This window comes from Salmo salar, chromosome 09, assembly GCF_965601325.2.
Source record: "Salmo salar chromosome 09, fSalSal1, whole genome shotgun sequence".
Classification (NCBI taxonomy): Eukaryota; Metazoa; Chordata; class Actinopteri; order Salmoniformes; family Salmonidae; genus Salmo; species Salmo salar.
Window position 1 is genome coordinate 46913703 of NC_138299.1, and position 72089 is coordinate 46985791.

General features: G+C 43.6%; 1 long non-coding RNA gene across 1 annotated transcript; it reads left to right on the plus strand.

The window, feature by feature from the left end:
- The first annotated feature begins 28562 nt into the window (after positions 1 to 28562).
- LOC106591934 (uncharacterized) lies at positions 28563 to 40542 on the plus strand. Its single transcript, XR_001325524.3, has 4 exons — positions 28563 to 28735; positions 32953 to 33058; positions 33361 to 33435; positions 33531 to 40542. It is a non-coding gene; the product is annotated as an uncharacterized LOC106591934 (long non-coding RNA).
- The last annotated feature ends 31547 nt before the right edge of the window (positions 40543 to 72089 follow it).

A 72089-nucleotide genomic window follows, 5' to 3' on the forward strand; every position in this document is an offset into this window, starting at 1 on the left:
GTTAGCAGTGAGAGGACCATAGTAGTGACAGCAGACAGGTAGCTGTGTTAGCAGTGAGAGGACCATGTGTAGTGACAGCAGACAGGTAGCTGTGTTAGCAGTGAGAGGACCATGTGTAGTGACAGCAGACAGGTAGCTGTGTTAGCAGTGAGAGGACCATGTAGTGACAGCAGACAGGTAGCTGTGTTAGCAGTGAGAGGACCATAGTAGTGACAGCAGACAGGTAGCTGTGTTAGCAGTGAGAGGACCATAGTAGTGACAGCAGACAGGTAGCTGTGTTAGCAGTGAGAGGACCATAGTAGTGACAGCAGACAGGTAGCTGTGTTAGCAGTGAGAGGACCATAGTAGTGACAGCAGACAGGTAGCTGTGTTAGCAGTGAGAGGACCATAGTAGTGACAGCAGACAGGTAGCTGTGTTAGCAGTGAGAGGACCATGTGTAGTGACAGCAGACAGGTAGCTGTGTTAGCAGTGAGAGGACCATGTGTAGTGACAGCAGACAGGTAGCTGTGTTAGCAGTGAGAGGACCATAGTAGTGACAGCAGACAGGTAGCTGTGTTAGCAGTGAGAGGACCATAGTAGTGACAGCAGACAGGTAGCTGTGTTAGCAGTGAGAGGACCATGTGTAGTGACAGCAGACAGGTAGCTGTGTTAGCAGTGAGAGGACCATGTGTAGTGACAGCAGACAGGTAGCTGTGTTAGCAGTGAGAGGACCATAGTAGTGACAGCAGACAGGTAGCTGTGTTAGCAGTGAGAGGACCATGTGTAGTGACAGCAGACAGGTAGCTGTGTTAGCAGTGAGAGGACCATGTGTAGTGACAGCAGACAGGTAGCTGTGTTAGCAGTGAGAGGACCATAGTAGTGACAGCAGACAGGTAGCTGTGTTAGCAGTGAGAGGACCATAGTAGTGACAGCAGACAGGTAGCTGTGTTAGCAGTGAGAGGACCATAGTAGTGACAGCAGACAGGTAGCTGTGTTAGCAGTGAGAGGACCATAGTAGTGACAGCAGACAGGTAGCTGTGTTAGCAGTGAGAGGACCATAGTAGTGACAGCAGACAGGTAGCTGTGTTAGCAGTGAGAGGACCATAGTAGTGACAGCAGACAGGTAGCTGTGTTAGCAGTGAGAGGACCATAGTAGTGACAGCAGACAGGTAGCTGTGTTAGCAGTGAGAGGACCATAGTAGTGACAGCAGACAGGTAGCTGTGTTAGCAGTGAGAGGACCATGTGCAGTGACAGCAGACAGGTAGCTGTGTTAGCAGTGAGAGGACCATGTGTAGTGACAGCAGACAGGTAGCTGTGTTAGCAGTGAGAGGACCATAGTAGTGACAGCAGACAGGTAGCTGTGTTAGCAGTGAGGGGACCATAGTAGTGACAGCAGACAGGTAGCTGTGTTAGCAGTGAGAGGACCATAGTAGTGACAGCAGACAGGTAGCTGTGTTAGCAGGGAGAGGACCATAGTAGTGACAGCAGACAGGTAGCTGTGTTAGCAGTGAGAGGACCATAGTAGTGACAGCAGACAGGTACCTGTGTTAGCAGTGAGAGGACCATGTGTAGTGACAGCAGACAGGTAGCTGTGTTAGCAGTGAGAGGACCATGTGTAGTGACAGCAGAGAGGTAGCTGTGTTAGCAGTGAGAGGACCATAGTAGTGACAGCAGACAGGTAGCTGTGTTAGCAGTGAGAGGACCATAGTAGTGACAGCAGACAGGTAGCTGTGTTAGCAGTGAGAGGACCATAGTAGTGACAGCAGACAGGTAGCTGTGTTAGCAGTGAGAGGACCATGTGTAGTGACAGCAGACAGGTACCTGTGTTAGCAGTGAGAGGACCATGTGTAGTGACAGCAGACAGGTAGCTGTGTTAGCAGTGAGAGGACCATAGTAGTGACAGCAGACAGGTAGCTGTGTTAGCAGTGAGAGGACCATGTGTAGTGACAGCAGACAGGTAGCTGTGTTAGCAGTGAGAGGACCATAGTAGTGACAGCAGACAGGTAGCTGTATTTGCAGTGAGAGGACCATAGTAGTGACAGCAGACAGGTAGCTGTGTTAGCAGTGAGAGGACCATGTGTAGTGACAGCAGACAGGTAGCTGTGTTAGCAGTGAGAGGACCATGTGTAGTGACAGCAGACAGGTAGCTGTGTTAGCAGTGAGAGGACCATAGTAGTGACAGCAGACAGGTAGCTGTGTTAGCAGTGAGAGGACCATAGTAGTGACAGCAGACAGGTAGCTGTGTTAGCAGTGAGAGGACCATAGTAGTGACAGCAGACAGGTAGCTGTGTTAGCAGTGAGAGGACCATGTGTAGTGACAGCAGACAGGTACCTGTGTTAGCAGTGAGAGGACCATGTGTAGTGACAGCAGACAGGTAGCTGTGTTAGCAGTGAGAGGACCATAGTAGTGACAGCAGACAGGTAGCTGTGTTAGCAGTGAGAGGACCATGTGTAGTGACAGCAGACAGGTACCTGTGTTAGCAGTGAGAGGACCATAGTAGTGACAGCAGACAGGTTGCTGTATTTGCAGTGAGAGGACCATAGTAGTGACAGCAGACAGGTAGCTGTGTTAGCATTGAGAGGACCATAGTAGTGACTGCAGACAGGAAGCTGTGTTAGCAGTGAGAGGACCATAGTAGTGACAGCAGACAGGTAGCTGTGTTAGCAGTGAGAGGACCATAGCAGTGACAGCAGACAGGAAGCTGTATTAGCAGTGAGAGGACCATAGTAGTGACAGCAGACAGGTAGCTGTGTTAGCAGTGAAAGGACCATAGTAGTGACAGCAGACAGGTAGCTGTGTTAGCAGTGAGAGGACCATGTGTAGTGACAGCAGACAGGTAGCTGTGTTAGCAGTGAGAGGACCATGTGTAGTGACAGCAGAGAGGTAGCTGTGTTAGCAGTGAGAGGACCATAGTAGTGACAGCAGACAGGTAGCTGTGTTAGCAGTGAGAGGACCATAGTAGTGACAGCAGACAGGTAGCTGTGTTAGCAGTGAGAGGACCATAGTAGTGACAGCAGACAGGTAGCTGTGTTAGCAGTGAGAGGACCATGCGTAGTGACAGCAGACAGGTACCTGTGTTAGCAGTGAGAGGACCATGTGTAGTGACAGCAGACAGGTAGCTGTGTTAGCAGTGAGAGGACCATAGTAGTGACAGCAGACAGGAAGCTGTGTTAGCAGTGAGAGGACCATAGTAGTGACAGCAGACAGGTAGCTGTATTTGCAGTGAGAGGACCATAGTAGTGACAGCAGACAGGAAGCTGTGTTAGCAGTGAGAGGACCATAGTAGTGACAGCAGACAGGTAGCTGTGTTAGCAGTGAGAGGACCATAGCAGTGACAGCAGACAGGAAGCTGTATTAGCAGTGAGAGGACCATAGTAGTGACAGCAGACAGGTAGCTGTGTTAGCAGTGAGAGGACCATAGTAGTGACAGCAGACAGGTAGCTGTGTTAGCAGTGAGAGGACCATGTGTAGTGACAGCAGACAGGTAGCTGTGTTAGCAGTGAGAGGACCATAGTAGTGACAGCAGACAGGTAGCTGTGTTAGCAGTGAGAGGACCATAGTAGTGACAGCAGACAGGTAGCTGTGTTAGCAGTGAGAGGACCATAGTAGTGACAGCAGACAGGTAGCTGTGTTAGCAGTGAGAGGACCATAGTAGTGACAGCAGACAGGTAGCTGTGTTAGCAGTGAGAGGACCATGTGTAGTGACAGCAGACAGGTAGCTGTGTTAGCAGTGAGAGGACCATAGTAGTGACAGCAGACAGGTAGCTGTGTTAGCAGTGAGAGGACCATAGTAGTGACAGCAGACAGGTAGCTGTGTTAGCAGTGAGAGGACCATGTGTAGTGACAGCAGACAGGTAGCTGTGTTAGCAGTGAGAGGACCATGTGTAGTGACAGCAGACAGGTAGCTGTGTTAGCAGTGAGAGGACCATAGTAGTGACAGCAGACAGGTAGCTGTGTTAGCAGTGAGAGGACCATATAGTGACAGCAGACAGGTAGCTGTGTTAGCAGTGAGAGGACCATAGTAGTGACAGCAGACAGGTAGCTGTGTTAGCAGTGAGAGGACCATAGTAGTGACAGCAGACAGGTAGCTGTGTTAGCAGTGAGAGGACCATGTGTAGTGACAGCAGACAGGTAGCTGTGTTAGCATTGAGAGGACCATAGTAGTGACAGCAGACAGGTAGCTGTGTTAGCAGTGAGAGGACCATAGTAGTGACAGCAGACAGGTAGCTGTGTTAGCAGTGAGAGGACCATGTGTAGTGACAGCAGACAGGTAGCTGTGTTAGCAGTGAGAGGACCATGTGTAGTGACAGCAGACAGGTAGCTGTGTTAGCAGTGAGAGGACCATAGTAGTGACAGCAGACAGGTAGCTGTGTTAGCAGTGAGAGGACCATAGTAGTGACAGCAGACAGGTAGCTGTGTTAGCAGTGAGAGGACCATAGTAGTGACAGCAGACAGGTAGCTGTGTTAGCAGTGAGAGGACCATGTGTAGTGACAGCAGAATGGTACCTGTGTTAGCAGTGAGAGGACCATGTTTAGTGACAGCAGACAGGTAGCTGTGTTAGCAGTGAGAGGACCATAGTAGTGACAGCAGACAGGAAGCTGTTTTAGCAGTGAGAGGACCATAGTAGTGACAGCAGACAGGTAGCTGTATTTGCAGTGAGAGGACCATAGTAGTGACAGCAGACAGGTAGCTGTGTTAGCAGTGAGAGGACCATAGTAGTGACAGCAGACAGGAAGCTGTGTTAGCAGTGAGAGGACCATAGTAGTGACAGCAGACAGGTAGCTGTGTTAGCAGTGAGAGGACCATAGCAGTGACAGCAGACAGGAAGCTGTATTAGCAGTGAGAGGACCATGAGTAGTGACAGCATACAGGTAGCTGTGTTAGCAGTGAGAGGACCATAGTAGTGACAGCGGACAGGTAGCTGTGTTAGCAGTGAGAGGACCATTTAGTGACAGCAGACAGGTAGCTGTGTTAGCAGTGAGAGGACCATAGTAGTGACAGCAGACAGGTAGCTGTGTTAGCAGTGAAAGGACCATAGTAATGACAGCAGACAGGTAGCTGTGTTAGCAGTGAGAGGACCATGTGTAGTGACAGCAGACAGGTAGCTGTGTTAGCAGTGAGAGGACCATGTAGTGACAGCAGACAGGAAGCTGTGTTAGCAGTGAGAGGACCATGTGTAGTGACAGCAGACAGGTAGCTGTGTTAGTAGTGAGAGGACCATAGTAGTGACAGCAGACAGGTAGCTGTGTTAGCAGTGAAAGGACCATAGTAATGACAGCAGACAGGTAGCTGTGTTAGCAGTGAGAGGACCATGTGTAGTGACAGCAGACAGGTAGCTGTGTTAGCAGTGAGAGGACCATGTAGTGACAGCAGACAGGAAGCTGTGTTAGCAGTGAGAGGACCATGTGTAGTGACAGCAGACAGGTAGCTGTGTTAGTAGTGAGAGGACCATAGTAGTGACAGCAGACAGGTAGCTGTGTTAGCAGTGAGAGGACCATGTGTAGTGACAGCAGAATGGTACCTGTGTTAGCAGTGAGAGGACCATGTTTAGTGACAGCAGACAGGTAGCTGTGTTAGCAGTGAGAGGACCATGTGTAATGACAGCAGACAGGTAGAGAGGACCATGTGTAGTGACAGCAGACAGGTAGAGAGGACCATGTGTAGTGACAGCAGACAGGTAGCTGTGTTTGCAGTGAGAGGACCATGTGTAGTGACAGCAGACAGGTAGCTGTGTTAGTAGTGAGAGGACCATAATAGTGACAGCAGACAGGTAGCTGTGTTAGCAGTGAGAGGACCATAGTAGTGACAGCAGACAGGAAGCTGTGTTAGCAGTGAGAGGACCATGTTTAACCATCAGGGAATTGAAGGTTATAGTACTGACATTTGACGTTTTAGTCATTTAGCAGACGCTCTTATCCAAAACGACTTACAGTTAGTGCATTCATCTTAAGATAGCTAGTTGACACAACCACGTATTATAGTCGTTGTCCGTACATTCTTCTTGATGGTAGTAAAAGATAAATGGCCATGAGACCAGAACAGCGTGCACGGGTTGGGGTGTAGGGTTTGAGCATAGCCTGAAGGTAGGGAGGGGCAGTTCCCCTTGCTGCTACGTAGGCAAGTATTTTTTATTTAACCTTTATTTAACTAAGCAAGTCAATTAAGAACAAATTCTTATTTACAATGACTGCCTATCCCTGGCCAAACCCTAACCCAGACGACGCTGGGCCAATTTTGCGCCGCCCTATGGTCCTGTAATGCAGGCGATCTTTGACTGGAAGCCAGTGGAGTGGTCAGATGAGCGGGGTGACATGGGAGAACTTGGGAAGGTTGAACACCATGTGGGCTGGATTTTGGATAAATAAGTGGGGAGCCCAGCCAACAGAGAGTTGCAGACGAGAAATGACAAGTGCCTGGACTAAGAAAGGTTTTACAGTCGTGGCCAAAAGTTTTGAGAATGATACAAATATTAATTTTCACAAAGTCTTCTGGCTCAGTTTGTATGATGCCAATTTGCATATACTCCAGAATGTTATGAAGAGTGATCAGATGAATTGAAATTAATTGCGGGTTGGAGAAGGACAGAAAAATTAACAAAGTAGTGATCAGACACCTGGAGGGGGGGTTACACTGAGATTAGGGGGGTTACACTGAGATTAGTAGTGATCAGAGACCTGGAGGGGGGGTTACACTGAGATTAGTAGTGATCAGAGACCTGGAGGGGGGGTTACACTGAGATTAGTAGTGATCAGAGACCTGGAGGGGGGGTTACACTGAGATTAGTAGTGATCAGAGACCTGGAGGGGGGGTTACACTGAGATTAGTAGTGATCAGAGACCTGGAGGGGGGGTTACACTGAGATTAGTAGTGATCAGAGACCTGGAGGGGGGGTTACACTGAGATTAGTAGTGATCAGAGACCTGGAGGGGGGGCTACACTGAGATTAGTAGTGATCAGAGACCTGGAGGGGGGGTTACACTGAGATTAGTTGTGATCAGAGACCTGGAGGGGGGGGGTTACACTGAGATTAGTAGTGATCAGAGACCTGGAGGGGGGGTTACACTGAGATTAGTAGTGATCAGAGACCTGGAGGGGGGTTACACTGAGATTAGTAGTGATCAGACACCTGAAGGGGGGGGGGGGGGGGGGGGTTACACTGAGATTAGTTGTGATCAGACACCTGGGGGGGGGGGGGGTTACACTGAGATTAGTAGTGTGTGTGTGCTTGTGCTTCTCTTCATAATACTTCTCATCGTAGTACTTCTCATCATAGTACTTCTCATCACAGTACTTCTCATTTTAGTACTTCTCATCGTGGTACTTCTCATCATAGTACTTCTCATCACAGTACTTCTCATTGTAGTACTTCTCTTCATAGTACTTCTCATCATAGTACTTCTCATTATTACCCTCTCAGACAGTTGACCTCTAACTCCTAGACTACACACACACACACCACACACACACACACACACACACACACACACACACACACACACACACACACACACACACACACACACACACACACACACACACACACACAGACGGGAGAAGATAGGTACTCTGTGATGTGTTCTGAGTTCTAAACATAAAAATATGACGTATCCTTAGTCGTGTCACTGAGGGAGAAATGGTAATGTAGAACGTTTAAATTCTGTCAGAATATGGTATTATTAGACATCAGGGATCCTATGGGGAGGAGTGAGGAATTTGGGGCCGAGGTCAAATAAGATGAAGAGGGGAAGAACAGATATCACTAGAGTTCTGTCTAGCAACAGAGATGTATTGGCTGTTCAGATGTATAGGAAGAGGCTCTGAATAGGAGAAAGGGTTAAATACCAGTACTTTTTTTTGTCTGTTCAGCTGTCCAACCCTTTTGGATGAATAAACTTGGTTTGAGCTTTTACAGTTGTCCGTCAGTATTCTACCCTGTTATTTAGAACCTAACATCTGCTTTGGTCTGGAAAGAGAGAGAGAGACTACCTACGCTATACAGTCATAGCAGTGTGTGTGTGTGTGTGTGTGTGTGTGTGTGTGTGTGTGTGTGTGTGTGTGTGTGTGTGTGTGTGTGTGTGTGTGTGTGTGTGTGTGTGTGTGTGTGTGTGTGTGTGTGTGTGTGTCAGAGGTTTACAGCTGTGACCCAGAATAAGATGGTTGTTATCGCCTCGTGCCAGTCTGCCCTTATCTCTCTCTTGGGGGGTGACTGTCGCCAACTCCCCATCCCAATCCCCACACTATTAAACTACACAAACACACATGGCCGGGCCTAACCTTTCCAGCAAATCAACTCCAATATAGTACAGACACTAGGGCTGTGTTCCCTGAGTATCACTTTTTAATCTCAAAATACCAGAGACATCAGGGCTGTGTTCCCTGAGTATCACTTTTTAAACTCAAAATACCAGAGACATCAGGTCTGTGTTCCCTGAGTATCACTTTTTAAACTCAAAATACCAGAGACATCAGGGCTGTGTTCCCTGAGTATCACTTCAAAATACCAGAGACATCAGGTCTGTGTTCCCTGAGTATCACTTTTTAAACTCAAAATACCAGAGACATCAGGGCTGTGTTCCCTGAGTATCACTTTTTAAACTCAAAATACCAGAGACATCAGGTCTGTATTCCCTGAGTATCACTTTTTAAACTCAAAATGCCAAAATCCCTGAGTATCACTTTTTAAAGGTCTATTTTCCTCAATAATTCATTTTTCCAAGAATGACAGGTCAGGCTTCTAAAGGCCAGAATATCTTATTTTTTTTACCACAGGTCCTTAATTAACGAACTGTAATGATTAAGTCATTTAATTGGCCATGCTGCATTGTCATTCAATGATCAAGTACTAGGCTTCATCAGACATTTTGAATAATGAATTGATATTGTTTGAATATAGTTTAACAATAATGGTAGTAATAATAATAATAATAATAGTTATTTGGTGTGTGATTATATTTTTGCTATTTCACACATGTACAAGTGTGTATTAATATGCAAGTGTGAATTGTAAATGTATTTTTCTTCATATCCCAACTCCCCCTAAGACACCCTTAGAGATTGGGGTTATGGCCAATAATATGAATACACAAAATACAACATTATTTAATTATGTGATTTTGTAATCAATGCTTACATTTAAAAATATGAGTCATTTAGCAGACGCTCTTATCCAGAGCAGCTTACCGTAATGAGTGCATACATTTTCATACAGGTCCTCCATGGGAATCAAACTCACAATCCCACCACAATAGCAAAATCCCAGCTGGCATTGCAAGCATGCTCTACCAACTAAGCAACACGGGACAACTGTTTCAAATCTTATTTCCATACTTATAAAGAAAAAAAGGCAATACAGAAATTATTTGGCATTATTCAAATGATGTTACAATAATTAAATGTCTATCATGGGAATACTAGTAATTTGTTATTGTTTATTTTTTTCCTGTCTGTAATAGTAGATGAAATACAGGTTGGACATACAGCCAGCTATCGTGTTCATCTTTTTTTGTCTCTATTTTCACTTCTTGTCTTCCCTACATCTCTTTCTGTTTTCTTCCACTTTCCAGCCTTTTCTTTTCATCTGTCTCTCATGGTGACTGACCCTGTCTGTTGTACCAGAACTAGCTGGCACTCCAAATGTTTCCAGAGAGTTCTGGCTGCACCTGTCTGTTATACCTTAACTAGCTATCACTACAAATGTTTCCTAATAGTTTTTGCTGCCCATGTCTGTTAAACATTAAATAGCTGGCACTACAACATTTTCCCAAGAGTTGTGACTGTCCATGTCTGTTGTACCATAACTAGATGGCACTCTTCATGTCTCACTAAGAGTTGTTGCCGACCCTGTCTGTTATAACTTAACTAGTTTGCACTACAAATGTTTCCTAAGAGTTGTGGCTGCACCTGTCTGTTGTAAAATAACTAGCTGGCACTCCAAATGTTTCCCTTAGAGTAGTGGCTGCACTTGTCTGTTGTACCAAAATTAGCTGGCACTCTGAATGTTTCCTAAGAGTTGTGGCTGCCCCTGATTGTTTTACCATAACTAGCTGGCACTCCAATTGATTCCTAAGACTTGACACTGCCCCTGTCTGCTTTACCAACACTTGCTGGTGTTAAACATGTTTCCTAATCTCAGCTTGTTACCTGTATAAAAGATACCTGTCCACAGAAGCAATCATTCAATCAGATTCCAAACTCTCCACCATGGCCAAGACCAAAGAGCTCTCCAAGGATGTCAGGGACAAGATTGTAGACCTACACAAGGCTGGAATGGACTACAAGACCATCGCCAAGCAGCTTGGTGAGAAGGTGACAACAGTTGGTGCGATTATGGTGGAACAAGCTCCCTCACGACGCCAGGACAGCGGAGTCAATCACCACCTTCCGGAGACACCTGAAACCCCACCTCTTTAAGGAATACCTAGGATAGGATAAAGTAATCCTTCTAACCCCCCCCCCCCTTAAAAGATTTAGATGCACTATTGTAAAGTGGTTGTTCCACTGGATATTATAAGGTGAATGCACCAATTTGTAAGTCGCTCTGGATAAGAGCGTCTGCTAAATGACTTAAATGTAAATGTAAATGGAAGAAACACAAAAGAACTGTCAATCTCCCTCGGCCTGGGGCTCCATGCAAGATCTCACCTTGTGGAGTTGCAATGATCATGAGAACGGTGAGGAATCAGCACAGAACTACACGGGAGGATCTTGTCAATGATCTCAAGGCAGCTGGGACCATAGTCACCAAGAAAACAATTGGTAACACACTACGCCGTGAAGGACTGAAATCCTGCAGCGCCCGCAAGGTCACCCTGTTCAAGAAAGCACATATACATTCACGTCTGAAGTTTGCCAATGAACATCTGAATGATTCAGAGGACAACTGGGTGAAAGTGTTGTGGTCAGATGAGACCAAAATGGAGCTCTTTGGCATCGACTCAACTCGCCGTGTTTGGAGGAGGAGGAATGCTGCTTATGACCCAAAGAACACCATCCCCACCGTCAAACATGGAGGTGGAAACATTATGCTTTGGGGGTGTTTTTCTGCTAAGAGGACAGGACAACTTCACCGCATCAAAGGGACGATGGGCAGGGCCATGTACCGTCAAATCTTGGGTGAGAACCTCCTTCCCTCAGCCAGGGCATTGAAAATGGGTCGTGGATGGGTATTCCAGCATGACAATGACCCAAAACACACACGGCCAAGGCAACAAAGGAGTGGCTCAAGAAGAAGCACATTAAGGTCCTGGAGTGGCCTAGCCAGTCTCCAGACCTTAATCCCATAGAAAATCTGTGGAGGGAGCTGAAGGTTCGAGTTGCCAAACGTCAGCCTCGAAACCTTAATGACTTGGGGAAGATCTGCAAAGAGGAGTGGGACAAAATCCCTCCTGAGATATGTGCAAACCTGGTGGCCAACTACAAGACACGTCTGACCTCTGTGATTGCCAACAAGGGTTTTGCCACCAAGTACTAAGTCATATTTTGCCAAGGGGTCAAATACTTATTTCCCTCATTAAAACGCAAATCATTTTATAACATTTTTGACATGCGTTTTTCTGGATTTTTTTGTTGTTATTCTGTCTCTCACTGTTCAAATAAACCTACCATTAAAATTATAGACTGATAATTTCTTTGTCAGTGGGCAAATGTACAGAATCAGCAGGGGATCAAATACTTTTTTGCCTCACTGTAGCTGGCACTCCAAATGTTTCCCAAGAGTTGTGGCTGCCTCTGTCTGTTTACCATAACTAGCTGGCATTACACATTTCCTAAGAGTTTTGGCTGCTCCTGTCTGTTGTAAAATAACTAGCTGGCACTCCAATTGTTTCCTAAGAGTTTTGGCTGCTCCTGTCTGTTGTAAAATAACTAGCTGGCACTCCAATTGTTTCCTAAGAGTTTTGGCTGCCTCTGTCTGTTGTAAAATATCTAGCTGGCACTAAAATATGTTTCTTAAGAGTTGTGGCAGCACCTGTCTTTTGCACCATAATTAGTTGGCATTCCAAATGTTTCATAAGAGTTGTGGCTGCCCCTGTCTGTTGTACCAGAACTATCTGGCACTCCAAATGTTTCCCTGGAGTTGTGGCTGCACCTGTCTGTTATACCTTAACTAGCTATCACTACAAATATTTCCTAAGAGTTGTGGCTGCCCGTATCTGTTGTATCATAACTAGCTGGAACTCTTCATGCTTCTCTAGAGTTGTGGCTTCACCTGTCTTTTGTACCATAACTAGCTGGAACTCCAAATGTTTCCCTAGAGATGTGTCTGCCCATGTTTGTTGTGCCATAACTAGCTGTCTTTCCAAATGTTTCTTAAGAGTTGTGGCTGCCTCTGTCTGTTGTAAAATAACTAGCTGGCACTCCAAATGTTTCCTTGGAGATGTCGATGCCTCTGTATGTTGTTCCATAACTAGATGACACTCCAAATGTTTCCCTTAGATTTGTGGCTGCACTTGTCTGTTGTACCATTATTAGCTGGCACTCTGAATGCTTCCTTAGTGTTTTGGCTGCCCCTGTCTGTTGTACCATAACTAGCTGGCACTCTGTTTCCTAAGACTTGGCACTGCCCCTGTCTGTTGTTCCATAACTAGCTGGCACTCCAAATGTTTCCTTAGTGTTTTGGCTGCCCCTGTCTGTTGTTCCATAACTAGCTGGCACTCTGTTTCCTAAGACTTGGCACTGCCCCTGTCTGTTGTTCCATAACTAGCTTGCACTCCAAATGTTTCCTTGGAGTTGTGGCTGCAGCTGTCTGTTTTACCATAACTCGCTGGCACTCCAAATGTTTCCTAAGTGGTCAACGTTTACTAAGATGGTTATTTCCGGTATAACTTGCAGACTTGTTTACGTGCTGCTGTGCGTTTTGTTGCTAACCTTTCTTTGCTACCTGACAACTTTACGGTTTTTACTTTTATTTACCGTTTATATTTTTAGTTTTTCCCTCACTCAACTTTTCTCTCATTCAACTTTTTCACTCCGGACGCTTTATCTGGACGTGGTTCATCAGGACCTCCACCAGCCGAAGCTAAGTAGTAACATTAACATGATGCCTTCTAATTGCAGTCGCTGTACTCATAATATACAGGAGAACGATCGCCTATCGGCGAGGATAGCTGTGCAGCAAGCCCAGCTTCAAACGCAATCGTTAGGCAAGGGTAATTTCAGTGTAGGAAAGGATGAAACAGCGTCTGTGCCACCAGTACAGATTAGCCAGCCTGCCAGCCTGCCAGCCTGCCAGCCTGCCAGCCTGCCAGCTTAGCACAGTCAATGTAGTCAGCTCAGCTATTCCCATTGAGACCGCGTCTGTGCCTCTACCTAGGTTGGGAAAAACTAAACATGGCGGTGTTCGCCTTAGCAATCTCACTAGAATAAAGACCTCCTCCATTCCTGCCATTATTGAAAGAGATTGTGATACCTGACATCTCAAAATAGGGCTACTTAATGTTAGATCCCTCACTTCCAAGGCAGTTATAGTCAATGAACTAATCACTGATCATAATCTTGATGTGATTGGCCTGACTGAAACATGGCTTAAGCCTGATGAAAATACTGTGTTAAATGAGGCCTCACCTCCTGGTTACACTAGTGACCATATCCCCTGTGCATCCCGCAAAGGCGGAGGTGTTGCTAACATTTACGATAGCAAATTTCAATTTACAAAAAAAACCCGACGTTTTCGTCTTACATTTACATTTACATTTAAGTCATTTAGCAGACGCTCTTATCCAGAGCGACTTACAAATTGGTGCATTCACCTTATGATATCCAGTGGACCAACCACTTTACAATAGTGCATCTAAATCTTTTAAGGGGGGGGGGGGGGGGTTAGAAGGATTACTTTATCCTATCCCAGGTATTCCTTAAAGAGGTGGGGTTTCAGGTGTCTCAGGAAGGTGGTGATTGACTCCGCTGTCCTGGCGTCGTGAGGGAGCTTGTTCCACAATTGGGGTGCCAGAGCAGCGAACAGTTTTGACTGGGCTGAGCGGGAACTGGGCTGAGCGGGAACTGTGCTTCCTCAGAGGTAGGGAGGCGAGCAGGCCAGAGGAGGATGAACGCAGTGCCCTTGTTTGGGTGTAGGGCCTGATCAGAGCCTGAAGGTACGGAGGTGCCGTTCCCCTCACAGCTCCGTAGGCAAGCACCATGGTCTTGTCGCGGATGCGAGCTTCAACTGGAAGCCAGTGGAGAGAGCGGAGGAGCGGGGTGACGTGAGAGAACTTGGGAAGGTTGAACACCAGACGGGCTGCGGCGTTCTGGATGAGTTGTAGGGGTTTAATGGCACAGGCAGGGAGCCCAGCCAACAGCGAGTTGCAGTAATCCAGACGGGAGATGACAAGTGCCTGGATTAGGACCTGCGCCACTTCCTGTGTGAGGCAGGGTCGTACTCTGCGAATGTTGTAGAGCATGAACCTACAGGATCGGGTCACCGCCTTGATGTTAGTGGAGAATGACAGGGTGTTGTCCAGGGTCACGCCAAGGTTCTTAGCACTCTGGGAGGAGGACACAAGGGAGTTGTCAACCGTGATGGCGAGATCATGGAACGGGCAGTCCTTCCCCGGGAGGAAGAGCAGCTCCGTCTTGCCGAGGTTCAGCTTGAGGTGGTGATCCGTCATCCACACTGATATGTCTGCCAGACATGCAGAGATGCGAGTCGCCACCTGGTTATCAGAAGGGGGAAAGGAGAAGATTAATTGTGTGTCGTCTGCATAGCAATGATAGGAGAGACCATGTGAGGATATGACAGAGCCAAATGACTTGGTGTATAGCGAGAATAGGAGAGGGCCTAGAACAGAGCCCTGGGGGACACCAGTGGTGAGAGCACGTGGTGCGGAGACAGATTCTCGCCACGCCACCTGGTAGGAGCGACCTGTCAGGTAGGACGCAATCCAAGCGTGGGCCGCGCCGGAGATGCCCAACTCGGAGAGGGTGTAGAGGAGGATCTGATGGTTCACAGTATCAAAGGCAGCAGATAGGTCTAGAAGGATGAGAGCAGAGGAGAGAGAGTTAGCTTTAGCAGTGCGGAGAGCCTCCGTGACACAGAAAAGAGCAGTCTCAGTTGAATGACCAGTCTTGAAACCTGACTGATTTGGATCAAGAAGGTCATTCTGAGAGAGATAGCAGGAGAGCTGGCCAAGGACGGCACGTTCAAGAGTTTTGGAGAGAAAAGAAAGAAGGGATACTGGTCTGTAGTTGTTGACATCGGAGGGATCGAGTGTAGGTTTTTTCAGAAGGGGTGCAACTCTCGCTCTCTTGAAGACGGAAGGGACGTAGCCAGCGGTCAAGGATGAGTTGATGAGCGAGGTGAGGTAAGGGAGAAGGTCTCCGGAAATGGTCTGGAGAAGAGAGGAAGGGATAGGGTCAAGTGGGCAGGTTGTTGGGCGGCCGGCCGTCACAAGACGCGAGATTTCATCTGGAGAGAGAGGGGAGAAAGAGGTCAAAGCACAGGGTAGGGCAGTGTGAGCAGGACCAGCAGTGTCGTTTGACTTAGCAAACGAGGATCGGATGTCGTCAACCTTCTTTTCAAAATGGTTGACGAAGTCATCCGCAGAGAGGGAGGAGGGGGGAGGGGGAGGAGGATTCAGGAGGGAGGAGAAGGTGGCAAAGAGCTTCCTAGGGTTAGAGGCAGATGCTTGGAATTTAGAGTGGTAGAAAGTGGCTTTAGCAGCAGAGACAGAAGAGGAAAATGTAGAGAGGAGGGAGTGAAAGGATGCCAGGTCCGCAGGGAGGCTAGTTTTCCTCCATTTCCGCTCGGCTGCCCGGAGCCCTGTCTTTTGAGCTTCTAGTCATGAAATCTATGCAGCCAACTCAATCACTTTTTATAGCTACTGTTTACAGGCCTCCTGGGCCATACATATCGTTCCTCACTGAGTTCCCTGAATTCCTATCGGACCTTGTAGTCATAGCAGATAATAGTCTAGTTTTTGGTGACTTTAATATTCACATGGAAAACTCCACAGACCCACTCCAAAAGGCTTTCGGAGCCATCATTGACTCAGTGGGTTTTGTCCAACATGTCTCCGGACCTACTCACTGCCACAGTTATACTCTGGACCTAGTTTTGTCCCATGGAATAAATGTTGTGGATCTTAATGTTTTTCCTCATAATCCTGGACTATCGGACCACCATCTTATTACGTTTGCAATCCCAACAAATAATCTGCTCAGACCCCAACCAAGGATCATCAAAGTCGTGCTATAAATTCTCAGACAAACCAAAGATTCATTGGTGCCCTTCCAGACTCCCTCTTCCTACCCAAGGACATCAGAGGACAAAAATCAGTTAACCACCTAACTGAGGAACTCAATTTAACCTTGCACAATACCCTAGAGTTGTGTCTACCCTTTTCCATTGTACCAAAGCTAGCTGGCACTCCAAATGTTTCCCTAGATTGTGGCTCCTCCTGTTTGTTGTACCATAACTAGCTGGCACTCCAAATGTTTCCCTGGAGTTGTGGCTGCCCATGTCTGTTGTACCATAACTAGCTGGCACTCCAAATGTTTCCCTGGAGTTGTGGCTGCCCATGTCTGTTGTACCATAACTAGCTGGCACTCCAAATGTTTCCCTGGAGTTGTGGCTGCCCATGTCTGTTGTACCATAACTAGCTGGCACTCCAAATGTTTCCCTAGGATTGTGGCTGCTCCTGTTTGTTGTACCATAACTAGCTGGCACTCCAAATGTTTCCCTAGAGTTGTGGCTGCTCCTGTTTGTTGTACCAAAGCTAGCTGGCACTCCAAATGTTTCCCTAGGATTGTGGCTGCTCCTGTTTGTTGTACCATAACTAGCTGGCACTCCAAATGTTTCCCTAGAGTTGTGGCTGCTCCTGTTTGTTGTACCATAACTAGCTGGCACTCCAAATGTTTCCCTGGAGTTGTGACTGCCCGGGTCCAGCTGCTGGCCTCCTGTTCCCTGGAGGGCGCCCGGGCCATAACCAGCTGGCACTCCAAATGTTTCCCTAGAGTTGTGGCTGTACTGTCTGTTGTCCCATAACTAGGTGTCACTCCAAATGTTTCAATAGAGTTGTGGCTGCCCATGTCTGTTCTAACTCAACTAGCTGGCACTACAAATGTTTCCCTAAGAGTTTTGACTGCACATGTCTGTTGTACCATAACCAGCTGGCACTCCAAATGTTTCCTACGAATTGTGGCTGCCTCTGTTGTACAATAACTAGCTAGTATTCCAAATGTTTCCTAAGATATGTTGCTGGATGTCCCTGTCTTTTGTACCACAACTAACTGGCACTCCAAATGTTTCCATAGAGGTGTGGCTGCCCCTGACTGTTGTACCATAACCTGTTATGGCTAGGGGGCAGTATTTTCACAGCCGGTTAAAAAAAACGTACCCGATTTAATCTGATTATTACTCCTGCCCAGAAACTAGAATATGCATATAATTATTAGCTTTGGATAGAAAACACTCCAACGTTTCTAAAACTGTTTGAATGGTGTCTGTGAGTATAACAGAACTCATTTGGCAGGCCAAAACCTGAGAAAATTCCATGCAGAAAGTGCCCTGTCTGACAATTTCTTGCCCTTCTTGATTATCTCTATCCATTACAGAGGATCTCTGCTGTTACGTGACACTTCCTACGGCTCCCATGGGCTCTCAGAAGGCGGCAAAAAGCTGAATCGTGGCTTTGCAGGCTCTGGCTGAAAAAAAGTAGCGCATTTGGGTAGTGGCTGGTTACAGTACTGTGAGACTCAGGCGCGTGCCCGCGTTGACCCCATGCCTTGTTTTCTTTCGTCTGTTTACCTAAACGCAGATTCCCGGTCGGAATATTATCGCTTTTTTATGAGAAAAATTGCATAAAAATTAATTTTAAACAGCGGTTGACATGCTTCGAAGTACGGTAATGGAATATTTAGAAATCTTTTGTCACGAATTGCGCCATGCTCGTGACCCTTATTTACACTTCGGATAGTGTCTTGAACGCACGAACAAAACGCCGCTATTTGGATATAACGATGGATTATTTTGAACCAAACCAACATTTGTTATTGAAGTAGCAGTCCTGGGAGTGCATTCTGACGAAGACAACAAAGGTAATCAAACTTTTGTAATAGTAAATCGGAGTTTGGTCAGGGCTAAACTTGGTCGGTGTCTAAATGGCTAGCCGTGATGGCTGGGCTATCTACTGAGAATATTGCAAAATGTGCTTTCACCGAAAAGCTATTTTAAAATCGGACATATCGAGTGCATAGAGGAGTTCTGTATCTATAATTCTTAAAATAATTGTTATGTTTTTTTGTGAACGTTTATCGTGAGTAATTTAGTAAATTCACCGGATGTTTGCGGGGGGTATGCTAGTTCTGAACGTCACATGCTAATGTAAAAAAGCTGTTTTTTGATATAAATATGAACTTGATTGAACAAAACATGCATGCATTGTATAACATAATGTCCTAGGGTTGTCATCTGATGAAGATCATCAAAGGTTAGTGCGGCATTTAGCTGTGGTTTTGTTTTTTGTGACATTATATGCTAGCTTGAAAAATGGGTGTCTGATTATTTCTGGCTGGGTACTCTGCTGACATAATCTAATGTTTTGCTTTCGCTGTAAAGCCTTTTTGAAATCGGACAGTGTGGTTAGATTAACGAGAGTCTTGTCTTTAAAATGCTGTAAAATAGTCATATGTTTGAAAAATGGAAGTTTTCGGATTTTAGAGGAGTTTGTATTTCGCGCCACGCCCATCATTGGATATTGGAGCAGGTGTTCCGCTAGCGGAATGTCTAGATGTAAGAGGATAAGTAGCTGGCACTCCAAATGTTACCTAAGCTTTGAGACTGCCCCTGTCTGTTGTACCGAAACTAGCTGGCACTCCAAATGTTTCCCTAGAGATTTGGCTGCCCCTGTCTGTTGTACCATAACTAGCTGGCACTCCAAATGTTTCCTAAGAGTTTTGACTGCACATTTCTGTTATACCATAAATAGCTAGCGCTACAAATGTTTCCTAAGAGTTGTGACTAGATTTGTTTGTTGTGCCATAACTAGCTGGCATTCCACATGTTTCCCTAGAGTTGTGGCTGGCCCTGTCTGTTGTACCGTAACTAGCTGGCACTCCAAATGTTTCCTAAGAGTTTTGACTGCACATTTCTGTTATACCATAAATAGCTAGCGCTACAAATGTTTCCTAAGAGTTGTGACTAGATTTGTTTGTTGTGCCATAACTAGCTGGCATTCCACATGTTTCCCTAGAGTTGTGGCTGGCCCTGTCTGTTGTACCGTAACTAGCTGGCACTCAGAATGTTTCCCTGGAGTTGTGGCTGCCCCTGTCTGTTGTACCGTAACTACCTGACACTCAGAATGTTTCCTAAGTGTGAAATCAATAATTGTTCTAATGACTGTTTATGTGTTTGTTTGTACCGTATCCTCTGACATTGACATTATCTATTTGATTTGCAGATGTTCCAGAAACAGGCATTATTAAGAGAACAAAATGACGGAATGGAATGGAAAACAAATATAATTGCCGTGGTAATGTATGTTTCCAGTTTTAATGGAACAGGAGAGGCATTTAATACAGAGACGCAGTTGCAGAGTAAGCACACACACACACACATAGCCCTTTGCAACGGTGTATGTAGATACTGTGTTAACGTCCTTCCTTTATCAATCCAGGTGACCCCATAAGATTCTCTCTCACAGAGCTGCCCGGGGAATGATTCAGCATCACAACACCTTTTCGGAAATTTACCCTGAGAAAAGTCGTTTTAACTTACACAAACATTCAGCAAACCCTCTTGTAAACCATACTAAATTATCAAACCTTCTGGTAACCATACTCAATGGTCAAGGATAATGGATGTGACTTTCTTATCTGTACCTCTATCCTCCTCTGCTCTGACAGACAGACAGACAGACAGACAGACAGACAGACAGACAGACAGACAGACAGACAGACAGACAGACAGACAGACAGACAGACAGACAGACAGACAGGAAAACAGTGTACTTCTCAGCTATGACCAGTAGGTGGGGGTATGAACCATGATCTTTCTACGAGACCTGTCTATTCTCTCCATCCTTTACTGTCTCTCTACCTCCGTTTCACTCTCTTTCCACCCATATTCATTCTCTTAATTAAAACTCTCGTTCATTCTCATTCTATTCTATGTTTCTTCTATCCCTCTGTCTCCTACCGTTCATCGCTGTTTTCCATTTAGTTGTGTTGTTATTGCTAACACCTCCTTCACTCCCTTTCTCTGTCTTGTTCCTCTAGCTTCCATACATCCTTCCATATTTACTTCCTCAGTCTCCTTCCCATGGCAATAAAGGTGCCTGTGTTCTATCACGGTTACATTATCAAATATTATTTTACCACGGTAAAACCACAGAAAAATTAGCCATTCAATAATCCAAAGAGTTTATTAAAATTAAAAATTGAAATTAAAGAAATTGAGTGAACAACAGCAAAAGTATTTTCTATGCACTAGTAGTGGCTGAATCTGCTATTTGAACTGACCATTATTTTCTATTTAATCTTTATTTAACTAGGCAAGTCAGTTAAGAACAAATTCTTATTGACGATGAAGGACAGTTTCTAGTCTTGCCTCTTAGCGAGTTGAGTTAAAGCCTATGTATTAGTCCAGGGAGCTAATGCAAGTCTTCAGGTGTCAGTCAAGGTCTCTCATCACACAGACATGGATCACTGAACCACCTCAGTTACACACTACACACTACACACCACACACACACACACACACACACACACACACACACACACACACACACACACACACACACACACACACACACACACACACACACACACACACACACACACACACACACACACACACACACACACACACACACAGTCTATTGTCTATCTATTGTTTACATCAGCAGCCAAGCATAGTGTTTTTCTTCTCTACTCATCCCAGGTGAGAGAAGTGTTTGTCCTCTTCAGATAGTCGTGTGTGTGTGTATGTGTGTGTGTGTGTGTGTGTGTGTCTGACCTGATAATCTGTGTGTTTTTAGAGTGCTGTTCATACATTGGTCTTTACGTTGATCACAAACCTAAACAGAGATCAACTACTTTATCAGATCTGTGCGTCCGTGCGTGCATTTGTGTGGGCTTACCAAAGCAAGCTAGTCAAATAATACTCAGTATCAGCTGATATGTGCTGTCTGTCTGACTGTCTGGAGAAGACACTGTTATGTTTTCCTGATTAGAATAACCTTTTGCGCTTTAGATTGTAAGAGGACGCACTAGTAAGGTTTGGGGTCAATTCTAACTAAAGTCGGTTCAATTCAGGAAATAAACAGAATTTCCCCCCACCTATTTTCAATGACTTCTCAATAAACGGAAAAGTTATTTAATTCAAATCACTCCCTGAATTGAGTGACTTCAATTTCGAATTGACCCCAACCTTGTCTAGCAAGTAACTCTCTCACCTTTCTTTGGTGCTCTGAATTGTTCATTTTGGATCCAAAGAAAGTGTGTGTGTGTGTGTGTGTGTGTGTGTGTGTGTGTGTGTGTGTGTGTGTGTGTGTGTGTGTGTGTGTGTGTGTGTGTGTGTGTGTGTGTGTTTAATGTAAATACAGTATGTTGCCATAGCTCCCATGTGTATTCAAGTTGTACACCATAGGGATTTTCTTCCTCATTAGGCATTCACATCTTCAAGTACCCCGTTCTCCATGGACCTGCCCTCTGTGTTTGTGTGCGTGCTTGAGTGTGTATACACGTGTGAGTATGCATGTGCCTGAATGCTAGTGCGTTTTTGCCATATGGTCTGCATGGTGATGAGAGGTCATGATGTCTCGACCCGCTCCACTACAGCCCCGTCGATGTGAATGGGGACGTGCTCGGCCTGTCGTTTCTGATGTTATTGGCCATAAACTAGAACCAGACCAGACCAGACCAGTAGAAGTATAGCCCATACCAGACCCAGGCCAGACTAGACCCAGGCCAGACCCAGACCTGACCCAGGCCAGACAAGACCCAGGCCAGACCAGACCAAACCAGTAATAGTATACACCAGACCCACACCATACCCGGACTAGTCACAGACCAGACCTGGACCAGAGCAGACCCAAACCAAACCAGGCCAGGCCTAACCAGACCGGACCCATCTGGTAATATGAGTTTTTTTTATTCCCAAGTCTGTAGAAATCTCAATATTTACAATTCTTTTGTGTTCCATTCCTTAGTTGGGGGTTGGGGGTGTTCGGGTTTAGGATTTCCGCCAATTCTTTTCATGTTTTCGCTTTCCATGTACCAGAAGACAGTTATCATTGGTTTGGGGAAAGCCTTTCCATGTACCAGAAGAGGACTTATCATTGGTTTGAGGAAAGCCTTTCCATGTACCAGAAGACACTTATCATTGGTTTGGGGAAAGCCTTTCCATGTACCAGAAGACAGTTATCATTGGTTTGGGGAAAGCCTTTCCATGTACCAGAAGACAGTTATCATTGGTTTGGGGAAAGCCTTTCCATGTACCAGAAGAGGACTTATCATTGGTTTGGGGAAAGCCTTTCCATGTACCAGAAGACAGTTATCATTGGTTTGGGGAAAGCCTTTCCATGTACCAGAAGAGGGTTATCATTGGTTTGGGGAAAGCCTTTCCATGTACCAGAAGAGGGTTATCATTGGTTTGGGGAAAGCCTTTCCATGTACCAGAAGAGGACTTATCATTGGTTTGGGGAAAGCCTTTCCATGTACCAGAAGACGGTTATCATTGGTTTGGGGAAAGCCTTTCCATGTACCAGAAGACGGTTATCATTGGTTTGGGGAAAGCCTTTCCATGTACCAGAAGACAGTTATCATTGGTTTGGGGAAAGCCTTTCCATGTACCAGAAGAGGGTTATCATTTGTTTGGGGAAAGCCTTTCCGTGTGTTATCATTTCAACACTATATTTTGTCCTGTTTCATATTTTTGATGTGTGCCGTTGCTAAATGAATACATGGGAAACACTGAGACAATGCACTTCCCACTGAATTTATTTTATTAAACTAAAGCATGCCAGATACTCCAATATTTTCTCAATATTAGCCGGGGAGCCACTCAGGAGTTGAGAAATAAATAATACAAGAATGTAAAGTCGGTATCCTCCTCTTTTCAACAGAGGCCATCAACCTTTTACTGCAGTGGGCTAAATCAGGGTCACACACAGTGTTTCTGGGTAGTCTGAAACAAATCTACTTTGAAACAAAAGTATCCACCTCACACACATGGTTATGGGCTTTAAATAAATGTCAGATATAGAGTTGAAATTTATTCAATTTTGAGTTTGCATCCCAATATTACACTTTTTTATACATCACAGAAAACGGAAATATAACAAACTATTTTACATAGAAACACAGAATCTGCTTAAAAAAAAAAAGAAAGTGTATTAATTATGAAAATTATTAATACGATTCCACCCATGAGGCCATTGGAGGACAATTTTGACTGCAGGAAAGTGCTACAGCTGTGTTTTTTCTGTGGTTTTATTATTTAGCATTTTTTTGCTTAATGAAAAGGTTTCAATCCACGAATCAACCAGCTGTTAGAGGAGTTGGGCGCTCTCCACTGCCAGTCAGGGGATATTCTGCTGAAACTGTTTGTGTATAAATAAACTACAGCTTCGGATTCAGAAATGTATCTGTTTTGCCAGAAATAATATAGACTCCATATTTATTGGGGCACATCAGCCAATTCCAGGCCTGGTTAGGGTAAGAGGAGAAGGAGGAGAAGGATGGAGGTTGTGAATCTGGTGGCATGTGGTCCACACCTGAGCCCTGAGAGAAAGTGAGTGATAGGGGGGAGGAGGAGGACAAGGAGAGGAGAGGAGGAGGAGAGGAGGAGGAGGAGGAGAGGAGGAGAGGAGGAGAGGAGAAGAGGAGAGGAGGAATAATGAATTCCGCTACACGCTCATTACTCCCTATTCAACTGGAAGACACCTCAACGAACACACTGTGTGTGTGTGTGTGTGTGTGTGTGTGTGTGTGTGTGTGTGTGTGTGTGTGTGTGTGTGTGTGCGAGATCTCTGTTTACCCACTTCAAGAAGAGCCCCAGAAGAGGTTCTGTTAACTGATAGCCTTCTCTCTCTCTCTCTCTCTCTCTCTCTCTCTCTCTCTCTCTTATATATATCTCTATAGCTCTCTCTCTCTCTGGTATGCAAAAAAATAACACTTTATACCAGGTTATCATACTCATTTAGGCTTTTCATCTAGTATAATTCGCTCCATACTATTAAAGGTTCGTATTTCGAGACCAACGTGTGTCTAACAACATGGTATAATCAGCTGAGGGGAGGCGCCGTACCAAAATTATCGAATGGAGCATTAGTGTTTACTAAACAGTACCTTCTAAATTGTATACTGTACTAGTGTTTACTAAACAGTACCTTCTAAATTGTATACCGTATTAGTGTTTACTACAGAGCCGACCGTAGGCTCGTCCCTAAATTGTATACCGTATTAGTGTTTACTAAACAGTACCTTCTAAATTATATACCGTATTAGTGTTTACTAAACAGTACCTTCTAAATTGTATACCGTATTAGTGTTTACTAAACAGTACCTTCTAAATTGTATACCGTATTAGTGTTTACTAAACAGTACCTTCTAAATTATATACCGTATTAGTGTTTACTAAACAGTACCTTCTAAATTGTATACCGTATTAGTGTTTACTAAACAGTACCTTCTAAATTGTATACCGTATTAGGGTTTACTAAACAGTACCTTCTAAATTATATACCGTATTAGTGTTTACTAAACAGTACCTTCTAAATTGTATACCGTATTAGTGTTTACTAAACAGTACCTTCTAAATTGTATACCGTATTAGTGTTTACTAAACAGTACCTTCTAAATTGTATACCGTATTAGTGTTTACTAAACAGTACCTTCTAAATTGTATACCGTATTAGTGTTTACTAAACAGTACCTTCTAAATTGTATACCGTATTAGTGTTTACTAAACAGTACCTTCTAAATTGTATACCGTATTAGTGTTTACTAAACAGTACCTTCTAAATTGTATACCGTATTAGTGTTTACTAAACAGTACCTTCTAAATTGTATACCGTATTAGTGTTTACTAAACAGTACCTTCTAAATTGTATACCGTATTAGTGTTTACTAAACAGTACCTTCTAAATTGTATACCGTATTCGTGTTTACTAAACAGTACCCTCTAAATTGTATGTACTAGGATTAGTACACAGTACGATGTTTAACGTTTTACTGCAGTGGGTTAAATCACGGTCATTTTAAACAAATTTACTTTGAAACAAAAAAGTATACACCTCACACACATGGTTATGGGTAAAAGAGAAGACACCTGTACCATGTCAGATATAAAGTTGAAATGTATTCAATTTTGAGTTTGCATCCCAATATTACACTTTATATACATCACAGAAGACTGAAATGTAACAAAACCATTTGACATAGAAACACCACATTTTTTTATATATTTTTTTTACAATGTTGATTAATTATGAAATGCATAAAATATGATAGCATTCCACCCATGAGGCCACTAGAGGGCGATTTGGTGATCTGACTGCAGGAACTACTTAAGTAGTAGGCAAGACAGATTTCGGACACTGCCTCTGTCTTTCTCTCGTTCTCTCTCTTTCTCTCGCTCTAAATTTTTATTTTCTCTCTTGTTCTTTCTTTGTCTGCTCTCTCTGTTTCTTGTTTTGTAGAATGTTTCTGAAGCCAGTGGGAGTAGCTAGCTTGTACAGCGTACAAGGGAAAGGTAAACGGAGTGTCTGTGAGAGATGACAGTCTGGAACAAGAGAAGGAGCAGGAGCAACTCCGGATCTCTCTGGAATTCTCTTCCAATATCTTTCCTTTCCCTTTTTTCTCTCTGTGTGTGTGTGTGTATGTGTGTGTGTGTGTGTGTGTGTGTGTGTGTGTGTGGTACATCTGGCAGCTTCACAGACAGGTGGTCTGGCAATGCCTGCCTTCCAAAGAGTCGTAGCCCAACAAATGTTCCTTCTTCTGTCTCCCTCTCTCTTTTTATCCCCCCTTCTCTCTCTCTCTCTCTCTCTCTCTCTCTCCTTAATATATGTTCTTTTTATGATGTTCAGTTTCGGGGAAAGATACACCTCAATCTGTGAGGACATTTGTGGTGACACATTTTTCCCACATGTCATTTCCTAAGACATGAATTCAACAAATTAGTCAGACCAAATGTTCAGTTAGACATGTCTCACCCAGCACAGACTAATCTGTTTTATATTGTGTCTGTGATAGTAATTTGTTTACAACCAACCTCATCAAAAAAGGAAAATAGCAGTTTTATATTTGTGTGTGTGTGTGTTCAAATTTGTTTATTTGTCATATAAACATGAAATAAAATAAAATTGTATTGGTCACATACACATATTGTTATTGCGGGTTTAGCGAAATGCTTGTGTTCCTAGATCCAACAGTGCAATAGTATCTAACAGTTAACAACAATACACACTAATCTAAAAGTAAAAGAATGATATTAAGAAATATATAAACATTAGGACAGTGAACAAAGTGCAACTAAATACTTAGCAAATAAATGCTTAGTGTGTGTGTGTGTGTGTGTGTGTGTGTGTGTGTGTGTGTGTGTGTGTGTGTGTGTGTGTGTGTGTGTGTGTGTGTGTGTGTGTGTGTGTGTGTGTGGTGGTAGAGTGCCAGGCTTCTGTGCCCGCTCTAGCCCTCTCTTCAACTTCTGGAGCCCTGGAGGCTGGACCAAGGTCACACTCCTCTGTCGTGTGTGTGTGTGTGCGCTCATTTGTGTGCGCGTGCGTACGTGCGTACATGTGAGTGTGTGTGTAAGAGATAGAGAGAGAGGGATGTCCCAGAATGCACTATAAACTCTCTCAATCTCACGTCAGAATTAGATGTTGATCAATGTTTCTCTAGTCAGGTCACGCATGTCAGTATTCGACGTCCATCCACGTCTGAGGAAGTCAGGAGATGACATGTAAAGCCGGCAACTAGGGTTTTGCTAGAGTGTTGTGGGATGGAGGATGGGCGTAACATTTCAAAGGTTGCAAGTTTGAACCCAGTGATATGTCAAATTTCAAAGTTGTTCCAAACGTCAATTTTCGAAGTGTTTAAGGTTTAAGTCTAGACATTAACTTAGAATTCTTAATGTTAGGATAGGCTTAAAACAAAAATATCCAAATAAATGTTATATTGCTGGATTCAAATCAGAGGCAGATGCTTACGCCCTAGCAAAACCAAAAGCTGCTTGAAGGTAACAGCGCTTACTGATGCCCTGTAGTGACCAGTTTCCACGTCATCTCCCGATGTCCGTAGACATGGACGGACGTCGAACACTGACTTGTATCACGGGTGACCTGGTTGAAAAATACAGAGATTGTTATGGGGAAATAACACAGCAAGAACACAGACCTTCTAAAGATCCACAGTGTCTCTCGCTCTCCCACAGTCAAAGCATAGATTTTAGCTAACCATTGTTATTCTCTCTCTGCTGTGAGGCTGACACGTGGAAATAAATAACGTGCCAATTTCTATCTAGTAGCCCCAGTTAATCACACACGCTGAAAGCCAAACATTGACAGAACGCTGCTCCTTCTCTCTGTCTTAAGACGTGTGTGTGTGTCTCCTGTGGGAAGGCTGGGACTGCTGCCAGCTCCTCTCCTTGCCACTTATAGACATACAAACACACACGCGCACCTGTACGTGCGCACGCACACACACACACACTTCTGTAACTGTGAGTATTTCAAAGATAGGAACTCTGGGTAATTAAAAATCTTCCATGCCCAAGAAGCGGGCATTCAGTAAATGAAAGCGTATTGTGTGTGTGTGTGTGTGTGTGTGTGTGTGTGTGTGTGTGTGTGTGTGTGTGTGTGTGTGTGTGTGTGTGTGTGTGTGTGTGTGTGTGTGTGTGTGTGTGTGTGTGTGAACACGTGTGTGTGTCGTTCCCTTGAAAGATCATTGAGGCCATGTGAATGAGCTGAAAGGACTAATACTGAAGCGAATTCAAAACAGAAAAGTTAGCTACATACTGCACCTAAGACAGAAGGCCACATCCTGCTTTTGACTGCCACTAAGACAGAAGGCCACATCCTGTTGTTGAAATCAAAGATGCTTTTGAGAAGAATCCGTAGAGAGGACCGATAGAGAGGAGACGTAGAAGGACAAACAAAACACTAATTAAACTTAAAAAGAGAGAGAGAGAGAGAGAGTGAGATAGAGTATTGAAAGTACACTACCAGTCAAAAGTTTTAAAACATCTACTCATTCAAGGGTTTTTCTTTATTTTGTTTTACTATTTTCTACATTGTAGAATAATAGTGAAGACATCAAAACTAATGAATAATACATGGAATCATGTAGTAACCAAAAAAGTGTTAAACAAATCAAAATATATTTTATATTTGAGATTCTTAAAATAACCAACTTTTGCCTTGATGATATCTTTACACACTCTTGGCATGTATGTATTGAACATCATTTTTTAAGAATCTTGTTAATTAAATCCAATTACAGTAATAATAAAATGGGCTTCAAGTTCCTTAAAAAAAAGTATGCTTCTTTCAACAAAAGAACGAAGACACTGAAAACAGAGGAAGAAAACATAGAAGATGGATCGAGAGAAAGATGAAGAGTGAGTGATAAAGAAAAGGGAGAGAGGAGTGTGAGAGGCAGAGCCGCAGGGTAGATGGAAACATCACAGTGCTACACTGCAGTGTGTTTTAGGAAACACACACACACACACACACAGGGACGTCATGCACCATAAAAATCTGATGGGGCACAAAGTATGTGAGGATGACTGGGGAGTGGTCCGTAGGGGGGCTAGGCCACCCGTCCGTAAGTTGTGCATTTTTCATACACCGGAAACAGCTTTATCCTACAATGTAAAGCCTGAATCATTATGCTTAATTCTATGTTTTAAAAGAAAAACGGTCTATTTTTCTGCAGAGCTAAGCATACCTCTTGAGCTGTCTATATCCTCCTGACTGGTGGTTCTTTATTTTAAATAAACGAAATATGCTTCTCTGCCTCTCTGCGAAAATCTGCATAAAAAAAAATGAAAGGAATGTGAGTCTTATTCAGTATATTTAGTAATTGATTGCTTTTCTCAAGTCTACCAACCTTGCCAGCAGCCATGCCAGCTCAGATTGACAAGCTAGCTACTCTAACTTGATTAATAGCCTAATTGGCTTCTTTGTGGCTAGTTAAGCGGTTGGGAGATTGCGAACCTATCTGGGCTAGCTAAAGCCAACTAAATTGTGTATAAATCAAATCAAATCAAATTGTATTTGTCATATGCGCCAAATAGAACCTTAGAGTGAAATGCTTACTTACAAGCCCTTAACCAACAATGCAGTTTTATGAAAAAATAAGTGTTAAGAAAGTATTTAATAAATAAACTGATGTAAAAAATAAAATAAAATAAAATAAAAAATTGAAACATAACTAATAATTAAAGAGCAACAATAAAATAACTGTAATGAGGCTACATACAGTTGGTACCGGTACAGAGTCAATGTGCAGGGGCACAGGTTAGTCGACGTAACTGAGGAAATATGTACATGTAGGTAGAGGTAAAGTGACTATGCATAGATAACAAACAGAGAGTAGCAGCAGCGTAAAAATGGGGGTGGGGGGGGGGGGGGTCAATGCAAATAGTCTGGGTAGCCATTTGGTTAGCTGTTCAGGAGTCTTATGGCTTGGGGGTAGAAGCTGTTAAGAAGTCTTTTGGACCTAGACTTGGCGCTCCGGTACCGCTTGCCGTGCGGTAGCAGAGAGAACAGTCTATGACTAGGGTGGCTGGAGTCTTTGGCAATTTTTAGGGCCTTCCTCAGACACTGCCTGATATAGAGGTCCTAGATGGCAGGAAGCTTGGCCCCAGTGATGCACTGGGCCGTACACACTATCCTCTGTAGTGCCTTATGGTCGGAGGCCGAGCAGTTGCCATACCAGGCAGTGATGCAACCAGTCAAAGCTCTCGATGGTGCAGCTGTAGAACCTTTTGCGGACCTGAGGACCCATGCCAAATCTTTTCAGTCTCTTGAGGGGGAATATACGTTGCCGTGCCTTCTTCATGACTGTCTTGGTGTGTTTGGACCATGACAGTTCATTGGTGATGTGCCCTTACCACCTGGGGCGGTCTGTCAGGAAGTCCAGGATCCAGTTGCAGAGGGAGGTGTTTAGTCCCAGGGTCCTTAGATTAGTGATGAGCTTTGAGGGCAGTGTGGTGTTGAACGCTGAGCTGTAGTCAATGAATAACATTCTCATGTAGGTGTTCCTCGCGTTGAGACAGTATGCGAATTGGAGTGGGTCTAGGGTTTCTGCAATAATAGTGTTGATGTGAGCCATGACCAGCCTTTCAAAGCACTTCATGCTTCATCAGTGATTTAAGGAGGTTATCTTGGTTTTCTTGGACACATGGACTATGGTGGTCTGCTTGAAACATGTTGGTATTACAGAGTCGGTCAGGGACAAGTTGAAAATGTCAGTGAAAACACTGCCAGGTTGTCAGCGCACGTTCAAAGTACACGTCTTGGTAATCCATCTGGCCCTGCAGTCTTGTGAATGTTGAATTGTTTAAAGGTCTTACTCACATTGGCTACGGAGAGCATGATCACAGAGTCGTCCGGAACAGCTGGTGTTCTCATGCATGCTTCAGTGTTGCTTGCCTCGAAGTGCGCATAGAAGTCATTTATCTCATCTGGTAGGCTTGTGTCACTGGGCAGCTCGCTGCTGTGCTTCCCTTTTATAGTCCGTAATAGTTTGCAAGCCCTGCCACATCTGACAATTGTCGAAGCCAGGTTTCAATCTTATATTATTGTCGCTTTGCCTGTTTGATGGTTCATAGGAGGGCATAGCAGGATATCTTATAAGCATCCGGGTTAAAGTCCCACTCCTTGAAAGACGCAGTTCTACCCTTTAGCTCAGTGCTGATGTTGCCTGTAATCCATGGCTTCTGGTTGGGGTATGTACGTACGGTCACTGTGGGCACGACGTCATCGATGCACTTATTGATGAAGCCAGTGACTGATGTGGTGTACTCCTCAATACCATCGGAATAATCCCGGAACATATTCCAGTCTGTGCTAGCAAAACTGTCCTGTAGCTTAGCATCTGCGTCATCTGACCACTTCTGTATTGAACGAGTCACTGGTACTTCCTGCTTTAGTTTTTGCTTGTAAGCAGGAATCAGGAGGTTGTATGTGGAGGATGAGGGCTGCAGTAGTTATCGCAGATAGGGGGAGTGAGGCCTAAAAGGGTTTTATAAATAAGCATCAACCAGTGAGTCTTGCAACAGGTATACATGAATGACCAGTATCCAGAGGAGTATAGAGTGCAGTGATGTGTTCTATAAGGAGCATTGGTGGCAAATCTGATGGCTGAATGGTAAAGAACATCGAGCCGCTCGAGAGCACCCTTACCTATAGATCTATGAATCACGTCTCCGTAATCTAGCATGGGTACGATGGTCATCTGAATTAGGGTTTGTTTGGCAGTTACATGCAGGGTGATAGAAGAGCAATTACAATAGAGGAAACCAAGTCTAGATTTAACCTTAGCCTGTAGCTTTGATATGTGCTGAGAGAAGGACAGTGTACCATCTAGACATACTCCCAAGTACTTGTATGATGTGTCTACCTCAAGCTCTAAACCCTCAGAGGTAGTAATCACACAGGTGGGGAGAGGGGCATTCTTCTTACCGAATCACATTACCTTTGTTTTGGAGGTGTTCAGAACAAGGTTAAGGTCAGATAAAGCTTGTTGGATCCTAAGAAAGCTTTGTTGTAGAGCGTTTAACACAAAATACGGGGAGGGGCCAGCTGAGTACAAGACTGTATCTGCCTGAGCTATGTTGTTGGTGTAAATTGAGAAGAGAATGCGGCCTAGGATCGAGCCTTGGGGTACTCCCTTGGTGACAGGCAGTGGCTGAGACAACAGATTTCAGACTTAATACATGTCACTCTTTGAGAGAGGTAGTTAGCAAACCAGGCCAAAGGCCCCTCAGAGACACAAATACTCCTTAGCCAGCCCACAAGAATGGCATGGTCTACCTTATCAAAAGCTTTGGCAAAGTCCATAAAAATAGCAGCACAACATTGCTTAGAATCAAAGAGCAATGGTGACATCATTTAGGACATTTAAGGTTGCAGTGACACATCCATAACCTGAGCGGAAACCAGATTGCATCCCAGTAAGAATACTATCGACATCAAGAAAGCCAGTCACTTGATTATTGATACGTTTTTCGAACACTTTTGATAAACAGGGCAAAATAGAAATTGGCCTGTAACGGTTGGGATCAGCTTGATCTCCACTTTTCAATAAAGGTGGCTGCTGTGGCTGCCTTCCAAGCAATGGGAACCTCCCATGAGAGGAGAGACAGGTTAAAAAGGTCAGAGACAGGCTTGGCGATGATAGGGGAAGCAACCTTAAAGAAGAAAGGATCTAATCCATCTGACCCAGATGTTTTTTTGGGGTGAAGTTTAAGGAGCTCCTTTAGCACCTCAGACTCAGTGACCGCCTGCAGGGAGAAACTTTGTAGCGAGCAGGGGAAAAAGAGGGAGGAGCATCGGGGTTACTCGCATTAGAAGGGCTGAAAAAAAGATATATTCTTAATTCCATTCCTTAACTTAGATTTGTGTGTATTAGGTATACGTTGTGAAATTATTTGATATTACCTTTTAGATAATACTGCACTGTCGGAGCTAGAAACACAAGCATTTCACTACACAAGCATTTCACTACACCTGCAATAACATCTGCTAAACACGTGTATGTGACCAAAAAATGTTGATTTGATGTGATGATTTTTTATTTTTTTATTTGAGATGAGGAAATTTAGGACGGGCAACCACCAGACTGATAACTTTCAGGATTATTTGTGAGGATACCATCAAGGAGAGTAGCCTTTTCTGGGTGTTTGGAGTCATACATTGTGGGATTGGTAATAATCTGTAAAAGATTTAGGGAGTCCTATTGCTTTAGGACTTGGTCAGGTGGTTTAAGCATGTCCCAGTTTAGGTCACCTAGCTAATTTCAAAAATAATCACCAGAGTTGATCTGCACACAACTTTCCACAAAGCCCTGGAAGAAGAGGTCTGATCGGGATGTAACGCTCGTAAGGAGACAGAAGCCTTGTTCTAGAGTCTAGATGAGCAGGTAAATTAACAAACAATAATGCCTTGACAACAGTTGATTTGCTGGATTATTGGTCAAGTGGTAGAATTAAAATGTTGTATATCTGATGTACAGGGGAGTTGTCCAGTCAATGATACATTTTTAACAACAACGTTGTAAATGTTTCAACACCATCATTTGTGTGGTGCCTGGTTAAAACATTCCTGCAGTAGATGTACCACTCTGACCAGGGTTGCCTGCCTATGGTGTAACTTGTTTGTTAGGTGTTGCACAAATATTAGAGTCTCGAATTTTAACCACAGTTTTTTTTGGGGGGGACATAGCCAAGTTTTGGAGGTCGGTGGTAATCAGAGGTTCTTTATCTTCAGGAACATACGTCAATAGTGAAGACTTGTCAGGTAAACCGACATTTTCTAAAACAGTGTTTTAGTTTTGCTGTGTCACTTGTTACTTGAAAGATGTATTGATCTTTCTCTTTTGTGCTCAAAATCAGAGAGGTGATGCTGTGGAGAGGCACACCAGAGGGGTGTCCTGGAGATGGTGGAGGATCCTGAAGGGCCGAGGTCAACGGTGGATGTGGCTGTCGTACTGGAGGGAGAAGTACATTTTAGTATGACGTGTCTAATGAAGAATTAACCAACAATTTTGTGTTAGTGGCTTCAACATACAATTATTTAGCAACTAGTTCCACAACCTTTTTTTCAAATCATAATTTCTAGTTGAATGAACATATGAGACAAGTTGAGCAAACACACTGTTTAAATTGGAGCTAAGCGAAAATGTTTAAATTCAGGTAACACTTTGACCGAAAAGTTTAGTTAAACAATAATAGATAGTTTAGCTTGCTAGATAATGTTACCTAGCTGTGTAACCTATATTATAATATGAATGATGTATGACAACAATACTGTACTTTAAATTCGTAAATTTTCCTTTTTTTTATATGCTAACGTTACTTACTTATATTATCCAAGATGGCGTAGCAGTTAGATGTCTTTGTTCTTCGACTTGTATACAGTGGGGGAAAAAAGTATTTAGTCAGCCACCAATTGTGCAAGTTCTCCCACTTAAAAAGATGAGAGAGGCCTGTAATTTTCATCATAGGTACACGTCAACTATGACAGACAAAATGAGAGAAAAAAATCCAGAAAATCACATTGTAGGATTTTTTATGAATTTATGTGCAAATTATGGTGGAAAATAAGTATTTGGTCAATAACAAAAGTTTATCTCAAAACTTTGTTATATACCCTTTGTTGGCAATGACACAGGTCAAACGTTTTCTGTAAGTCTTCACAAGGTTTTCACACACTGTTGCTGGTATTTTGGCCCATTCCTCCATGCAGATCTCCTCTAGAGCAGTGATGTTTTGGGGCTGTCGCTGGGCAACATGGACTTTCAACTCCCTCCAAAGATTTTCTATGGGGTTGAGATCTGGAGACTGGCTAGGCCACTCCAGGACCTTGAAATGCTTCTTACGAAGCCACTCCTTCGTTGCCCGGGCGGTGTGTTTGGGATCATTGTCATGCTGAAAGACCCAGCCACGTTTCATCTTCAATGCCCTTGCTGATGGAAGGAGGTTTTCACTCAAAATCTCACGATACATGGCCCCATTCATTCTTTCCTTTACACGGATCAGTCGTCCTGGTCCCTTTGCAGAAAAACAGCCCCAAAGCATGATGTTTCCACCCCCATGCTTCACAGTAGGTATGGTGTTCTTTGGATGCAACTCAGCATTCTTTGTCCTCCAAACACGACGAGTTGAGTTTTTACCAAAAAGTTATATTTTGGTTTCATCTGACCATATGACATTCTCCCAATCCTCTTCTGGATCATCCAAATGCTCTCTAGCAAACTTCAGATGGGCCTGGACATGTACTGGCTTAAGCAGGGGGACACGTCTGGCACTGCAGGATTTGAGTCCCTGGCGGCGTAGTGTGTTACTGATGGTAGGCTTTGTTACTTTGGTCCCAGCTCTCTGCAGGTCATTCACTAGGTCCCCCCGTGTGGTTCTGGGATTTTTGCTCACCGTTCTTGTGATCATTTTGACCCCACGGGGTGAGATCTTGCGTGGAGCCCCAGATCGAGGGAGATTATCAGTGGTCTTGTATGTCTTCCATTTCCTAATAATTGCTCCCACAGTTGATTTCTTCAAACCAAGCTGCTTACTTATTGCAGATTCAGTCTTCCCAGCCTGGTGCAGGTCTACAATTTTGTTTCTGGTGTCCTTTGACAGCTCTTTGGTCTTGGCCATAGTGGAGTTTGGAGTGTGACTGTTTGAGGTTGTGGACAGGTGTCTTTTATACTGATAACAAGTTCAAACAGGTGCCATTAATACAGGTAACGAGTGGAGGACAGAGGAGCCTCTTAAAGAAGAAGTTACAGGTCTGTGAGAGCCAGAAATCTTGCTTGTTTGTAGGTGACCAAATACTTATTTTCCACCATAATTTGCAAATAAATTCATTACAAATCCTACAATGTGATTTTCTGGAATTTTCTTTCTCATTTTGTCTGTCATAGTTGACGTGTACCTATGATGAAAATTACAGGCCTCTCTCATCTTTTTAAGTGGGAGAACTTGCACAATTGGTGGCTGACTAAATACTTTTTTTCCCCACTGTATGTCCCATGTATATATCTTTTGTATCTTTTTTCTTTGCATATCTTTTATATTTTTCTAAACCTCAACTTCAAAATACTCTCCTGCAACCCGCCTCACCCAATGTGGTGTGGATCTGTCTCTTCTAAAGTATTCTTATCCACCTCCGAACCGGTATTCCCCAACAGAAGCTAGCTAATAGTCAGCTAACCACTGCTAGCGGTCATCAGCTAACCTATAGCTCGGAAAGCTCTAACCAGTTTGTACAACGCGATTCAAAACAGAGCATACCGGACCTATTTTCTCTCCATATCCCCAGATTCCTACCGTAAGCTCTGAACCTTTTCACCTGGATCACCACAGCTAGTTAGCTGCAATCCGAATGACTATTCCTGGTTTAACGTCACATCCCTGTCCCGAAGCTAGCACCAATTAGCCTGGAGCTAGCCCATGCTATGCCCATAGCAGAAGAAGCCCAACAGCCACTCCTGGGCTATAATACCCTTTTTGCCAACTGGCCCGGACCACCTTTTACTGCCGGTAATTGGCACGGAACCCCGCCGATCCTTCACGACTGGACTACCGACAAAATCTGCTTGAGGGGGTACTCAAACTGGCTCCGCGGCACTGGTAGCCGTGGCCCGCTAATGTTAGCTGTCTAGAGCACACCGGACTGTTAGCTTAAGAGGCCCATCGGACAAATTCTTCGGCCACTATACCTATTTTGCCAATTGGCCTGGTTTACCACACGGTGACCTGCTGATCCGTCTGCCGACATATTCAGCACGAGGGGGCCACAACACACTTTCTTCCGTCGCAACGTCCTTCTAAGGCCCTTCTGCTAGCTGCTAGCCCCGGCCCTCTAGCTGCTTGAAGCCACTCACTGGACTCCCATGATTATTCGGCTACGCATGCCTCTCCCTAATGTCAATATGCCTTGTCCATTGCTGTTTTGGTTAGTATTTATTGCCTTACTTCACTGCAGAGCCTCTAACCCTGCTCAATACGCCTTAGTGAACACTTTAATTCCACCTCCACATTCAGTGACATCACCTGGTTTAAATGATTTTCCTAGAGACAATATCTCTTTCATCGTCACTCTATGCACAGGTTTACCCCCACTGTATTCACATCCTACCATACCTTTGTCTGTACATTATGCCTTGAATCTATTCTACCGCGCCCAGAAATCAGTTCCTTTTACTCTCTGTTCTGAATGTACTAGGCGACCAGTTCCTTTAGCCTTTAGCCTTTAGCCGTACCCTTATCCTACTCCTCCTCTGCTCCTCTGGTGATGTGGAGGTTAACCAAGGCCCTGCAGTGCCTAGCTCCTAGCTCCAGGTGCTCTCATTTGTTGACTTCTGTAACTGTAAATGCCCTGGTTTCATGCATGTTAACATTAAAAGCCTTCTCCCTAAGTTTGTTTTATTCACTGCCCTAGCACACTCTGCCAACCTGGCTGTCCTAGCCGTATCTGAATCCTGGCTCATGAAGACTTCCAAAAACCCTGAAATTTCCATCCCTAACTACAACATTTTCCGACAAGATAGAACCGCCAAAGGGGGCGGAGTTGCAATCTACTGCAGAGATAGCCTGCAGGGTTCTGTCTTACTATCCAGGTCTGTACCCAAACAATTTGAGATTCTACTTTTAAAAATCCACCTTTCCAGAAACAAGTATCTCATCATTGTCGCTTGCTATAGGCCACCCTCTGCCCCCAGCTGTGCCCTGGACACCATATGTGAACTGATTGCCCCCCATCTATCTTCAGAGCTCGTGCTGCTAGGTGACCTAAACCGGGACATGCTTAACACCTTGGCCATCCTACAATCTAAGATTGAAGCCCTCAATCTCACACAAATTATCAATGAACCTACCAGGTACAACCCCAAATCTGTAAACACGGGCACCCTCATAGATATCATCCTAACCAACTTGTCCTCCAAATATACCTATACTGTTTTCAACCAAGATATTAGCGATCACTGCCTTATTGCCTGCATCCGTAATGGGTCCGCGGTCAAACGACCACTCCTCATCACTGTCAAACGCTCCCTAAAACACTTCAGCGAACAGGCCTTTCTAATCGACCTGGCCTGGGTATCCTGGAAGGATATTGACCTCATCCCGTCAGTAGAGGATGCCTGGTCATTCTTTAAAAGTGACTTCTCTCCAGACCTGACTTCCCTTGACCAGCACAAAAACATCCTGTGGCGTTCTGCATTAGCATCGAACAGCCCCCGTGATATGCAACTTTTCAGGGAAGTTAAGAACCAATATTCACAGTCAGTTAGGAAAGCTAAGGCTAGCTTTTTCAAGCAGAAAGTTGCATCCTGTAGCACAAACTCAAAAAAGGTCTGGGACACTGTAAAGTCCATGGAGAATAAGAGCACCTCCTCCCAGCTGCCCACTGCACTGAGGCTAGGAAACACTGTCACCACCGATAAATCCACTCTAATTGAACATTTCAATAAGCATTTTTCTACGTCTGGCCATTTTCTTCCACCTGGCTACCCCTACCCCGGTCAACAGCCCTGCACTCCCCACAGCAACTCGCCCAAGCCTCCCCAATTTCTCCTTCACCCAAATACAGATAGCTGATGTTCTGAAAGAGCTGCAAAATCTAGACCCCTACAGATCAGCTGGGCTAGACAATCTGGACCCTCTCTTCCTAAAATGTTCTGCCAAAATTGTTGCAACCCCTATCACTCTTCTGTTCAAACTCTCTTTCATATCGTCTGAGATCCCCAAAGATTGGAAAGCTGCAGCAGTCATCCCCCTCTTCAAAAGGGGAGACACTCTAGACCCAAACTGCTACAGACCTATATTTATCCTACCCTGCCTTTCTAAGGTCTTCGAAAGCCAAGTTAACAAAGAGATTACCGACCATTTCGAATCTCACCGTACCTTCTCCCCTATGCAATCTGGTTTCAGAGCTGGTCATGGGTGCACCTCAGCCACGCTCAAGGTCCTAAATGATACAATAACCGCCATTGATAAGAGACATTACTCTGCAGCTGTATTCATCGACCTGGCCAAGGCTTTCGACTCTGTCAATCACCACATTCTTTTTGGCAGACTCAACAGCCTTGGTTTCTCAAATGATTGCCTCCCCTGGTTGACCAACTACTTCTCTGATAGAGTTCAGTGTGTCAAATCAGTGTGTTCAGTGTGTTCAGTGTGTTGTCCAGACCTCTGGCAGTCTCTATGGGGGTGCCACAGCGTTCAATTCTCGGGCCGACTCTCTTCTCTGTATACATCAGTAATGTCGCTCTTGCTGCTGGTGATTCTCTGATCCACCTCTATGCAGACGACACCATTCTGTATACTTCTGGCACTTCATTGGACACTGTGTTAACTAACCTCCAGACGAGCTTCAATGCCATACAACTCTCCTTACGTGGCCTCCAACTGCTCTTAAATGCAAGTAAAACTAAATGCATGCTCTTCAACCGATCACTGCCCGCACCTGCCCGCCCGTCCAGCATCACTACTCTGGACGGCTCTGGCTTAGAATTTGTGGATAACTACAAATACCTAGGTGTCTGGTTAGACTGTAAACTCTCCTTCCAGACTCACATTAAGCATCTCCAATCCAAAATTAAATCTAGAATCGGCTTCCTATTTCGCAACAAAGCATCCTTCACTCACGCTGCCAAACAATCATTTATAAAATAGCCTCCAACACGCTACTCAACAAATTGGATGCAGTTTATCACATTGCCATCCGTTTTGTCACCATAGCCCCATATACTACCCACCACTGCGACCTGTACGCTCTCGTTGGCTGGCCCTCGCTTCACTCTCGTCGCCAAACCCACTTGCTCCAGGTAAACTACAAGTCTCTGCTAGGTAAAGCCCCGCCTTATCTCAGCTCACTGGTCACCATAGCAGCACCCACTCGTAGCACGCGCTCCAGCTGGTACATTGCACTGGTCACCCCCAAAGCCAATTCATCCTTTGGCCGCCTTTCCTTCCAGTTCTCTGCTGCCAATGACTGGAACGAACTGCAAAAATCCCTGAAGCTGAATACTCATATCTCCTTCACTAGCTTTAAGCACCAGCTGTCAGAGCAGCTCACAGATCACTGCACCTGTACATAGCCAATCTGTAAACACTCCATCTATCTATCTACCTCATCCCCATACTGTATTTATTTATTTATCTTGCTCCTTTGCACCCCAGTATCTCTACTTGCACATTCATCTTCTGCACATCTACCATTCCAGTGTTTAATTGCTATATTGTAAATACTTCGCCACCATGGCCTATTTATTGTGTAACGGCCGTCTGAAGGAGTAGACCAAGGCGCAGCGTGGTTAGTGCTCATCTTCTTTATTATTATAAGAAAACACTTAGACAACGGAAAAAACAAACGACAGCCAAACAGTTCTGTCAGGTATACACACAAAACAGAAAATAACTACCCACAAAACCCAAAGGAAAACAGGCTACCTAGTATGGCTCCGAATCTGCGACAACGAAATACAGCTGTCCCTGATTGAGAGCCATACCAGGCCAAAACAAAGAAATACAAAACATAGAAAAAAGGACATAGAATATAACCCCAAGACACACAGAAAAACACCCCCTGCCACGCCCTGACCAAACTACAATAAGAAATAACCCCTTTTACTGGTCAGGACATGACATATTGCCTTAATTAACTCTCTTATCTTACCTCATTTGCACTCACTGTATATAGACTTTTCCCCCTTTTTTTCTACTGTATTATTGACTGTATGTTTGTTTATTCCATGTGTAACTCTGTGTTGTTGTATGTGTCGAACTGCTATGCTTTATCTTGACCAGGTCGCAGTTGCAAATGCGAACTTGTTCTCAACTAGCCTACCTTGTTAAATAAAGGTGAAATTAAAAATAAAGAAATAATAATAATACAACTTAATGAAGCGTGATGTTATTTAGCAAGCTAGCATTAGCTAGCTGTGTATTGTCAGCTAATTTTATATTTATGGTCAAGAAGATAAACCTTTTAATTGTCTGCACGTGCTTGTGAATTGTTGCATTATTCAAGAGTGTAAATATGGTTTGGTTGCTTTATTCAAGAGTGTAATATGTTTTCGAAGAAAAGTTGCTCGCATTGTTGAATAGTTTGATAATAGCTATCCTTACTGGCTCGTGGCCACTGTGATATTTAACAAGAATGTTGAGTTGCCAGCCACAATGAAAGGTAAGGAAAGGATGTAGTGTGAACTGAACATCTTATGTACATATTATTTATATATATAAAGCTTTCTTTTTCATACTAGCAGCTGAATTTGCTGATAACTTCTTTATTGAAGAAAAAGGTTCTTACTACGACTGTGATATATAGTTGTCTCACCTAGCTACACTACATTGCCAAAAGTATCTGGACACCTGCTCGTTGAACATCCCACTCCAAAATCATGGGCATTAATATGGATTTGGTCCCCCCTTTTCTGCTACATCAGCCTCCACTCTTCTGGGAAGGCTTTCTGCTAGATGTTGGAACATTGCTGTGGGGACTTGCTTACATCTTTCAATACTTTCAATAGAACATTAGTGAGGTCGGGCACTTATGTTGGGCAATTAGGCCTGGCTCACAGTCATCCAAAAGGTGTTTGATGGGTTTAAGGTCAGGGCTCTGTGCAGGCCAGTCAAGTTCTGCCACACCAACCTCGACAAACCATTCTGTATGGACTTCACGTTGTAAATGGGGGCATTGTCATGCTGAAACAAGAAAGGGCCTTCCCCAAACTATCGCCACAAAGTTGGAAGCACAGAGTCATCTAGAATGTCATTGTATGTTGTAGCTTTAAGATTTCCCTTCACTGGAACTAAGGAGCCTGAACCATGAAAAACAGCCCCAGACCATTATTCCTCCTCCACCAAACTTTACAGCTGGCACTATGCATTGGGGCAGATAGCGTTCTCTGGGCATCTGCCAAATACAGATTTATTCGTCGGACTACCAGATGGTGAAGTGTGATTCACCACTCCGGAGAACGCGTTCCCACTGCTCCAGAATCCATTGGCTGCGAGCTTTACACCACTCCAGCCGACGCTTGGCATTGTGCATGGGGATCTTAGGCTTGTGTGTGGCTGTTCGGCCATGTTAACTAATTTCTTGTTCCCAACGAACAGTTATTGTGCTGACGTTGCTTCCAGAGGCAGTTTGGAGCTTTGTAGTCATTGTTTCAACCAAGGACAGACATATTTTAGCACTCAGTGATCCCGTTCTATGAGCTTGTGTGGCCTACCACTTCGTGGCTGTGCCGTTGTTGCTCCTACACATTTCCACTTCACAATAACAGCACTTACAGTTGACCGGGACAGCTCTAGCAGGGCAAAAATGTGACAAACTGACTTGTTGGAAAAGTGCCATCCTATGACGGTGCCACGTTGAAAGTCACTGAGCTGTTCAATAATGCCATTCTACTTCCATTGTTTGTCTGTGGAGATTACATGGCTGTGTACTCGATTTTATACACTTTCAGCAACGGGTGTGTCTGAAATAGCTGAATCAACTAATTTGAAGGGGTGTCCACATACGTTTGGCCTTGTAGTGTATGTTAAGATGAAATCACTAACTGTAAGTCGTTCTGGACTAAAATGTAAAATGTAACTACAGCTGTCTGCTGGTAGCCATTGTGTGGTGACATTACCTGCCCTGCAGGGTTGGGGTCAATTCCAATTGAAGTTTCAATTCAGGATGTAAATTGAAATTCCAATTAAATCATTGAAAGAATGGCATCTATTTTCAATGATTTCTCAATAAACTGAAAAAGATAAACTATCTTTTTCAAAATGTAATTCCAATTTGGAATTTTAACTTCCGATCACTTCCTGAATTGAGTGACATAAATGAGTATTAACGCCAACCCTGTGTTTGGGACCTGATGTGATGTCTCCATTGCCCAAATACACGTAATCTTTTACCTTCTACTTCTCTGTTACTTTAACCATACCCACATGTACGTACTACCTCAATAAACCTGACTAACCGGTGTCTGTATATAGCCTTGCTACTCTTATTTTCAAATGTCTTTTTACTGTTGTTTTATTTCTTTACTTACCTACACACACACACATACCTTTTTTTTCCCCCCGCACTATTGGTTAGGCCCTGTAAGGTCTACACCTGTTGTATTCGGTGCACGTGACAAATAAACTTTGATTTGATTTGATTTACTCTTTCGTCCGCTTCACATCGAGTTTCCCAGGGAAGCTGTGAAGCGCCGGGGAAGCTGTGAAGCCAGCTGTAGCCTATTGCTTGATTGTGTTCATGAGTCTGTTATTAAATGTGTAAGTTTACAGCTTTTAATTAAATCCCGTATGGCTACAAATATTGTTATGGCCTAAAATAAGTGTCGTTCATATGGGCAGAATATTATAGCCTAGGCCTAAATAAATTTGTTTATATGGTTGTATAAAATGTGGAGCCTTGAAAGCACCTACAGCATGTTTGTTTGTCTGAAAGGGTACACTACGGCTTTTTAAATGCCGCCACAAAACCTTCTCTGGAGATAGTTTTGAAGCGCCACTGAATGGGCATTTAACTTGTCGGGAATACAGCTTCCGAGGCTAAAGTCCATCACCAGGCAACCAGAACTGTCAATCAAATTATTTCGAGCTGCCTGCTGTCAGTGTAGACCACTTACTCCTAAGAAAAGTACTTTGACGTTCGTTAAATACAATGACTTAGCCAATATATTAAGTAGAATGAAAACACATCTGTCTACCTTACCATACATAAAAAAAATGCAGAAAAACAACACAAGAGCACACCAATCAGCCACGTTTATTGTTGTCAGGGAAACAATACCGAACATTCTATGCTGGAGCAGAATTCTACTGTGAAAAGGTACAGACGCTTCTGATGCGGCACTTTTCTTAATTGTACCTTTTTTTATTGTCTTACAAAGGTTATCAACTGTCGCTATTGAACAGTTACTCTAGCTGTGTCCTATGTATGACCATTGGTCGATTAGCTCGGAAAGTGGAAAGCAACACTTATGCAGTTCTACTATGTGATATCTTTTTTAAAAAGCTGCCTTTAAAAAGGATTACCTAGACATAATGATCAGCTCATATTATAGACAGAAACGAGCTACATGGCAGACCAATCCCAACTCGTTTCTCGGCATGTCCAGCCCACTCATTATCTCAGCCAATCATGGCTAGCAGGAAGGTTGCTGGCTTTTCCCGTGGCTAAACCAACTAGGCTCATAATTTAACAGTTTTATTCGTATTTACAGATGGCATATAAGTTTGTTATTAAGGCACAGAAATGTTCCAGAAGGCATTTCTGCCAACAAAAAAAAACACATTTTGATTTAAAATAAAAGTTTACTTTCAAATGGTGCTCCTGTGAATTAGTGATGCGCGACACACGCCTAGTTTCCTGAAACAAGGTGACAAATGTTAACTGTCTTTAAAAATGACTGATTTATGCTTGACAGAAACAAATCCTGTGTGTTTTGGTTGGTAGAGCATAGAGCTTGCAACGCCAGGGTTGTGGGTTCAATTTCCATGATAGACCAGTATATAAAAAGAATGTACATCACACTGTGTAAGAGCGTCTGCTTAATTACTCAAATGTAAAAAAAAAAAAATCTATGGTGCTTCTTATGAGCAAAGTCAAAACAACACACTGTGTTGTACGCCTGCCTCTGGTTGTGAGTCTAGCATCGTCGTTAATGGGTCCTGTTTTCCGAGTGTTCTATGTCTCCTTCTTCATAACTAAGGCTGCTAGCAGCTGTTTAACTCCAAGCAAAGTCAAAAGGTGCCCAGCTCTGAGAAGCGCGCACGGACGCAAACTCACACACACACACCACACACACACACACACACACACACACACACACACACACACACACTGCATACCGATAAATGTCACCTTAGTCCTGCAAGCTGTTAGCCAGCTTCTCCATGCCAAACCGTAGAGCCCCAGTGGAGCATGGAGAGTGTGTGTGTGTGTGTCTCTGTTCGTTGGACAGCTCTTTAAAGGAGAGAGATGCCCGAGGCAGAGTAGGCTGAGCAGAGGAAGACAGAGAGATAATGGAGCTACCGCCACATGCCAAGGACTGTGTCTCAAAGTCACACACACATACACACACACCAAATGTATATTTTTGTGTCAGTTGTCCTTGGTTCTGTGTATGATTTCTACATTTTGCTCTATCTGAAAGCTTTTTAAGATGTCTCTCCATCTCTCCATCTCTCTCCTCTCTCTATCTCACTTCAATTTCAGATATCTTTAAATTACCTTCACATAGCGCTGAGTAGCCCCAGTTAAAAACAGATAGGGCTGTATTCCCAGATGGCGGGATATGAGGAGGGAAGCGGGCAGCGGCTAGCTGTACAGAGGGCAAGCTTCACTGATCACGAAGCTAAAATGGTCAGTCCATTCTCTTTTTATCAGACGGGCGTATTAATAGTGTATAGCGATGTGTAACAACGCCCTCAACTAACTCATTTATATGGAGATAGATGTTGATTTTGTAGTTAGAGAAACACTGAACAAGATCAAGAAAATAATGCTGACGCTACCTCTAATTTAATAATGGAAGCATGAACGTTGGTGTGTACAACTTGTCTCTAGATGTAGCAAATTTACAGATCGCCGCCCTACTTTGAGTAAATTCCCTTTCACCAGCAGCACGCAAGCACACGCAAGCACACACACACACACACACACACACACACACACACACACACACACACACACACACACACACACACACACACACACACACACACACACACACACACACACACACACACACAGAGAGAGAGAGATATGCTGCCTTAATCTATAGGAGGTTGCTTTACAAGAAAACATCATTTCAGTAAGCCTCATTGTCTTACACACACAAAAAAAAACTGTTCATTTCAATAAGCCTCGTATCGTCCTACATACTAAAACAACTTGAATTTTAATTGCTTCTACTTCAAAATTGTATCCAATCTTTATTAGAAAAATGAAGTGTCACTGCTGCAAATATACTCTTCTGTGTATAGAGTGTTTGCGTGTACTACTTCTGCCATGTTTGAATGGTACAATAAGAACAACAAAGAACACTTTTCTCACAGCCACGTAATAAGCCATCCTTTTAAAGTTTACATGTACAGTACCAGTCAAAAGTTTTAGAACACCCTACTCATTCAAGGGTTTTTCTTTATTTGTTACTATTTTCTACATTGTAGAATATAGTGAAGACATCAAAACTATGAAATAACACATACGGAATCATGTTGTAACCAAAAAAGTGTTAAATAAATCAAAATATATTTTATATTTGAGATTCTTTAAGGTAGATACCCTTTGACTTGATGAAAGCTTTGCACACTCTTGGTATTCTCTCAACCAGCTCCATGAGTTAGTCACCTGGAATGCATTTCAATTAACAGGTGTGCTTTGTTAAAAGTTAATTTATGTAATTTCTTTCCTTTTTATTGCATTTGAGCATATCAGTGTTGTGAGAAGGTAGGGGTGGTATATAGAAGATAGCCATATTTGGTAAAAGACCAAGTCCACATTATGACAAGAACAGCTCAAATAAGCAAAGAGAAATAACAGACCATCATTACTTTAAGACATGAAGGTTAGTCAACATGGACAATTTCAAGAACTTTGAAAGTTTCTTCAAGTGCAGTCGCAAAGCCCATCAAACGCTATGATGAAACTGGCTCTCATGAGGACCACCACAGGAAAGGAAGACCCAGAGTTACCTCTGCTGCGGAGGATAAGTTCATTAGAGTTAACTGCACCTCAGATTGCAGCCCAAATAAATGCCACACAGAGTTCAAGTAACAGACACACCTCAACATCAACTGTTCAGAGGAGACTGCATGAATCAGGCCTTGGTCAAATTGCTGCAAAGGAAACACTGTTAAAGGACACCAATAAGAAGAAGAGACTTGCTTGGGCCAAGAAACATGAGCAATGGACATTAGACCGGTGGATATCTGTCCTTTGGTCTGATGAGTCAAATTTTAGATTTTTGGTTCCAACCCCCGTGTCTTTGTGAGGCGCAGAGTAGGTGAACGGATGATATCCGCATGTGTGGTTCCCACCGTGAAGCATGGAGGAGGAGGTGTGATTGCGTGGGGGTGTTTTGCTGGTGACACTGTCAGTGATTTATTTAGAATTCAAGGCACACTTAACCAGCATGGCTATCACAACATTCTGCAGTGATACGCCATCCCATCTAGTTTGTGCTTATTGGGACAGTCATTTCTTTTTCAACAAGACAATGACCCAAAACAGAACCTCCAGGCTGTGTAAGGGCTATTTGACCAAGGAGAGTGATGGAGTGCTGCATCAGATGACCTCGCCTCCACAATCACCCAACCTCAACCAAATTGAGATGGTTTGGGATGAGTTGGACCGCAGAGTAAAGGAAAGCAGCCAACAAGTGCTCAGCATATGAGGGAACTCCTTCAAGTCTGTTGTAAAAGCATTCCCCATGAAGCTGGTTGAGAGAATGCCAAGAGTGTGCAAAGCTGTCATCAAGGCAAAGGGTGGCTACTTTGAACAATCTAAAACATAAAATATTTTTTGATTTCTTTAACACTTTTTTGGTTACGATATGATTCCATATGTGTTATTTAATAGTTTTGATGTCTTCATTATTATTCTACAATGTAGAAAATAGTTAAAATAAAGAAAAAATCCTTGACAGTAGGTGTGTCCAAACTTTTGACTGGTACTGTATGTGTTTTAGGTTTTTGAATGAGTGATAAAATGCCGGTGATTAAACAGCATTATCATTACACAGGTGCACCTTGTGCATGGGGACAATAAAAGGCCACTCTAAAATGTGCAGTTTTGTCACACAACACATTGCCACAGATGTCTCAAGTTTTGAGGGAGCGTGCAGTTGGAATGCTGACTGCAGGAATGTCAAACAGAGCTGTTGCCAGAGAATGCAATGTTCATTTTCATTAACCTCCTCCAACTTTGTTTTTGAGAATTGAGACATGTATCCACGCCAGCCCAAGTTCTCACCCACGTCTGAGACCAGTCACCCGGACAGTTTATGAAACTGTGGGTTTGTACAACTGAAGAATTTCTTAATAAACTGTCAGAAACCGTTTCAGGGAATCTCATTCGTGTGCTCGTCGTCCTCAACAGAGTCTTGACCTGAATACAATTCGGTGTCGTAACCGACTTCAATTGGCAAATGCTCACTGGCACACTGGAGAAGTGTAATCTTCATGGATGAATCCCGGTTTCAACTGTACCGGCAGATGGCAGACAGCGTGTATGGTGTTGTGTGGTTGAGCGGTTTGCTGATGTCAATATTGTGAACAGAGTGTTCCATTGTGGCATGGGCAGGCATAAACTACATACAATGAACACAATAAAATTACATTGATGGCAATTTGAATGCACAGAGATACCTTGATGAGATCCTGAGGCCCATTGCCGTGCCTTCATGTTTCAGTATGATAATGTCCTGTGTGAATTTAAATATGCTCTCTCTAATTCTCTCTTTCTCTCTTTCTGTCTTTCTCTCGGAGGACCTGAGCCCTCGGACCATGCCTCAGGACTACCTGGTATGATGACTCCTTGCTGTCCCCAGTCCACCTGGCCGTGCTGCTGCTCCAGTTTCAACTGTTCTGCCTGCGGCTATGGAACCCTGACCTGTTCAACGGATGTGCTTGTTGCACCCTCGACAACTACTATGATTATTATTATTTGACCATGCTGTTCATTTATGAACATTTTAACATCTTGACCATGTTCTGTTATAATATCCACCCTGCACAGCCAGAAGAGGACTGGCCACCCCTCATAGCCTGGTTCCTCTCTAGGTTTCTTCCTAGGTTTTTGGCCTTTCTAGGGAGTTTTTCCTAGGGAGTTTTTCCTAGCCACCGTGCTTCTTTCACATGCATTGCTTGCTGTTTGGGGTTTTAGGCTGGGTTTCTGTACAGCACTTTGAGATATCAGCTGATGTACGAAGGGCTATATAAATAAATTTGATTTGATTTAATGCAGAGCCCCATTTTGCAAGGATCCGTATACACAATGGCCTGCATACTCACCAGACATATCACCCATTGAGCATGTTTGGGATGCTCTGGATCGACGTGTACAACAGAGTGTTTCAGTTCCCGCCAATATCTAGCAACTTTGCACAGCCATTGAAGAGGAGTGGGACAACATTCCACTGGCCACAATCAACAGCCTGATCAACTCTATGAGAAGGAGAAGTGTCGCGCTGCATGAGGCAAATGGTGGTCACACCAGATACTGACTGGTTTTCTGATCCACGCCCCTACTTTTTTTTAAAAGGCATCTGTGACCAACAGATGCATATCTGTATTCCGAGTTATGTGAAATCCATAGATTAGGGCTTAGTGAATTTTAAAAAATTCAGTAAAATATTTTAAATTGTTGCATGTTGTGTTTATATTTTTGTTCATTGTAGTAACTTGTTCATTTATTCCTATATAATAGCATAGAAAAAGTTTTAGAATAGCTCAAATAAATTACAACAAAAACATTTAAACATAACATAATATAATAACAAGATCTCACAGTCTCACGTCGATATTAAACGTTTGTCCAGAGGGTATAAACTTCAAAACTCGATGGTTAAGTTTAGGCATTAATTCCAACTGGTTAAGGTAAGGGTTAAGTTTTGGGATAGGGGGTTCCTCCTGAGTGGTGCAGCCGTCTATGGCACTGCATCGCAGTGCTTGAGGCATCACTACAAACCCGGGTTCGATCCCAGGCTGTGTAACAGCCGGCCGTGACCGGGAGACTCATGAGACGGTGCACAATTGGCCCAACATCGTCCAGGTTAGACGAGGGTTTGGCCGGCCGGAATTTCCTTGTCCCATCACGCTCGAGCGACTCCATGTGGCGGGCCGGGCGCCTGCAAGCTGACTTGGGTCACCAGCTGTATGGTGTTTCCTCCGACACATTGGTGCGGCTAGTTTCCGGGTTAAGCTAGCAAGTGTGTCAATAAGCAGTGCGGCTTGGAAGGGTCATGTTTCGGAGGACGCATGGCTCTCAACCTTCGCCTCTCCCGAGTCCGTAGGTGAGTTTCAGCGATGGGACAAGACTGTAACTAACAATTGGGGAGAAAAATGGGTAAAAGAAAAACAATGGGGGGATAGGGTTAAAACATACACATAAAAATGGGGGGATAGGGTTAACAAATGCACATAAAAACGGGGGGATAGGGTTAAAACATACACATAAAAATGGGGGGATAGTGTTAACAAATGCACATAAAAATGGGGGGATAGGGTTAAAACATACACATAAAAATGGGGGGATAGGGTTAAAACATACACATACAAATGGGGGCCTAGCACTGGGATTGAAGCCAGGATCCTCGGGAGCTGTTGCCCCTTGTGGATGATATGCAAGGCATCTCCAGGCACCTTGAGGACCTGGACAAACGTCTAATGCTGCAGTGGATCTGGTGTGACCTGGACAAACGTCTAATACTGCAGTGGATCTGGTGTGACCTGGACAAACGTCTAATACTGCAGTGGATCTGGTGTGACCTGGACAAACGTCTAATACTGCAGTGGATCTGGTGTGACCTGGACAAACGTCTAATACTGCAGTTGATCTGGTGTGACCTGGACAAACGTCTAATACTGCAGTGGATCTGGTGTGACCTGGACAAACGTCTAATACTGCAGTGGATCTGGTGTGACCTGGACAAACGTCTAATACTGCAGTGGATCTGGTGTGACCTGGACAAACGTCTAATACTGCAGTGGATCTGGTGTGACTGGACAAACGTCTAATACTGCAGTGCATCTGGTGTGACCTGGCTGAATATAAAGGTGAATACAGACTAAATAGAAGCAGTTATATTTTAGTCTTTCTGTCAGACAGCATGTTCTTCTCAACACACACACACACACACACACACACACACACACACACACACACACACACACACACACACACACACACACACACACACACACACACACACACACACACACACACACACACACACACACACACACACACACACACCCCCTACACAGGGACACACAACATCATATGAGATAAATAGATTACTCTCACTGGATTGTTTATCACACTGAAGGTGTTGTGTGTAATTTACTCTGGGAGACTAGGGGAGTCCTGGGCCTTTATCTAAGGAAACCCTGAGGGCCACACACACACACAAATATAAGTATGCACACACACACACACACACACACACACACACACACACACACACACACACACACACACACATAAACGTAAGTATGGACACACATATATACACACACACACACACACTCCGAAGGGGAAGCGATGGTCACGCAAAGATTTCATGAATAGAAAAGAAGAACAATTTAATTGTTTATTGTCCTACAGAGATGCAGTTATTTAGTCTTGGAGAGGTTAGACAAATGAAAGAATGTACAGGTGTGAGTGTGTGTGTGTGTATATGTGTGGATGTTGAGGTGTGTGTGTGTGTATATGTGTGGATGTTGAGGTGTGTGTGTGTGTATATGTGTGGATGTTGAGGTGTGTATGTGTGTATATGTGTGGATGTTGGTGTGTGCGTGCGTGGTGCACGCTCGTGTGTGTAGTGAGGCAATACATAGTCAATGTAAAGAGAAGGTCAAAGGTTATCAGAAATAAAACATCAGTCATTAGCTCTAAGCGTATTTAATATCTCTAAAAAGACAGGAAGTAAAGCCTGTTCTTCGGTGGTCATTGTCATTGTATGGCTATTATCAGCAACTTCCTCTGTTGCACCGAAACACATGACTGCACCGAAACACACGACTGCACCAAAACACACGACTGCACCAAAACACACGACTGCACCAAAACACGTGACTGCACCGAAACACACGACTGCACCAAAACACACGACTGCACCAAAACACACGACTGCACCAAAACACGTGACTGCACCGAAAAACATGACTGCACCAAAACACACGACTGCACCAAAACACATGACTGCACCAAAACACATGAAATAGTAAAAATGTGATTCATAGATTCTATTCTCTAACGCAGGTGTGCCCAACCTTCTTTGATGTGAGATTTACTTTTTCATTTGCCAGCCTGACGAGATCATTCTGCTTATAGTTGTTTCCAACTGAAAAATGTGATCCCATTTTGGAGGCAAGGACTTCCACATTTATGTCTGCGCCAAACAGAAAGCACATATAAGTAAGTGGCGATAGGCTCAAGTGATGCAAAAGTCAGTGAAACGAATTTCAAACTCAGAAAAGATGCTCTGGACGTGCTCCACGTAAAGTCCGCTGTCAAGCTGTGCTGTATCCTTGCCCTTGACGTTCAGGTTCTGAATGCATGTGTTGAAAGAAGTGCAGGTCCTTATGATTGCAGCTTTCTTGTGAGCAGTTGTAGTTTGGATTTTAAAAGTGTTCACAGAGCTGATCATGTCGATTACATGTTCGCCTTTTCCTTGCAGCTCTACATTCAATTCATTAAGCATGTAAGTTAGGTCAGTGAGAAAAGCTAAATCCAGGAGTCACTGTGTGTCCTCTAGCTGTGCATATTTTGCATGTTTTGAGACCTTAAGAACCTCCTTGATTACAGGCAACAACTCACTGAATCTCCCTAAAAATTTCCCTTGGCTCAGCCACTGCAAATCAGCAGGTCTGTGTGCTCCGCTTCAGTCTCTTCTAATTGAGCGCGAAATAGCCTCCGCTGTAGGCTTCTTGCTCGAACAGAACACACAATCTTCATCGCAACATCCATCATCCCTTTCATGTTTAACATCTTCCCGCACAAAGCTTGCTGATGAATTACGCAGTGATAACTAAGAAAGTCCGGGAAAGAATCATCTTGTTTGCACAATGCAACGAACCCACTAACGCGGCCTACCACAGCGGGTGCCCCATCGGTAGTAATGGAGACAAGCTTACAAAAGGGCAGTTGAAAATCGTTAGCAAACTCCATAAAAGCTTGTAAAATATCTTCGCCCCTTGTATGTCTTTTCAGTGGAAAAATGGTGAGTAGTTCCTCCTTTGTACTCATGTTGTCAAATACCATTCTGATGAAAATGCATAACTGTGCCACATCTACCATATCTGTGGTCTCGTTAAACTGGAGGGAATAACACTCGCAGTTGTCGATATTCTTCTTCAGCTGATCCTTGAGGTTCTCTGCTATTCCCTCACATCTCCTTGTCACCGTATTTCTGGAAAACTGACTGTCATTAAAAGAAGTCATAATTTCAGCTTATTCTTAAAATCCCCAAACAGCGAGTCTGCAGCCTCAGTAAATACTTCCTTGATCATCTCCCCTTCTTTGAAGTATTTTTTATGTTTATCAAGAACGCAACTCACACGATAAGATGCTATGGTTGCCGCCTTCCCTTTGGTCACAGGTCTTGGGAAAATTGACTGCTGCGCTGCCAGTTGATTTTTTTAGTTCTTGTACCTTTCTTCTTCTTCGTAATTCAGTCTTTGCTGGAAAATCTCTTTCCTGGGTTTTGTGTGTGGTTTTAAAATGTCGTTCTATGTTGCCTTTCTTTGGGATAGCGATGCTATTATGGCAGATGAGGCACACACATTTTGAGTTTGACATGACGAAAAAATGATCATCCTCCCATTCCTTGTGGAAATTATAAGTTTTCTGTTTTTTTGTATCCTTCCTTTCACTCATTATTGCTGCTGTCGACCACACAACTTAAGAAAGAATCTGGCTACAAAGTTAGCTAGCTAGCTTCCTACCTGGCATCACCGTGACCTCGACCTGGAGTTGGCGGGCAGCATCTGACTGTGCTAACTAGGCAAACGTCAATAAGTGGGCAGGGACTGGTCATATTTTTGTAAATCACATGACTTTTTAGACATTGCTGTGAATGGAGGACTGTCAATCATAGGTATTAATTTGTGTGGCTGAATTTTTGTAGATGTATAATCATAAATATATATATATATATAAAACTGCATTGCAGTTACAAAATTTGATTTTACAGTTTTTTTCCCAACTTGATCTCATAGTTTCACGATTTGATGTAATTGGATGAACGTCGATTTTTGACCTATTAATTCTGCGTAGTTACAGGGTTAAAACAGAAACAACTAAAGGGATAAGTTTAGTTTTTAATTCCGAGTGGATTTAAAAGGGCTATGGTTTGGGGAAAGCATAAAACAAAATGATGTAAAATGTGTTGTTTCCATGTAGTATCATCAAGTACTCTCCCTGCTTGCTATAGACAATTGTGAACTGCTATGGTGCAGTGGTCTAAGCAGCGCATTCTGTCTCTATCTCTCTGTCTCCAGTGTTGTGCCACCATTTTCTTTGGGTGAGCGCCAGGGACGACATAATATATCGATGCCCTCTGGACCTATTCAAACATTGAAAATCGAAAAGTGTGTTTCTAGTGACCAGCCGGTTTTTGAAATTATATTTCCACACAATGAGGTCAAAATAACACAAAAAATTATGTGAAAATTATGATAATGATAATCTTTTTGTGGAAGAGCTGTTTGAAAAAAAAATCCTGGAAATTTTAGATGGTTTAGGTGGGATGGAATTTTGGGCCCAGATCGTGACATCACAATCTGATCTGATTTTAATAATAGAACAAATATCCTCCTACACTGCTGTTGGCCCCGGTCATATTGACATTCCTTTCCTCATAGTTAGGCTACCAATGGTCCCCATGAACACAGTGGCCTCCATCACTCTTAAATGGAAGACGGTTGGAATCACCATGACTCTTCCTAGAGCTGGCTGCTTAGACGGAAGCCACTCCTCAGTAAAAGGCACATGACAGCCTGCTTGGAGTTTGCCAAAAGGCACCTAAAGACTCTCAAAGACCTGTTTTTTGCTTTGTCATTATGGAGTATTGTGATGTCATTATGGGGTATTGTGATGTCATTATGGGGTATTGTGATGTCATTATGGGGTATTGTGATGTCATTATGGAGTATTGTGTGTAGATTGATGAGGGACAAAAAAACAATTTCATCAATTTTAGAATAAGGCTTGTCACCTAACAAAATGTGTAAAAAGTCAAAGCGTCTGAATACTTTCCGAAGGCACTGTATATTAACAAAATAAACACACACAGTGATTTTTTTAGACGTTAAAAATACATTAAAAATAAAAAGTTAAAGACTGATTGGTTAAAGACTGAAAGTTAAAGACTGAAAACCCACTCATTCAGTCACTCAATGCCAGAGGAAAGACTGTTTCTAAGATCAGGAAACTACTTGGTTTCTTATAATGCAGTCTTTTTACACACACACGCACGCACGCACACACACACACACTCCCACGCACACCCAGATGCGCACACGCATGCACACACACACACAGACACACACACCCACGCACGCCCACACACGCACAAGCACGGTTGAAGTTGAAGATAACGTGTATGGAAGGAGGGGTAATTGCATGGCTGTGTGTAATTTCACTTGCTTTATTTCCTTTTGTCAAGAACTGATAACTTACATTAATGTGTGTGTGTGTGTGTGTGTGTGTGTGTACCTTTCTTATCCTGTTATTTAACTCAATCCTGTAATTTAGCAGTGAAAGATCTATCCTCCAATTATCTCATCATCTCTTACTGCTTAGAAGATGGAGAAGTGACCTGCTCAACTCTGACGTATGTAAGTGTGTGTGTGTGTGTGTGTGTGTGTGTGTGTGTGTGTGTGTGTGTGTGTGTGTGTGTGTGTGTGTGTGTGTGTGTGTGTGTGTGTGTGTGTGTGTGTGTGTGTGTGTGTGTGTGTGTGTGTGTGTGTCTTGCCGAAGTAAGGCTGAAAATCACTGTTTATGTTCTTGTAAGGTCGTTCATTCTTTTTCCCTGACGGCTTAATGCCTGCCTGTCATCTGGAGAGAGTGTGACTGAGACATAAGCTCATTGTGACCCACACACACACACACACACACACACACACATTCCCAAGTGAGTGGGTGGTACCTTAACGCAGGGCAGTAGCCTAAGAGCTAGTTTCACTTTAATCACTTACTATTAATTTATTCTGAGGAACAACCTCTCCTCATCTATAGAATTCAACATGCTCTGAATCATACTTTTTATACACAGAAAATAACCCTCATTCTGCCGTTATATTTTCCATACGTGGATTACCAACTAGGATAATTTTGACCAGCAAAGATGTAGTATTGAGAAAACCAACAATCACACCAAAATGTCAACTTAATTCTTATCAAAACATCATAAGACATATAAATAATAGTAAAAACAGACTGTTATTTCAGCAAAATTACTGTAAAATTCAAAATACTGTAAAACAAAGATATTAAAATGTCCCTTAAATAATGTCCTGTTTTTCCCAAAGTACAATCCAGATAAGTACTAAAAAGCTGATTTAATATTATTTGATTGTCGTATAATTAAATGTAAAAAAAAAAATTGGGAAGTAAATACATATTTTGGTCATATTTATGTGGTAAATATACTTCATTTTATTGACAAAAAGTGGTTAATCCATTGATCTTGAGAGACAATTTTGAAAAAATATGGCTTAGTTTTCTTTATTTACCTACCACACAGCCAGCATTACCATCACTGCTAGTGAAACAATGGGAGCGACTTCAAAACAAATGTTATAGCAACCCAAATACCATATTAAGTTTTGCATATAGAATATTGGAGGATATTAGAAAAGTTCTCGTATTTGTTTAACATTTTCCGTGGAATAACTATTTTTCTGAAAATACACACAAATACTGCACTACTACATTCAGAGTGTGTCTAGTTTCTATAATTACAGTTCTACCAATTATTCATACCACTGACAGACATTTATGAGCTCTTTTGACTGCAGCTAAGCATATACATGTACGTAAGGTAAATTTTGGTTTGTACACGGTCATAACTAGTTAACCATAGGTAAGTACATAAGGTGCTCCATGTCTGTAGGATTGGTGCATAGCTATGGGAAGATGCATTTCATGCAATTCTACATCTTTTACATGATAGACGACAAGGGCAGAATATTTATTTTATACCACACAAATGGCCAAATGCAGGCTACTGTGTAACTCATTATTCAGTTAGGATTCCATTTTTGGAAACTTTATATATATATTTTTTTTATTGTATTTATCCTGTTAGGGCTAGGGGGCAGTATTGACACGGCTGGATAAAAAACATACCCGATTTAATCTGGTTACCACTCCTACCCAGTAACTAGAATATGCATATACTTATTACATATGGATAGAAAACACCCTACATTTTCTAAAACTGTTTGAATGGTGTCTGTGAGTATAACAGAACTCAAATGGCAGGTCAAAACCTGAGAGATTCCTTTACAGGAAGTGGCCTGTCTGACCATTTCTTGAACTTCTTTTCCATCTCTATCATTTACTAAGGATCTCTGCTCTAACGTGACACTTCCCACGTCGTCCATAGGCGCTCAGAGCCCGGGAAAAAACAGAATGTCGTCATTCCAGCCCCAGGCTGAAACACATTATCGCCTTTCTCAAGTGGCCGATCAAGGGACACTGGGCTTAGGCGCGTGACCCCGACCGCCCCCGCCTTTGGGATTTTTTCCTCGTAAAAATTGATTTTAAACAGCGGTTGACATGGTTCGAAGTACGGTAATGGAATATTTAGAATTTTATTGTCACGAATTGCGCCATGCGCGCGACACTTCTTTACTATTTCGGATAGTGTCTGGAACGCACGAACAAAACGCCGCTATTCGGATATAACGATGGATTATTTTGGACCAAACCAACATTTGTTATTGAAGTAGCAGTCCTGGGTGTGCATTCTGACGAAGACAGCAAAAGGTAATCAAACTTTTATAATAGTAAATATGATTATGGTGAGTGCTAAACTTGCCGGGTGTCTAAATAGCGAGCCCGTGATGCCTGGGCTATGTACTTAGAATATTGCAAAATGTGCTTTCACCAAAAAGCTATTTTAAAATCGGACATATTGAGTGCATAGAGGAGGTCTGTATCTATAATTCTTAAAATAATTGTTATGCTTTTTGTGAACGTTTATCGTGAGTAATTTAGTAAAATGTTAGCGAATTCCCCGGAAGTTTGCGGGGGGTATGCTAGTTCTGAACGTCACATGCTAATGTAAAAAGCTGGTTTTTGATATAAATATGAACTTGATTGAACAAAACATGCATGTATTGTATAACATAATGTCCTAGGGTTGTCATCTGATGAAGATCATCAAAGGTGAGTGCTGCATTTAGCTGTCTTCTGGGTTTTGGTGACATTATATGCTGGCTTGAAAAATGGGTGTCTGATTATTTCTGGCTTGGTACTCTGCTGACATAATCTAATGTTTTGCTTTCGTTGTAAAGCCTTTTTGAAATCGGACAGTGTGGTTAGATTAACGAGAGTCTTGTCTTTAAATAGCTGTAAAATAGTCATATGTTTGAGAAATTGAAGTAATAGGATTTTTAACGTTTTGAAAATCGCGCCACAGGCTGCCAGTGGCTGTTACGTAGGTGGGACGAATTCGTCCCGCCTAGCCCAGAGAGGTTAAAATGATTTGTTTTATCATTGTTATTATTGTAGCCTATTTATAAATATAAACCAGTTCTTTAAATATGTACATTTTACATTTTAGTCATTTAGCAGACGCTCTTATCCAGAGCGACTTACAGTAGTGAATACATACATTTTATACATTTCATTTTCATTTTAGCTCTGGATAAGAGCGTCTGCTAAATGACTTAAATGTACATGTAAATGTAATGTAAATTTCATGCATTTTTTGTTTTTGTTTTGTACTGGCCCCCCGTGGGAATCAAACCCACAACCCTGGCGTTGCAAACACCATGCTCTAACAACTGAGCCACAGGGAAGGTGTAAAATGTGTTTTGTTTCATTCTGTTGAGACATTTTCGCTAGCTAAATTCAGTTTGATCTCTATTTTTAATTGTGTGCTCCGTATTTAATTTCATAAATATCACTAGCCTTTTGCTGTCATTTGTTGGGTACAGTAGGTACTAGCTTTCTTTGGTAATTTCTGCAATGTGCAATTTTTGGGGTAATTTCTGCAACATTTGTGGTTTAAACCAGTGTTTTGTTTCATTCTGTTGAGCCATTTTCTTTGGCCATATTAAGTTCCAATTGTAACGTTGTGTTTGCCACAATATAATATTATGCTTGTATTTTCCCTATAAACAATGGCTTGACTTAATTTTGATATTACCGTAATAGAGTTTAGAAACTTTTGTGAAGGTGTGGTGTGGTTATAAGCCGGGTTATACTACAGGCCTCTGATATGAAGGCAGTGCTCACTGGCGCTCCAATTGACTCCGACAACGCTGGACTTGAGGTGAGAAAGAACGTTTCAGCACTACCAGAGTTACTCCTATAATCGAACAATATAATGTTTATCTTTATTTTTTAATATTCTAATTGAAAAATAACGAATTAACTTCCGTCTGTACGCCTAAATCTTTATAGCAGGACTGGTATCAGACAAGGATAAATAAATGCTTGTTGGTGTCGGAGCATGTTACTGACATAACTCTCTCTCTCTCTCTGGGGCCTAAGCTTCTCTTCCTTTATATGATTTGAACAATATATATTCATATCATACAGTGGCTTATAGCCTGTGCATGTAATGCCCTGATTCATTTAGTACTAAAATCTCTGACAGCTAATCCGTGAGGTGGATAGTTATTGTTTTAGGAAGTAAAAAAAAATGAAACAATAGGCTATAAAGTCTTGCTACACATTGAAACACATGGAATAGTGTTTTTGTAATTTGTTATTGACTGTTTTTAAGGACATTTAAATGTGGCTCATTTGGCCAATATCCCTTGTTTATATTAATCTTCCCAGTCACTCATCTGGCGCCAGATTTTCCTAAAGGAAGCCCTGACATATAGCATAGATATATATATATATATATATATATATATATATATATATATATATATATATATATATATATATATATATATATATATATATACACTACTGTTCAAAAGTTTGGGGTCACATAGAAATGTCCTTGTTTTTGAAATAAAAATAAAAATGTTGTCCCTTCGTAGGGCTAGGCCCCTTCTTCTCCAATTCCTGCCTGAATGCCGTGCCCAAAGTAAACTGCCTGGAGCCCAGGCCCTGAAGCCAGGATACGCATATAATTGGTACCATTGGAAAGAAAACACTTTGAAGTTTGTAATTAAAAAAAAATAATATAGGAGAATATAACACAAGAAATATGGCAGGAGAAAATCCAAAGAATAACCAAACTGAATTTTTTTGAGAGAGAGACCATCCTCTTAGAAATGCAAGAGAAGGTCATATTGAAAATTAGCTCCCTAGATGCAATTCCTATGGCTTCCACAGGGTGTCAGCAGTCCATTTTCAAGGTTTCAGGCTTGTAACTTCAAAACGAATAAGAAATAACAGTTTTATTAGAAGGACACAGTCTTGGAAATTCATGTTTGCGCGCCATGAATACATTACGCACCTGCTACAATCGGTTTCCTATTGAACATACTTCTTTCCGAAATAAATATTATAGTTTGATTACATTTTTGGGTATCTGAGGAGAAAATAGAAACGTATTTTACTTGTTGAAACAAAGTTTAGGGGTAGATTTTTGGATTCCTTTCTCTGCAAGTTGAACAAGTGGATTACTCAAATCGATGGCGCCAACTAAACAGACTTTTTGGGATATAAAGAAGGATTTTATCTAACAAAACAACACTACATGTTATAGCTGGGACCCTTTGGATGGCAAATTAGAGGAAGATTTTCAAAAAGTAAGTGAATATTTATTCGTTATATGTGAGTGTATGAAACCTGTGCCGGTGGAAAACTATTTTGATGTGGGGCGCCATCCTCAAACAATAGCATGGCATGTTTTCGCTGTAATAGCAACTGTAAATCGGACAGTGCAGTTAGATTAACAAGAATTTAAGCTTTCAGCTGATATGACACTTATATGTACCTAAATGTTTAAAATCCATAATATTTATGATTATTTATTTTAATTGTGTGTCCTCCAGTTTCACAGGAAGTTGTCCCACTAGCTGGACACCGATCCTTAAGAAGTTCAAATTGATCAGAAATACAGTGTTGTTACTGTTGTAAATGACTATTGTAGCTGGAAATGGCAGATTTTTTATGAAATATCTACATGGGCATACAGAGGCCCATTATCAGCAACCATCACTCTTGTTTTCCAATGGCACTTTGTGTTAGCTAATCCAAGTTTATCATTTTAAAAGGCTAATTGATCATTAGAAAACCCTTTTGCAATTATGTTAGCACAACTGAAAACTGTTGTTCTGATTAAAGAAGCTATAAAACTGGCCTTCTTTAGATTAGTTGAGTATCTGGAGCATCAGCATTTGTGGTTCAAAATGGCCAGAAACCAAGAACTTTCTTCTGAAACTCGTCAGTCTATTCTTGTTCTGAGAAATGAAGGCTATTCCATGTGAGAAATTGCCAAGAAACTGAAGATATCGTACAACGCTGTGTACTACTCCCTTCACAGAACAACGCAAACTGGCTCTAACCAGAATAGAAAGATGAGTGAGAGGCCCCGGTGCACAACTGAAAAAGAAGACAAGTACATTAGAGTGTCATCTCTCCCCTCTTCCCCCCTCTTCCTCATCTCTCCCCTCTTCCCCTCTATCCCTCTCCCCCTCTCTCCCTCATCTCTCCCCCTCCCATCTCTCCCTCATCTCTCCCCTCTTCTCCTCTCTCCATCATAACTCCCCTCTCTCTCCTTCTCCTCCCTCTTCCCCTCTCTCCCTCATCTGTCCCCTCTCTCCCTCATCTTTCCCCTCTCTCTCCTCAGCTCCTTCTCTCCCTCATCCCTTGCCTCCTCCCCTTTCTCTCCTTCACCTCCGTCTCTCCCTCATCTCTTCCCTCTCCCCATTTCCTGTCCCTCTCCCCATCTCTCCCTCATCTCTTCCCCTCTCCCCTTTCCTGCCCCTTTCCCCCCTCTTCCCCTCTCTCCCTCATCTCTTCCCCTCTCTCCATTTCCGGTCCCTCTCCCCATCACTCCCTCATCTCTTCCCCTCTCCCCTTTCCTGCCCCTCTCCTCCCACCATACATTGTATCCATGTAGAGAATGTAAAATGTGTTCCGTGTCTCAATCAAGTCCAATTTCAGGTCCTTCAGTTCCATTACAGCTGAAACCGTCATCTACTGTCACTCTACTCTACCTTCCTCTGCACTTTACATTAGCCTTGTGAGTGTGTGTGTGTGTGTGTGTGTGTGTGTGTGTGTGTGTGTGTGTGTGTGTGTGTGTGTGTGTGTGTGTGTGTGTGTGTGTGTGTGTGTGTGTGTGTGCATATGTGTGTTGTGAGGGGGGGGAGCTTACGGAGAGACAGAGAGCTAATACCCTCCTATACCCATTACAGCTAAAAGCATTGCATATGCCCTCATATAGCCTCACTGTACACTCTTCTACCTGGCCTGTGTAGCAGGGATGGGAGAACTTACACCACATGACCAAAAGTATGTGGACACCTGCTTGTCCAACATCTCTTTCCAAAATCATGGGCATTAATATGGAGTTGGTCCCCCCCTTTGCTGCTATTACAGCCTCCACTCTTCTGGGAAGGCTTTCCACAAGATGTTGGAACGTTGCTGCAGGGACTTCCTTCCATTAAGCCACAAGAGCATTAGTGAGGTCAGGCACTGATGTTTGGCGATTAAGCCTGGCTCGCAGTCGGCATTCCAAATCATCCCAGATGTGTTTGATGGGGTTGAGGTCAGGACTCTGTGCAGGCCGGTCAAGTTCTTCCACACCGATCTCGAGAAACATTTTCTGTATGGACCTCGCTTTGTGCACGGGGGCATTGTCATGCTAAAATAGGAAAGGGCCTTTCCCAAACTGTTGCCAAAAAAGTTGGAAGCACAGAATCATCTAGAATGTTATAGTATGCTGTAGAGTTAAGATTTCCCTTCAGTGGAACTAAGGGGCTGAGCCTCAACCATGACAAACAGAACAGGACCATTATTCCTCCTCCACCAAACTTTACAGTTGGCACTATGCATTGGGGCATTCTCCTGGCATCCACCAAACCCAGATTCATCAGTAGGGACTGGGAAACTGGTCAAAATTGAAGGAATGATGGATGGCACTAAATACAGGGTAATCCTTGAGGGAAACTTGTTTCAGTCTTCCAGAGATTTTGAGACTGGGATGGAGGTTCACCTTCCAGCAGGACAAGCATACTGCTAAAGCAACACTTGAGTGGTTTAAGGGGAAACATTTAAATCAAATCAAATCAACGTTTATTTGTCACGTGTGCCGAATACCCCAGGTGTAGACCTTACAGTGAAATGCTTAACAGCCTCTAACCAATAGTGCGAAAAAAAGGTGTGTGTGTGTGTGTGTGTGTGTGTGTGTGTGTGTGTGTGTGTGTGTGTGTGTGTGTGTGTGTGTGTGTGTGTGTGTGTGTGTGAGTGTGTGTGTGTGTGTGTGTGTGTGTGTGTGTGTGTGTGTGTGTGTGTGTGTGTAGGTAAGTAAAGAAATAAATCAACAGTGAAAAGACATTTGAAAATAAGAGTAGCTAGGCTATATACAGACACCGGTTAGTCAGGCTTATTGAGGTAGTATGTACATGTGGGTATGGTTAAAGTGACTATGCATATATGATGAACAGAGAGTAGCAGTAGCGTAAAAAAAGGGGTTGGCCGGTGGTGGGACACAATGCAGATAGCCCGGTTAACCATTTGGTTACCTGTTCAGGAGTCTTATGGCTTGGGGGTAAAAACTGTTGAGAAGCCTTTTTGTCCTAGACTTGGCACTCCGGTACCGCTTGCCATGTGGTAGTAGAGAGAACAGTCTATGACTGGGGTGGCTGGGGTCTTTGGAATGGCCTTTGGAATGTCTTGGAATGGCCTAGTCAAAGCCCAGACCTCAATCCAATTGAGAATCTGTGGTATGACTTAAATATTGCAGTACACCAGCAGGAACCCATCCTACTCGTAGGAGTTGGAGCAGTTTTGCCTTGAAGAATGGGCAAAAATCCCAGTGGCTAGATGTGCCAAGCTTATAGAGACATACCCTAAGAAACTTGGTGTAATTGCTGCAAAAGGTGGCTCTACAAAGTATTGACTTTGGGGGTGGGGGTGAATAGTTATGCACGCTCAAGTTCTGTTTTTTTGTCTTATTTCTTGTTCACAATAAAAAATATTGTGCATCTTCAAAGTGGTAGGCATGTTGTGTAAATCAAATGATACAAACCCCCCAAAAATATATTTTAATTCCAGCTTGTAAGGCAACAACATAGGAAAAATGCCAATGGGGTGAATACTTTTGCAAAGCACTGTAGAAGCCCTTAACCAACAGTGCAGTTCAAGAAGAAGAAAATATTTACCAAGTAAAAAAAAAAGTTATAATAAAAAGTAACACAATAAGAATAACGAGGCTATATACAGGGGGAACCGGTATCGAGTCAGTGTGCAGGGGTACAGGCTAGTTGAGGTAATCTGTACATATAGGTGGGGGCAAAGTGACTATGCATAGGTAACGAACAAACAAACAGCGAGTAGCAGCAGTGTACAAGAGGGAGGTCAATTGTCCGATGGCAATTTTTATGAATTGTTCAGCTGTTTAATGGCTTGGGTGTAGAAACTGTTGAGGAGCCTTTGGTCCTAGACTTGTCGCTCCGGTACCTTTTGCTGTGCAGTAGCAGAGCAAGCAGTCTAGAACTTGGGTGACTGGAGTCTCTGACAATTTTTTGGGCTTTCCTCTGACACCGCCTTTAATATAGGTCCTGGATGGCAGGAAGCTTGACCCCAGTGATGTACTGGGCCATTCGCACTACCCTCTGTAGCGCCTTACGGCCAGATGCCGAGCAGTTGCCATACCAGGTGGTGATGCAACCGGTCAGGATGCTCTCGATGGTGCAGCTGTAGAACTTTTTGAGGATCAGGGGACCCATGTCAAATCTTTTCAGTCTCCTGAGGGGGAAAAGGTTTTGTTGTGCCTTCTTCACGACTGTCTTGGTATGTTTGGACCATGATAGTTTGTTGGTGATGTGGACTCCAAAGAACTTGAAACTCTCGACCCACTCCACTACAGTCCCATCGATGTTAGTGGGGGCCTGTTTCCTGTAGTCCTCGATCACCTCCTTTGTCTTGATCACATTGAGGGAGAGGTTGTTGTCCTGGCACCACACTGCCAGTTCTCTGACTTCCTCCCTATAGGCCGTCTCATCGTTGTCGGTGATTAGGGCTACCACTGTTGTGTTGTCAGCAAACTTAATGATGGTGCTGGAGTCGTGTTTGAACAGAGAATACAGGAGGGGACTAAGTACAGACCCCTGAGGGGCCCCAGCATTAAGGATCAGCGTGGCAGACGTATTGTTGCCTACTCTTACCACCTGGGGGCGGCCCATCAGGAAGTCCAGGATCCAGTTGCAGAGGGAGGTGTTTAGGTCCATGGTCCTTAGCTTACTGATGAGCTTTGAGGGCACTATGGTGTTGAAAGCTGAGCTGTAGTCAATAAACAGCATTCTCACATAGATGTTACTTTTGTCTAGGTGAGAAAGGGCGGTGTGGAGTGCGATTGAGATTGCGTCATCTGTGGATCTGTTGGGGCTGTATGCGAATTGGAGTGGATCTAGGGTGTCCGGGATGATGTTGTTGATGTGAGCCATGGCCAGCCTTTCAAAGCATTCCATGGCTACTGACGTGAGTGCCACGGGGCGGTAATCATTTAGGCAGGTTACCTTTGTTTCCTTGGGCACAGGGACTATGGTGATCTGCTTGAAACATGTAGGTATTATAGACTCGGTCAGGGAGAGTTTGAAAATGTCAGTGAAGACACTTGCCAGTTGGTCCACGCATGCTTTGAGTACATGTCCTGGTAATCCGTATGGCCCAGCGGCTTTGTGAATGTTGAACTGTTTGAAGGTTTTGGTCACATCGGCTACCGAGAGCATCATCACACAGTCATCCAGAACAGCTGGTGCTCTCGTGCGTGCTTCAGTGTTGCTTGCCTCGAAACGAGCATAAAAGGCATTTAGCTCATCTGGTATGCTCGCGTCACTGGGAAGCTCACGTCTGGGTTTCCCTTTGTAGTCCATAATAGTTTTCAAGCCCTGCCACATCTGACGAGCATCAAAGCCGGTGTAGTAGGATTCAATCTTAATCCAGTATTGATGCTTTGCTTGTTTGATGGTTCGCCTGAGGGCATAGCCGGATTCCTTATAAGCTTACGGATTAGACTCCCGCTCCTTGAAAGCGGCATCTCTAGCCTTGAGCTCGATACGGATGTTGCCTGTAATCCATGGCTTCTGATTGGGCTATGTACGTACATACAGTCACTGTGGGGACGACGTCATCGATGCACTTATTGATGAAGCCGATGATTGAGGTGGTGTATTCCTCAATACCATTGGATGAATCCCGGAACATATTTCAGTCTGTGCTAGCAAAGCAGTCCTGTAGTGTAGCATCCGTGTCATCTGACCACTTCTGTACTGAGCGAGTCACTGGTACTTCCTGCTTTAGTTTTTGCTTGTAAGCAGGAATCAGGAGGATAGCATTTTGGTCAGATTTGCCAAATAGAGGGTGGGAGAGCGCTTTGTATGCAGCTCTGTGTGTGGAGTAAAGGTGGTCTAGGAATTTTTTTCTCCCCTGGTTGCACATGTGACATGCTGGTAAAAATTTGGTAAAACTGATTTAAGTTTGCCAGCATTAAAGTCCCCGGCCACTAGGAGCACCGCTTCTGGATGAGCTTTTTCTTGTTTGCTTAGGGCCTTATAGAGTTGGTTGAGAGCGGTCTTAGTGCCAGCATCGCTTTGTGGTGGTAAATAGACGGCTACGAATAATACAGATGAGAACTCTCTTGGTAGATAGTGTGGTCTACAGCTTATCATAAGGTACTCTACCTCAGGCGAGCAATACCTTGAGACTTATTTAATATTAGACATCGCACACCAGCTGTTATTGACAAAAAGACACACAGCATCGCTGTTCTGCCGGTGCATGGAAAATCCAGCCAGCTCTATATTGTCCGTTTCTTCGTTCAGCCATGTCTCAGTGAAACATAAGATGTTACAGTTTTTTATGTCCCGTTTTTAGGATAATCTTAATAATAGGTCATACTTTTTATTTTCTTATGATTGCAAGTTAGCAAGGAAAATGGAAGGCATTGGGAGTTTACTCGCTCGCCTCCGGTTTCTCAGAAGGATCCCCGATCTGCGTCCCCTTTTCCAGCGTCTTTTCTTCACGCGAAAGGTGTGGATCTGGGCCTGTTCCTGTGAAAGCAGGATATCCTTCTCGTCGGACTCGTTAAAGGAAAAAGTTTCTTCCAGTCCGCGGTGAGTAATCTCTTTTCTGATGTCCAGAAGTTATTTTTGGTCATAAGAGACGGTAGCAGCAACATTATGTACACAACAAATAAATAAATACATAAATACGTTACACAAAAATATAAAATAACAAAATTGCACAATTGGTTGGGAGAATGTAAAACATCAGCCATGTTCTTCGGCGCCATCGTATTTACTTGATTTTATACACCTGTCAGCAAAGGGTGAGGCTGAAATAGCCGAATCCAACAATTTGAATGAGGGGTCCACATACTTTTGTATATATAGTGTATATAACAATAATACAATGAGGAGAAGAGGAAAACAGACTACCTGCTCTGGGGTTTCATGTTTAACTAAGAGAGGTGAGGGAAGAACGGTATGGCAGACTTCATAAAAACTACTAAATGGGGGGGGCAGTGTTTAACTAGGAGAGGTGGTGTGGGGAGGGGGAGTGGGGGTGAGGTGGGGGGGGGGGGGTGCAGGGGAAACAGTGTTTAACTAGAAGAGGTGGTGTGGAGAGGGGGAGGGATGGTGAGGTGGGGGGGTGGGCGGTTCCTGAAGGACTGAGACACTGAAACATTTACCCAGTTTTCAATTATCGTCATGGTAATTATCAGGTTCTGTTAAGAGAGAGGTAATTGTAGAGACAGTTGGGATTCATGGTAATTATATCAAATTAGAGAAGACTTCCATCACATCCTTGCTCTGTGTGTGTGCGTTTGTGTTTGTACGTGTTGAGTGTGTGTGTGTGTGTGTGTGTGTGTGTGTGTGTGTGTGTGTGTGTGTGTGTGTGTGTGTGTGTATGTGCCTTTGTGTTTGTACATGTTGAGTGTGTGTGTGTACATATGTACGTGAGTGTGTGTGTGAGTGTGATTGTGTGGGTGTGTGAGTGATTGTGTGTTTGCGTGAGTGTGATTGTGTGCGTGTGTGTGTGTGTGTGATTGTGAGTGTGTGAATGTGTGAGTCTGTGTGTGTGATTGTATGAGTGACTGTGTGTGTGTGTGTGTGTGTGTGTGTGTGTGTGTGTGTGTGTGTGTGTGTGTGTGTGTGTGTGTGTGTGTGTGTGTGTGTGTGTGTGTGTGTGTGTGTGTGTGTGTGTGTGTGTGTGTGTGTGTGTGTGTGTGTGTGTGTGTGAGTGTGTATTAAAGTGTTTTCAGCCCACCTTTAAAGACTTCACAGCCACCGCCCCTTTAAAAGCTGTCCCAGCCGCCATGCCTTTAAAAGACTATTCTTATCTGAGGAGGGAAATGAATACATTAGTGAAATAATCCAGCTAATGACTAACGATGCTACGTGTAGAGGCTATGAGTACTGGTTTAGTGGAGAAACATTTTGAATGTGTGAAAAGGGTCATTTTGATAATCATCTGAATTACACTCCAACTTCAAACTTAATTGAAAGTTTTTTGTAACACACACACACACACACACACACACATTTTTACCCTACATATTGTGAGGATAGGCTCAGATACACGTTTCTATGACGAGAAATTAATCCAATCAAATATATTTCAGAAAACACGTACAGACATTTTTAAAAGGAAATGAACCCTAAAATGATTGGACACATCATGATCTAAGGAGAGACAAAGTCAGCCGGCTTCAGCTCAGCTCTTTCTGCCTCGATAAACAGTATAACACATTGATAAGTAACATTGCTTCCTCTACACATCTTTACCCTCAACCCTTAACTGTGCTTCCTCATGCTACTAGTTGGAATTGTTCCAACTAGCTAAGAATGGCAGCTGGTTTCGCCATGCTCTTGTTCTCTGTCTGTCTGTCTGTCTCTGTCTGTCTCGCTGTCTGTCTATCTGTCTGTCTCTGTCTGTCTCTCTGTCTGACTGTCCCTATGTGTCTCTGTCTGTCTATCTGTCTCTCTCTTTCTCTGTCTCTGTGTCTTTCTGTCTCTTTCTCTCTCTGTCTCTTTCTCTCCCTGACTCTCTGTCTCTGTCTCTTTGTCTCTCTGTCTCTTTTTCTCTTTGTCTCTCTGTCTTTCTGTGTCTCTGTCTGTCTCTCTCTGTGTCTCTGTCTATGTCTCTCTGTCTCTCTGTCTCTCTGTCTCTCTGTCTCTGTCTCTCTGTCTCTGTCTCTCTGTCTCTCTGTCTATTTGTCTCTCTGTCTCTTTGTCTCTCTGTCTCTTTGTGTCTATGTCTCTCTGTCTCTTTGTGTCTATGTCTCTCTGTCTCTGTCTCTCTGTCTCTGTCTCTCTGTCTCTTTGACTCTTTGTCTCTCTGTCTCTCTGCCTCTCTGCCTCTCTGCCTCTAGTCCTGTCCTGATAAGGTTTTAGATCAACGGCTGGAACGGTGGAAGGATGCTGTACCCCTACTGTTTACATTTTATCCTGAAATGAATCTCAGAAACCCTCAACTGAAATCTTGTATAATTGCGTCCAATGCTCGATTAAGTTGTGGGTGGAGATGTGTTCGAAAATATACTGCAACGAGGATCAGAACCAGGGAGGTAGCTCCACCCTCCTCTATCAGCAAGTTTTGGGCAAGTCTACAGCCCCACCATTCCGAAATTCGAAAGATGCGAGGGCCTGTGAAATCGGGATTTGTCCAAATGATAAGTGACGAAAAATCTGGTCAACCGAACAAGGTCCCCAGTAGTCTTCGCATCCCACAGTCTGTTAACAGACACTACGATACCCATTTATGTTATCTGCTTCTGTCCATGAGTTATCTGCTTCTGTCCGTAATGAAATAACCATTACCATACTATAAGTTATCTTCTTCCCTCCAGGCTGATCCACACTAGACCAGAACAGACCAGGACAGACCAGGACACACCAGAGCAGACCAGAACAGACCAGGACAGACCAGAGCAGGGCAGAACAGACGAGGACAGACCAGAGCACGGCAGGACAGACCAGAGCAAGCAGGACAGACCAGGACAGACCAGAGCAGACCAGAACAGACCAGGACAGACAAGAGAAAACTAGGACAGACCAGGACAGACCAGAGCAGACCAGGACAGACCAGAGCAGATCAGAGCAGACCAGAGCAGACCAGGACAGACCAGAGCAGACCAGGACAGGACAGACCAGGACAGACCAGAGCAGACCAGAGCAGACCAGGACAGACCAGAGCAGACCAGAGAAATCTAGGACAGACCAGGAAAGACCAGGACAGACCAGAGCAGACCAGAGCAGACCAGGACAGACCAGAGCAGACCAGAGAAATCTAGGACAGACCAGGAAAGACCAGGACAGACCAGAGCAGACCAGAGCAGACCAGGACAGACCAGAGCAGACCAGGACAGACCAGGACAGGATGAGAGGGGAGTCTGAAGAAGACATTATGTGTCACAACAATTAGAGACAGGGACAAAAGAAGAATCATATCAGTATGGTAATTTATGCATCTGCTGCCTTTCACTCACACACACACACACACACACACACACACACACACACACACACACACACACACACACACACACACACACACACACACACACACACACACACACACACACACACACAGGAACACACACACAGGAACACACACACAGGAACACACACACATGAACACACACACACACACACACACACAGGAACACACACACACAGTATGTTAATGCGTGCAGCAGATTTCCACCTCTCTGCTTCCACCCCATCATCTCCATTGGGGATGATGTGAGTCCTGGCGAAGGCAACTGACTGTAATGCAGGAGGTCAAGAGAGAGAGGTTACCAGCTATTACACTGTAACAATACAGAGGGGGGGGGGGGGGGCAGAAAGAGAGAAGTTACCTCTTATTGCAGAGAGAAAGAGAGAGAGAGAGAGACAGAGAGAGGGGGTGGGAGAGAGAGAGGGAGGTATAGAGAAGGGGGGTCGGGGAAGAGGGTAGGAGAGCGGGAGAGAGGAAGAAAGAGAGGGGAGGAGGGGAGAGAGGGGGTGAGAGGGAGAGAGAAGTTACCATGTATTACCCAGTAACAATACTCTTCCATCCCCAAGCCACTCCAACACAGACACACAATTACTGCCACGCAATCACATAGAGAGAGATAGGGGAGGGGAAGCTGGAGAGGGAGAGAGGGCTGGGCCTGGCCTTTTGATGGAGAGTGAGAGGGGGCTGGGCCTGGCCTTTTGATGGAGAGGGAGAGAGGGCTGGGCCTGGCCTTTTAATGGAGAGTGAGAGACGGCTGGGCCTGACCTTTTGATGGAGAGGGAGAGAGGGCTGGGCCTGGCCTAACCCGATCCCCAGTGAAACAGTCAGTCAGTCCAACCATAGCTCTATCCCCAGTGAAACAGTCAGTCCAACCATAGCCCTATCCCTAGTGAAACAGTCAGTCAGTCCAGCCATAGCCCTATCCCCAGTGAAACAGTCAGTCAGTCCAGCCATAGCTCTATCCCTAGTGAATCAGTCAGTCAGTCCAGCCATAGCCCTATCCCCAGTGAAACAGTCAGTCAGTCCAGCCATAGCTCTATCCCCAGTGAATCAGTGAATCAGTCAGTCCAGCCATAGCCCTATCCCCAGTGAAACAGTCAGTCAGTCCAGCCATAGCCCTATCCCCAGTGAATCAGTCAGTCAGTCCAGCCATAGCTCTATCCCCAGTGAATCAGTCAGTCAGTCCAGCCATAGCCCTGTCCCCAGTGAAACAGTCAGTCAGTCCAGCCGTAGCCCTATCCCCAGTGAAACAGTCAGTCAGTCCAGCCATAGCCCTATCCCCAGTGAATCAGTCAGTCAGTCCAGCCATAGCTCTATCCCCAGTGAATCAGTCAGTCAGTCCAGCCATAGCCCTATCCCCAGTGAAACAGTCAGTCAGTCCAGCCGTAGCCCTATCCCCAGTGAATCAGTCAGTCAGTCCAGCCATAGCCCTATCCCCAGTGAAACAGTCAGTCAGTCCAGCCATAGCCCTATCCCCAGTGAAACAGTCAGTCAGTCCAGCCATAGCCCTATCCCCAGTGAAACAGTCAGTCAGTCCAGCCATAGCCCTGTCCCCAGTGAAACAGTCAGTCAGTCCAGCCATAGCCCTATCCCCAGTGAAACAGTCAGTCAGTCCAGCCATAGCCCTATCCCCAGTGAAACAGTCAGTCAGTCCAGCCATAGCCCTATCCCCAGTGAAACAGTCAGTCAGTCCAGCCATAGCCCTATCCCCAGTGAAACAGTCAGTCAGTCCAGCCATAGCCCTATCCCCAGTGAAACAGTCAGTCAGTCCAGCCATAGCCCTATCCCCAGTGAAACAGTCAGTCAGTCCAGCCATAGCCCTATCCCCAGTGAAACAGTCA